This window comes from Triticum aestivum, chromosome 6A (assembly GCF_018294505.1).
Source record: "Triticum aestivum cultivar Chinese Spring chromosome 6A, IWGSC CS RefSeq v2.1, whole genome shotgun sequence".
Classification (NCBI taxonomy): Eukaryota; Viridiplantae; Streptophyta; class Magnoliopsida; order Poales; family Poaceae; genus Triticum; species Triticum aestivum.
This window is the reverse complement of record NC_057809.1, coordinates 490,891,673-490,963,598: the sequence shown is the minus strand read 5'-3', so window position 1 is coordinate 490,963,598 and position 71,926 is coordinate 490,891,673. Positions and strand designations below refer to the sequence as shown.

At 46.7% G+C, this 71,926-nt stretch overlaps 4 protein-coding genes across 4 annotated transcripts; 3 read left to right on the top strand and 1 right to left on the bottom strand.

The window, feature by feature from the left end:
- Positions 1-14,370: 14,370 nt before the first annotated feature.
- LOC123128051 (UDP-N-acetylglucosamine transferase subunit ALG14) lies at positions 14,371-17,763 on the top strand. The gene is made up of 5 exons (XM_044547955.1): positions 14,371-14,766; positions 16,253-16,395; positions 16,549-16,698; positions 16,783-16,842; positions 17,245-17,763. The coding sequence occupies exons 1-5, from the start codon at positions 14,613-14,615 to the stop codon at positions 17,419-17,421; spliced, it is 684 nt and encodes a 227-aa protein (XP_044403890.1). The 5' UTR covers positions 14,371-14,612; the 3' UTR covers positions 17,422-17,763.
- Positions 17,764-18,001: 238 nt separating this feature from the next.
- On the top strand, positions 18,002-20,462 carry LOC123128052 (chaperone protein DnaJ). The gene is made up of 6 exons (XM_044547956.1): positions 18,002-18,346; positions 19,515-19,592; positions 19,695-19,770; positions 19,915-19,988; positions 20,071-20,141; positions 20,280-20,462. Exons 1-6 carry the CDS (start codon positions 18,314-18,316, stop codon positions 20,311-20,313), a joined length of 366 nt encoding a protein of 121 aa, XP_044403891.1. The 5' UTR covers positions 18,002-18,313; the 3' UTR covers positions 20,314-20,462.
- A 2,629-nt stretch (positions 20,463-23,091) lies between these two features.
- On the bottom strand, positions 23,092-24,125 carry LOC123130813 (uncharacterized). Its single transcript, XM_044550620.1, has one exon. It carries the CDS (start codon positions 23,983-23,985, stop codon positions 23,398-23,400), a length of 588 nt encoding a protein of 195 aa, XP_044406555.1. The 5' UTR covers positions 23,986-24,125; the 3' UTR covers positions 23,092-23,397.
- A 31,636-nt stretch (positions 24,126-55,761) lies between these two features.
- Positions 55,762-57,902, top strand: LOC123129657 (basic proline-rich protein-like). The gene is made up of 2 exons (XM_044549733.1): positions 55,762-56,069; positions 56,404-57,902. Exons 1-2 carry the CDS (start codon positions 55,958-55,960, stop codon positions 57,900-57,902), a joined length of 1,611 nt encoding a protein of 536 aa, XP_044405668.1. The 5' UTR covers positions 55,762-55,957.
- Positions 57,903-71,926: the final 14,024 nt, after the last annotated feature.

Here is a 71,926-nt window from a genome sequence, read left to right as displayed (position 1 = left end):
ACACCATCATCACCGACTCTGCTTTTTATTGAACCGAGACAAATCTAACATGCGAAGTAAAATAAACACATAGGGTCTATACATACACAAATTATCTTAGGCACTCCAATAGTACGTCCACTACACATTCACGCATTTCACATCTTTCTACATCTACGGGAACCTACGAAAGGGTTAACGTAAATTGCCTCTCTCTCTCCTCCCCTGATTTTCATGGTGGTGGGCCCCTCCCTCCCCCAATCTACAGTCAACAGCTCACACGTTTCACATTATGTTAATTACGTAACTAGGATTACGTAGGTGTAGCATTACTCGTCCTAAAAACTCAGCTAAGCCAACCTCCCAGCATATCGCACAGGAAAAGACCCGGCCACGCCGTTTTAGTCGGGATTATCAGATTACTAGTAGTAGTATCGATGGATCGCGTGAAGCAACAATTTTTTTTGAGGGGGTGAAGCACCTAGTTTAAAAGGAAAAAAAGGCGGTACACTCACAGCACTCCTGTCGCGGTCGCATTGCACCCCACACACGTTCGGTCCTGCACACGGCTCACGCAAACGGAACGCGCTTCGGCTTGCCTCTTCACTGACACGTGGGACTGCACTTGGAGAAACCGACCATGCGCCAAACTCCCGCCGCCCACCGCGCGAAAATCCTCCCCCCCCCCACACACCCAAAAATTCCCCCCAAATCCGATTCAACCACCCTTCGGCCAACTAGCCAATAATATTCCCCAACCCCCCCTCCCCCCTGTCCCCCTCCACTCCATTCGCTCCGCCAAAGCCGCCCTCCCCGTCGCGTCGATACGTCAGCGCCGCGGTTCGGTGATCCTCTCGCTCCCACAATACGCTCTCGTAGACTGCCGTCCTCTAGCCGCGCCGCCACCTATGGCTACGTTCTTGTGGAGGCGCACGGCGATCAGCGCCGCCACCGCTGGCGATGTTCGTGTGGAGACGCACGGTGGTCAGCTTCTCCCACGTACGCGCATTCTAGACTGAGGCCCCGTTCATGTCGGTGTAGCGCTGAATGTTAGCTGATAGACGCTGTTAATCTCACTGTTTTCCGAAGTAGTTTACTGTCAATATGCTATGCTTAAGAAGCTTCCTTGCCCTGTTCTACACTCAATCTACTTAGCTGAGATGGCATGCCAAGGCCGATTAGTTGCTAAAATATCCTGCCATATATTTATTGTGACGTAGATTGCCATGGTCTAGTAGCCAATCTGTTAGGTGAAATAGCTCTACACCGTTTTATACTCGATCTTTGTTGCTGCGATGGCCTTTGATAGTTCGATGGCTGTGTGCTCGGCCTCATTGACTGCTGAAACAGCCTGCCATAAGTTGGCACTCAAATCTGTTTGCTGAATTAGCTTTACATATATTTCGTTACTTAGATCTGCTCGTCCAAATATCTTGACATAGCTTTAGACATTGACCTAGGTATTTTTTTTCTGGACTTCATAAAAAAGCATATATGTTTTTCCTGTAATATCTAGTAGAAGAACTAATTTGTGTGTCTAACAGATGGACGGGACATGGATAACTTCTGCTCGAAGATTCTCCGCTGCATATGTCGAGGGTGTTGAAAACTTCATGAACTTTATCAGAGCTGAGTACGGTGGTCCGAAATCAGATGTGCTCTGCCTGTGTAGCAGTTGTATGAATTCAGTTACAAGACCCCAGTCAACTGTGCAAAATCAACTACACTTGTATGGGATGTCGGTCACATATACTAGGTGGGTTCATCATGGTGAAGCTGTGAACGTCAATGTTATTGACTACGTGGAAGCAACAGATCACCATCTTGATCTGCCTGATGCTCAGGTGGAAGAGGAGGAGGTGGTGGTGGTGGCGGAGCCAGTGAGTTTGACCAACATTGAAACAATGCTACGAAATTCTCGTGCATTCCGTGAACTTTCACCTACAGAAGAAAAACGGTGGGCCCGCATGTTAGAACAATGCAATGTTGCTGTCACCCCAGGAAATAAGCTGTCAGCATTCTCAGCTATGGTCACCTTTCTTTAGGTGAATACATCTGAGCGGATGACCAACAAATCATTCGATGCGATGTTGGCTGATTTCCGCAAATCTTTCCCAGATGCGTCTGAGCTGCCACACACCTATAGTAAAATGAAGAATTTCCTTCACGCAGTTGGAATTGGATATGATATGATCCGTGTTTGTAAGAATAGTTGTGTTCTGTTCCGAAAGGATTGTGCCAACTTAAGTGAATGCCCGAAATGCAAATCATCAAGATGGAAAGATGGCGATGCTGTGAAGAGGATTCCTCATAATGTTCTGAGACATTTTCCAATTACACCAAGATTGCAGAGGTTGTTTCATGATACTGAAACAAGAGAGGATGTACTGTGGCATTCTAGGAACCAGGAGTACAGAGATCAAAATGTAATGAGCCATCCATCTCATGGTAGTGAGTGGAAAAGCTTCAATGATAAACACAAAGAGTTTGCTACTGACCCGAGAAACATTAGACCTGGCTTAGCTTCAGATGGATTTAACCCATTTGGCCACCAGAGCGCCACATATAGCATGTGGCCAGTGCTTCTTATCCCTTACAACATGCCTCCAAATGTCTGCACCAAAGAATCAAACTACATGATGGACTTGCTCATCCCAGGTCCAAAAAGTCCTGGAAAGGATTTTGATTTGTTCATGGAGCCTCTTGTGGAGGAACTTCAACAGCTATGGAAGGGTGTTCTCACTCGAGACCTATATAGCAGCCCACCAGCTGATTTTTTTTCTACATGCTGTTATAATTTGGTGCATCCATGATTATCCGGCTTTGGGCACTATGTTAGGACGAACGACACATGGTTACAATGCATGTGTTCGCTGTGACAGGAATTCGCTGTCATACGCAATACTTAGCAAGATCTGTTACATTGGACACCGTTGTTTCCTTGCCAAGGACAAGCCGCATCCTAGAAAATACCGAAGACATGTGTTCAATGCAAAGCATGAAAACCGTGATTCGCCAAAGGGGCTCACCACCGATGAGTTGCAAGTGGAATTAGAGAAGGTCAGGCATATTACACCAGGAAACCATCCTGGTAATGGTAGCGAGAAAAGGAAGTGTGGCAGGGTAGAAGAGAGATTATTGTTTACCCGCAGGTCCACTTTGTGGGACTTGGAGTATTGGAAAGATTTGGATATGCGGCATAATCTTGATCTGATGCATATCGAGAAAAATATATGTGACAGCATTATCGGCACACTTCTTAATATTGAAGGCAAGATGAAAGATACCTTAAAATCTAGGATTGATTTGACACACCTGGGTATCAGAAAGGATTTGCAGGTGCAAGATGAAGGTAAACCACGGGATATGGCACCAGCTGTGTACGTCTTGGACAAGGTAAAAAGAAAAGAATTCTACGAGGTCCTGTCAGTGTGAGATTCCCACATGGATTTGCTTCCAACCCTGAAAGGAGAGTCAGTGCAGATGGAAACAAGGTACAAGGGTTGAAAACTCATGACTGCCACATCATACTTCAAAGGGTTTTACCTGTTATCCTTAGAGGATTGGGCCGCCCTGACTTATACAAAGCAGTTGCAGAGTTGGGACAATTCTTTAGGGAACTCTGCAGTAGGAATATCAGGATAGATGCTTTGGAGCGTCTTAGAGACAAGATACCAACTATCCTATGCGACCTTGAGAAGATATATGCTCCAGCCTTCTTTGATGTGATGGTGCATTTGGCTGTTCATCTACCTGATGAGGCACTACTTAGAGGTTCAGTACAGTATGGCTGGATGTACCCTATTGAAAGGCGGTGAGGCACTTTCAAGGGCTATGTTAGGAACAGAGCTAGACCTGAGGGTTCCATTGCAGAGGCCTACATTGCTACAGAAGCGTTGACATTCTGCTCAAAATACATTGAAACAGCTGATCAGCTTAGCAAAGAGGTGGGTGAAGACAATCCTGGGCTCAATGTTTTCGATTATTCTGTTCGAGTTACAGGGAAGAGTCGACAAGAGGACAAGCCTAAAGATTTGGACAAAATGGTTTGGTATGTGTTGAATAACTGTCCTGAGATACTACCTTATATCAAATAAGTGCAGTACTGCAGCTTATACATCGTAATCTACTAAACTTGCAGCACATTCTTATATATTTAGATGTTTGACACGATCACTATGTTGTGCAGCATCTACAAAGAGGAGTTACTGCCGCAAAATCCAAGAAACATTGACAAACTGGTTATGGCAGGATTTGCGAAATGGTTCAAGAACCATGTAAGCTTTTGAAGTGCACTGTCAGTTTTTTTAATATATTGAGTACATAAGATGATCAGCTTGTCTATTTTCTAACCATAGGTTAAGAAGATGCCAGAGGATGGGCAGGCAGTTGATGATGCCCTTTACTCACTAGCAATGGGTCCTAATACTCGGGTAAGACATTATGAATCTTGCGTTGTTGGATATGTGCGCTACAACGCCCTTGCACGAGACGAAGGCAGGAAGACACAAAACAGTGCCATCATGAGCACGGATACGTATGACAAAGAGACAACTGAAATGTATGCTAACATAACAGACATTGTTCAGTTGCAGTTTAACTCCAGTTTCGAGGATCATCGGTGTGTGGTTCTGTTGTGCTGCCATTGGTATAACCTGTTTTCCAGGATCGCAAAACCCAGAGCTGATGATTATTTCAAATCCATCAATGTCAAGGCGGCGTACCAGACCAATGAGCCTTTTATTTTGGCAAATCAAGCAACACAGATATTTTTCTTGGAAAACACATTTGCACGTAGTGATGACTGGAGAGTATTGCAAAGGTTTGAGCAGAGGAATTCATTTAATGAAGTTGCACAACAAGATGATGCTTACACTGCTCCTGATGTACAAGATAACACAAATGTTCCTAATATCTTTGAGAACCATCACGTCAATGACGTCGGCGAAAAGATTGCATGTTGTGCTGTGGACATACAAGAGTTGATCAAGAAGAAGCCAACGTTCGGGGATGTTGAGGACGAAGAAGAAGATGACACCATGGGGAATTACGATTCAGACTGATACACATGGCAAAGATGTTGACGCTGCTGCTGTAGCTGATGATTACATTGCTTTTGTCGTATTTGTCTGTCAAAAGACGTTTTTTTATCTACTATGTGAAATTGTGTTTGCTATGACAACTGAAACCTGATGAACATGTTGTTTAGTATTTTGCTGTGAGAACGTCACTTGTTATGTATGTTGTGTTTGGTGATTGTATGACAACTAAAACATTATGACATTGTTGTTTAGTTGTACTCATATTTGGCTGTGAAACTTGAATTTGATGACATAGTTTGCTATTGGACTGCAATTTGCTCGACGTCTTCGAATGAGAACAAAGCTGACCCGACAGGGCCTCTACTATTTATTTATTTATATGAGCAAAAGGGGATACCCCCTGATTTTCGTTAATAGAAATCATTAGATGTTCACAACACTACACTCATCCTGCTACACAGGTTTCATTCATTACTAGTTTCAGCAAAGTGCTCATGTCGTAGCCACTGAATACATCACGAGTGCTACATACACTGCAAATAAAGAGACAATCATCCTATAGAGCACATCGATTTTGCTCATTATCTTCACAAGCTCTTTCATCTCCTCATTGCTGTCAAGGCCGTTCAGCAGCTGTTGCTTGGCCATGATCAGAGAAACTGCATCTTTAACCTTCTGCTCTGCATCTTCCTCTTCTGACATTCCTTCAGTTACTTGTCCAACACCCCAACCTGCTGGTATTGAGATTCCTCGGCTAACCAAATAATCAGCATAGTTGCATTCCCCCACATCAGCAACTTTCTAGAAATACAAATCACATGAATCTTCCCTTTTCTACACGAATCAAATTGGAAGATCATCAATCAAACTATTAAAAAAATTAGCAAATGAAAGCAGCAGAACAACACTTAAACATATTATTACCCCGTGATTCGGGCATTTGTAGAAGACTCAGCCAGGGTTGCGGATTGTGGTTGAGACACGACGGATGACTCTGCGTGATTTGCAGCAGTGGCACCACACCAACGGCAGCGGGTTGCATTGAGCAATCGGCTGCGGTGCGCGTGCCGGCGAGGGTGTGATGAGACCCATAGGCGATAGTACGGGTGGCGACTTGGCGCATATCTGGTTGTTGCCTGCTGAAGAGCAGGTGGACGAGCAGCCAGCAGACATGGTTGCTGCGGCTAGAGCTTCTGATGCTAGGCAGAGTAAGTAGAGAAGAGGAGAAGCGAACGTTGGATATGTCAGTTTCATTACTTGCAGAGTAGCATAGAACCATATATAGTCATAATCTAGGTTTGGATTCGAACCAGCTACAGGAGCACGTCTTTCTTTTTTCTAAAACTCGGCAACGTCTCTTTACTGGTACACTAGCTTGTTATGTACGCCTTCCCAAGTCTTTGATTTTCTTTCTATATATAAAAAAGTATGCTACTTGGTGTCCGCTTAGTCAACAAACGATTGTGTCAACCTTGACCATTGGATTGACATTCAACGTCTGTCGCGTTTCTTCAGTCTCTTCTTCCTCGAGCCGCCAAAGCCAAACCAGCGCCGGCGAGACCGCCTGCTCCCGCCTCCCACGGCTGGTTGTGATCTTCCCCGACTCCTATTCATTCCCATCCGAGGCCTCACCATCGTCCTCCGCCTTGGTTCGCTCGCCACGGCGCCGCCCTCCGGTGTTGTCAACATGGTCAACAACCGAGAGGAATAAGCAGATGACTGTACATGGTGAGGATGACAGTAGGGACCCAGTAGCGCGCGCAGTAATTTTGTTTTTTCGGGACGGAGAAGGGTATCAACTGGGTTGTGCGGGACCCGTGGCCCGTCTAGCCCAGGTTTTTATTTCATATGTTTAGCACATGACCAACCCAGTTTGTTTTTTCCTTTCTGAAAATGGCTAGCCAGCTATTTTGTTTTTTGCAGAATAACCAACGTAGGCCTACTTGCTTTTCTATGCCCCGCTGGGCCGGAAATCTTTCAAGACGAGGATGGATGCATTTTGCCTAGAAAATGGGCTATAAGTAATAGAACATGGGCTATAAGTAATAGTAAATGGACTGTAAAATGAAAAAATATAGCAAACAGGCAATTAGTTTCAAAATACTGTTCTCTTTTGGATTTTGATATTTTAAATTTCATTGTTTTTGTGCGGGTAAAATTTCATTAAATTTAAATTAAGGTATATTTAGATTTAAAATTTAGGGTTGTATGTTGTTTGGGACAGATTTGGAGGCTGACTTGTGGGTCTACTAGGTTGACGTGTACTTTTGCTTTGTCAACTTAGTCCACAAACGATTCTAGCAGCAGTGACCGTTGGATGTTAATCCAACGGCCGTGCTACTTCTTCAATATCTGATCTTCTTGCTCCAGCCGCCCAAACCAGCTCCGGGGGGACTGCCTGCTCCCGCCTCCCGTGGCCGGCTGTGCTGCCGCACAGGCCGCACCGCCCCACCCTACTTCATTGCTAGTCAGGCCATTCCTCTATTCACCAACACCTCCTGTTATTTTCTAGCTAAGGCAGCCGGACCAGTAAACCCTCGTACTCCCCACCGCGTGGGCAACCATTGCCGAGTCTTCCCCGGCTCCGTGTCGTTCCCTTCCTAGACCTCGCCGTCGTCCATCGCCATGGTGCTCTCGGCGTGGCTTAGTCAACGTGGTCAACAAACGACATCCATCGGCCATGGACTGTACGCGCAAAATAATGATTCCTCCACCTGGCAGCTGGGACCCACCGGAAGGGCCTCTGTATTTCACGAAAAAAACGTTCCTCCCGCTGACATGTCAGACCCACCAGCTATATCTTCACACGCAAGGAAGTCCCTCCTTATTACGCACAAAAAATGAATACCCCCTGCTAGCTGGGACCCACCATTGTGGGAGGCTGACTTGTGGGCCTACTAAGTTGACGAGAACGGAGGGCTTTGTCAACTTAGTCAATATGAACGATTCTAGCTCCAGTGACCGTATGATGTCCATCCAACGGTTGTAGTGCTTCTTCACCCTCTCGTCTTCTTGCTCCAGCCGCCCAAAGCAGTGCCGGTCGTGCCGCATGCTCCTGCCTCCCGTGGCCGGCTGTGCTTCCGCGGAGGTCTCACCGCCCCCTACTATTCCCACCGCTGGCCAGGCCCTGCGGCGACGGCAACTTCACACCGCAACCGAACCAGTGAACCCTCATACTCCTCTCCGCACGGGCTTCCACTGCCGCGTCTTCCCCGGCTCCGCGTTGTCCCCTTCCTAGGCCTCGCCGTGGTGCTCTCCGTGCGGCGTGGTCAACGTGATCAAGGAACGACTTCCATCGGAAGAGTACTGTACGTGGAGAGGCTGACAGCTGGGTCCACGGCCACAGCCCAGTTTTTTTTGTGATTTGCCAAGTAAGTCGCTTTGTCAGGCCTGTTGGGCTGCAAATCTTTCAAGACGAGGAGAGCTTTCATTCGGCTGGCCGAGAAAATGGCCCATGAGTAATGAGAAATAGGATGTACATTTTTAAAACACATCAAACTGGCAATTAGTTTCAAATATCTTTTTTTTTATTTCAAGATTTTAAATTACATTAATTTTTATGCGTGGAGAATTTATTGGATTTTATATTGATATACATTTATTTTTTAAATCAGTTTGAATGTGAGTCGAAATTTCGGCATTAAAAACAGTTCGGACCGCACCGAAATATGCAAAATTTCGTATAATTTTTTTAACCGTGGCCACAATATGGGCTGTAATGCTAACAAAAAGAATATGGGCTAAAAAACCTTAAGAATTAGCAAATGGGCTGTAAATTATTAGAAATAATGGCAGATGGGTTGTATGCTGTTTTCCACATATTTGAGACTTTTCTAAAAAAAGGTTGACACACAAGCAGTGACTGTTGGATGTCCATCGAACGGTCGTCGTGCTTCTTCAATCTCTGCTCTTCCTGCTCCAGCTGCTCAAATAAGCGCTGGCGGGACTGCCTGCTCCCTCCTCCCCGCGGTCGGCTATGCTTCCGCGCAGGCCTCACCGCCCCACCGTACTCCCATCGCTGGCCTAGCCATCCCTCTACTCACCTACACCTGCTGTTATTCTCCGGCGACGGCAGACGAACCAGTAAACCCTCGTACAGTCGTACTCCCCTTCGCATGGGAAACAACTGCCGAGTCTTCCCTGCCTCCGTGTCGTTCCCTTCCTAGGCCTCACCGTCGTCCACCGCCCTGGTGCTCTCGGCGTCGCCTGGTCAACGTGGTCAATGACCGACATGCATTTGAAGTGGACTGTACATGGAGAGGCCGACGGCCGGGTCCACGACCGCACGCAAGGAAATGCCTCCTTATTACGCACAAAATAATGATTCCTCCACCTGACATCAGGGACCCACCGAAAGGGCCTCTGTATTTCGCGAAAAAAACGTTACCGCCACTGACAACTCGGACCCACCAGCTATATCTTCGCACGCAAGGAAGTGCCTCCTTATTACGCACAAAAAATGAATACTCCCCCTGTTAGTTGGGACCCAGTATAGTGGCAGGCTGACTTGTGGGCCTACTAAGTTTCGGGGACGGAGGGCTTTGTCAGTCAATATGCACGATTCTAGCTCCAATGACCGTACGATGTCCATCCAACAGCCATAGTGCTTCTTCAACCTCTGGTCTTCTTGCTCCAGCCGCCCAAACCAGCATCGGTCGTGCCTCGTGCTCCTGCCTCCCGTGGCCGGCTGCGATGCGGCGGAGGCCTCACCGCCCCCAAATACTCCCACCGCTGGTCAGGCCATCCCTCTACTCAACCACACCCTCTGTTATTCTACAGCGACGGCAGCCTCACACCGCAGCGAACTAGTGAACCCTCGTACTCCTCTACGCGTGGGCATCCACTGCCGCGTATTCCCTGGCTCCACGTCGTCCCCTTCCTAGGCCTTGTCGTCGTCCACCGCCCTGGTGCTCTCGCGAAAAAAACGTTTCCCCCGTGACTGCTGGGACCCACCAGCTACACCTTCGCACGCAAGGAAGTGCGTCCGGGCAAAAAAACAATTTGCCCCCCTGACTGCTGGGACACACCAGCTACATCTTTGCACGCAAGGAAGTGCCTGACAGTCGGGACCCACCTGGTCGAAGCGTGCGTAGCGTTGTCATTCTGGTCGCGAATGTGTACGTACATACTGGTCGATGTAGAGGCGCGCACGTGTCGTAGTAGAGGCGCACACGTAGCATGTACACGTACGTACAGCGGCCAGGGTGCAAGAAAGAAAATACGGCCACGTATGTGTACATACGGGCGGGGTCTCGAACGCCTACTTGCGCATACGTACGGCCAGGGCTCGTGTACATGGCTGGGTCAGAACGGAGAAACATCGTCGTTGTCGTGTTCATGGGGAGGCAATGGAACGTGTCGTGTTCATGGGGAGGCAACGGAATGCGTCGTGTTCATGGGGAGGCAACGGAATGCGTCGTGTTTATCGGGAGGCAACGGAACGCGTGGGAGCCAACCGGCTGGGTCGGAACGGAATGCGTGGTCGTGTTCATCGGGAGGGCTTGGACGAAACAGGCGATGGAAACGAGGCCTGGCGTACCGCAGAACAGAGGAAACGGACCTCCTACGGTCGAAACAGGGTCCTGTTGATCAGGAGGGGTGTGGTGTACCGCAAAACGAAGGAAACGGACCTCCTAGGGTCGAAACGGGGGTCCTGTTGATCGGGAAGGGTGTGGCGTACCGCAAAACGGACGAAACGGACCTCCTACGATCGAAACGGGGGTCCTGTTCATCGGGAGGGGTGTGGCGTACCGCAAAACGGGACTCCACGGAATACTATTCATCTCCACCATCGACCTCCTCCAGCCTCCACGGGCTCCTGTTCATCCAGCCTCCACTGCACGCTACTCCACCGACTACTGTTCAACCACCCCTCCACCGTCTACTGTTCATCCAGCCCTCCACACCACGGGGGCCTGTTCAACCACCCCTCCACGGGCACCCCTCCACCGTCTACTGTTCATCCAGCCCTCCACACCACGGGGTCCTGTTCATCCAGAGGCAACGCCACCGCTCACTGTTCATCCAAAACCCCCCGCAACGCTCACTGTTAATCCCAGAGGCAGTATCAATGGCTTCAGTTAGCAGCAGTAGCGAAGCAATCACTCGATCGGGTTCAGTTAACAGCCATCGATCGATCGCTCGGGTTCAGTAACGCGTAGCCTGTAGTGCAATCGCTCGGGTTCAGTTAGAGCCGAACGCCTCGCTTGTGTTCAGTTAGAGCCAATGCCTCGCACACACGCGTGTACGTGTATAAGAGAAACGCGCATCGCTCGGCCCCCGACTTCCCACCGTAACCGGGAACTCCCTGAAATCCCCCCCCCCTCGCTTCTACCACGGTTTTTTCCATCATGGACGGCCCAAAGAATGTCATGCAGCTGCGTCTCCGGCTCGCCCAGGACGAAAAGCCCATTTTCTGTCATGATTTTTTGTCATGAAAGTAGGAGCCCACCACATCTATGATGATACCGGATTTTGTCACAATTATCGTCATAGAAGTGTCATATGTATGACAGAAAAAAAAATTGTTCGGCCCAAAATGTCACGGATGTGTCTTTTTTTGTAGTGTGAGAGATTGCATTAGTGGAAGCATGAACCCTAGGCCTTGTTTCTAAGCATTACAACACCGTTTGTGCTCCATTTTATCACTTGCTACCTTGATATTTTTATATTTTCAGATTATAAAAATATATATCTACTATCCATACTACACTTGTATCACCATCATTTCGTTGAACTAGTGCACCTATACAATTTACCATGTTATTGGGTGTGTTGAGGACACAAGAGATTCTTTGTATTTGGTTGTAGGGGTGTTTGAGAGAGACCATATTCATCCTACACCTTCCACAGATTGATAAACATTAAGTAATCCACTTGAGGGAAATTTGTTGTTGTCCCACAAAACTCTACGTAGAATTTGAAGCCCAACAGAATCTATAAGAAATAAGGTTGCGTAAAAGAATCTGTCCTCAATTACTTTAAAAATAATTTTGACATGGTTCATAATTAAAAAGAATACAAAAAATTACTAAAATAATTTTTATATGGTTCATAATTAAAAAGAATCTCTCTTCAGTTACTTAAAAATGCATGGTCAATTCCTTAATTTTGACATGAACCATAAACTAAAATTGCCATGGTGAATTACTCAAAATTTACCATGATACATGCACTAAAATTTTCCATGGTTCATACAAAATAACAATTTCCATGGTCAAAAATACTAGAATTGCCATGGTTAAAATATTAAAATTTCCATGATCTATAAACAAAAAATGCAATGATGAATTACTAAAAATTGCAATGATCCATGAATTAAATTTGCCGTGGTTAATTACTAAAAATTTCCATGGCCTACTAGTAAAAGTTGATATAAAAAATAGTTGAAATACAGTGGTAGCTTTAAATCTAGAGGCCGCTGGCTACAATTCCGACGAGACCCAAAGCCAGGACGGCCGCGGGGCGTTCGCGCCGGCCGCTGGCTATGATCCCGACCAAGCGGCCTTCATGCGTGATCAGGTCAGCGTCGACCTAGACGGCTTCCCACTCGACCATGAGTTCCCGGACGACTACGGGCTAGAGGAAGAGGACGAGTGCGACATCGAAGTGGAGCCTTTGTTCGAGGACGAGCTCGCCAACCAAGCCACCGGTCCTAAGCCAAAGCGCAAGAGCAAGCGCATGAAGGCATACATGGCTGCCGAGGACAAGCTTCTCTGTGAGTGCTGGCGAGACATTGGACAAGACCCCAAGACGGGCGCCGAACAAAAGCATTCAACCTTTTGGATTCGTGTCCACCGAGAGTTTCATGAGTGTAAGAAGTTTCCGCCTTACCAATTTGTGAGCACGCGCGGGTGGGTGTCCATTTCCAAGTGATGGAGGGTGATCCAACAAGAGTGCAACAAGTTTTGCGCCACTCTTGAGAGTGTCAAGGCCCGCCCCGTGAGCGGCATCGGCATGCAAGACATGGTATGCTAGAGAGCTGCCCTCTTTTGTGTCATCAAGTTCATGCTTGCGTGTTCATTTGCACATTATTTGCCCATATGCTTGCATGGAAACTTGTTGTAGGCATTTCAAGCTTTGGAGGCATTCAAGGTTCAACACAATGGCAAGTGCTTCATTCTCTCCCATTGCTTTCGGGTCATCAAGGACGAGGAGAAGTTCAAGGCGCAATATGCCGCCCTCAAGTCGCGTGGGGGAAGCAAGCCGTGGAGGAGGTTGGGGAGGGAGAGCCGGCACAGCCGCAGGGGAAGACCAACTCCAAGAAGGAGGACAAGCGGGATGCAGCATCCAACGCCTTGATCGCAAGCGTGGAGGGCATGATGAACAAGTAAGACTCAAGAAAGGAGGAGCGCCGGCGTTTCAAGGCGGAGCAAATGGACGCTTTCATGGAGATCCAAAGGAGGAGGCTTGAGATGAATGCGGAGAAGTAAGCCAAGATGTTCAAGTTAGAGGGGAGAAGCAAGTCAAGATGCTAGATAGCGAGGCCGCCAACACCAAGACCAAGGCGAAAGAAGTGGCTCTCACGAGCATGATGGCCGGGGTGAAGATCATGAAGGTGGAGATCATGATGACCGCGAGCCTTTTTTTAAGAGTTGAGTGCGGACATGAAATGGGTCGGCGCGTTGGACGCACTGCCGACCCAAATGCAAAACTGGGCGGACGCCGGGGCGGCCGATCCAAACGGACAAAACGCGTATCCGTTTGGGTTGACCCGTTAGAGTTGCTCTAATTGAGACGTTTCAATTGCTTTATGCTACACGTGTGACACTTATCATTTGAGTTTCTTTTAAGAATCCAGTAAACTGTCTTTTAGGCACATAGTTTTTGCGGCATCTCTAACTGGGCTGGCCTATAGCTGGCCAAATGGGCCAGTTTTTTCGGGCCGGCCCGTGAGCACGCCGGCACGGCCCGCCTTGGGCCAGGCACAACACGGGCTAAACGGGCCGGGCCCGGCACGCGGCACGTCCTGGGCCGTGCCTGGGCACGCGGGCCGGCACGGCACGGCCCGATTAAGTTTTTTTTTATTTTTCTACATCTATATATGGCCCAACGTGTAAAAATAGACTAAAAAACGCTCGATGCGTCAAATAATAGATTGAAAATATGCGGCCCATCGTGCTAAACGGGCCAAGGTGCCGGCCCGTTTACTAACTGGGCCGTGCCTGGGCCTGGGGGCGCAGCATGCGGGCCGGCATGGCACGGCCCGTATAGTAATCGTGCCCTTGCGGGCCGTGCCGGGCCAGGCATGATTACGATGGTCCGGGCCGTGCCGGGCCGGGCCGGGCCGTGCCGGGCCGGTCCGTTTGGCCAGGTATGGGCTGGCCCACAATACGACGGCCTCTCCCCCGCGGCCGCCTCGTGCTCCCTCGGCACCACTGAAAAAGAAAGACCTGTGCTCCCTCGGCCGACGCCGCCATCGGGAGACGGCCGGCGAGCATACCCATCACAGTCCCCTCCCCTGCCCCGACGCCACGCGCGGTTGCCGGTGAGACTGGGGATCTAGCGCCCTCACCGCCACCAGCTCTGCGCTGCTGTTGATCGGCACCACGCACACGCAGATCTCATACCCCATCTCCACCGCTTCTGGAGATGGGGTTCGACGCCTTCGCGGCAGCGTGTTGTGCTATTCCAGTACTCGTATCCGTTCTCGCCGTCCGCGTCGCCTACGTGCTTTGCCGCAGCGGCCTACCGCCGTCGAGGTCTCGTGCCTCCGGGCTGCGGTGTCTCATCGTCCTCGGGTCTGGTGAGTACATCATGGCCTTCAAACTGAAATTGTCAATTTTACTACAGAGAACAGTGTCCAAAGCGATGCCTTGAGTTGCACCGAGATGACAGGATAGTAAATTCCAACGGGAATTGTTACCATGATCGACAATTACTCTCCTAACATTTGTGCAGTTGTTTTGCGGGCGTCTAGATTTCTTATTGCTCAATGGTGTTTCTGGCTTTGTAAGCAACTCCTGTGCTACTAATTTGTAACCTTGACGGAAATTTTAGGGATAACACATTGCAATCTTTGACCTAGGATAAAATTCAGTCTATATTTCCCATGCCATACGGGTGATTCATACACAGATCAAACCATCTTTAAGAAACAAGATACCTAGTTTTTTTTCCCAATTAGCTTGTATATTGCACAGTATTTATTTAGACAACTGGGAGTGTACTCATTGTTTTCTAGTACAAGTTGCTACCGGTTTTGCTATGAATTTTTACTACCGACCAACCGTTACAGAGGCTTTTTCCCGGTTCAATACATAATAATTCTTCCTTAGATCCCTTCTTTTACTCCGACAGTATTGCGGATCACAATCGATGCAAAGAAAATGAATGCATTTCCATATACTATAATAAAAAGGTGAGTGGAATAAATAGAGAATTGGACCATGCCACGTGACTTATTCCATTTCTACTCTAGGGGATCGTATGGAGCCTGTTCATGGATGACATGATTGCGGTATGATCATAGAAGATATTCTCCTCAAGTGAACCAGCTATCCTTCATAGGTAGGGTACTTGCATGTTGGTTGGATGCGGAGACACCCTTGGTTGTGAATTCTAATGTGGCAGATCCAATTCTGTATCTGCATGGCCAAATCAATAATTCAAGTCACACACACTCCCACAATCTGCCTTTTTTCTTTTGTAAAATTAACTTCAACTATTTGTATTGTATTAAAATACTTTGGAGTTGAAGAGAACTCAGAGTTAAGAAATCACTTGTAGCTTTATAAAGCACCAGCTTATGTTCTCCACATGTTGTAGATTGCCTTTTCCTTTTTCTTCTATCTGGACTCGATATTGTACTGAGGTTTGCAAGCTAAACATTCTACCTCCTCCCACTTCACTTGCAAATGATGATGTTGTTGGCTTGTTGCCAATGTGCTGGTATCACTACCACCTCACCATGGATACATTTCATTCCAGCTTTTGTCTCTCCATAGTTTGCACCGGTCCATGTCTGGTTCTAGTGCAAATATGACATTTATTGTATAAATAATCATTTAGGACTAAGCAGGTGTGTATTCGTTCTGAGAGCCCAATTATGTGTCCAAATGTTGTTATTTTCCTGTCAATACATTTGATCACAGTGTACTTACATAAGCACAACTAGAAATATCAGTTACGTATTCACCAAGAAACTATTAGGTTGTCATTATGTAATCATAACTGCCCACAGCAGAATATATCATTACATTCACCTATTAATTTTCATGTCCCTTCCGCAGGAGGGCATACTGCAGAGATGATGAATATTGTATCTGAGCTTCAGAAGGATCGCTTTACGCCTAGGTACTATGTGGCTGCACTTACTGATAACATGAGCCTTCCAAAGGCACAGGTCTATGAGAAGTCATTGATTCATGTGGAGGTCAGTTACCTTGCTATATAAAATTACGATATTATTTGCAAGTCTATGAGAAGTCATTGATTCATGTGGAGGTCAGTTACCTTGCTATATAAAATTACGATATTATTGCAAGTAATTCTAGTTTTGCTTATGACACCAATGATGCCTTTTTAGGGTGATAGAGAAATGATCATCGAGAACGCCCAGTTCATGCAGATATATCGTAGCCGTGAAGTGGGCCAATCCTACATTACCTCCATCGCAACAACACTGCGTGCTACTTTGCATGCTATGTGGCTAATAATAAGAATCAGACCACAAGTGGTGTGCATTCTTCAAACTTATTAGCACCCATTACACCATATGAGTGCAGTTATATTATACTAATTGCTTGTAACACCCTTGTAGATATTTTGCAATGGTCCCGGGACATGCATCCCTCTATGTGCTTCAGCTTTTCTTCTGAAGGTAACTTTACATCCTATGTTCTACTCCCTCTGTTCCTAAATATTTGTCCTTTTAGAGATTTCAAATGGACTATCACATGCGGATGTATATAGACATATTTTAGAGTGTAGATTCGCTCATTTTGCTCCGTATGTAGTCACTTGTTGAAATCTCTAGAAAGACAAATATTTAGGGAAGGAGGGAGTATATAGCTCAGTACAAGATTTATGTTTGAAGCACCACAGCATTTGTAGTACCTTTTTGTTTATCATAGAACGAAAACTAGGACAGTAGGGTATCAATACTGTTATAAATCTGTGTTTGCTATGAACCCAATGATAACACTGTTTTTTTGCCCTAAATAATAAGTCAATGCAATGCTTAAAATTTTCTATCGAGTACTTAATTGTTATATTCTTGCAGGTGCTTGGTCTGGGATGGTCCTCCATTTTCTACATTGAAAGTATCGCAAGAGTGAAGAAGCTTTCGTTAAGTGGTTTACTGTTGTACAAGCTACGGATGGCCAATCAGTTCTTCGTGCAGTGGCCCCAGCTGCAACAAAAATACCCTAGAGCACAATATGCTGGCCGTTTGATGTGATGATTCACCCTTAAATGATATTTGGGACACCATCGTTTCCAACTCTGAAGATCTTGAACATGCTGAGGTGCAGTTGAATACTTGAATTGACACACCCTACACGCCTGTTTCGCCAGAAACTTTTTTACTTGTTGGTATAGGCTTGCACCTTTCTTAGGATATATATATATGTATACTCATCAAAATTGTCTTTCAAGGCTGACCTATTGGCTGGGGAATGGAATGTTCCCTCTCAGATAGTCAGATATACCTTGTAGGCTGTGACTCTGCAGAGTCAAGTGTAAACCTCATCCTGTAAGTTCCAGCCGCATTCTATTTGTCAGTGTTGTGTCGTTCGTTACATTTATCATGCCTCGTTGCTGGCCTCAAACGTCACCAGAGGGAAAACTGCTGTTTTCTTTCCTTTTTTGATAACAGGGGAAGAATTGCTGTAATCTGAAGGATAATACATAGTATTTGATCATCAGGATTTCTAAAATTAAATTATCAGGAAAGAAAGAGAATTTTCCCAGGAATACATTGATGGCATACAAAAGGCCCAAGTCTGCAGCGGCGAGCCACACACGCAACGAGGCAAAAGCCCAGGCCTGCATCGGCGACAAAATGCAATCGGGGACGCTCCGCGACACGAAAGGACACCGTGATCCACGTCACCGCCTGCCCCTCTTTATCCACCACGGGTTTCTTAAAAATAAACAGCGGAGAATAAAAAAGAGGAGAGGAGAGGGGAGAAGAAGAACACCCTCCGATCCCACACCCACCCCCGCCCTCGCGATCATCCCCTCCCCCCCTTGGACAGGTCTCCCGAATCCGGAGCCCCCAACGCGCGCGGCGGGACGTGTACCGACGGGCAGGGCACAGAGAGGCCGGGGGTGATGAGTTGTTACGCTGCATGGACGGAGCAATCGAGGAGCCTCTCCACAAGGTGAGCAGCCGCAACCCGTAAGATAATCTCCGGTCGTTGTTCTTGCCATCTTCAACAGAGAGAGATCGAGTATCTTAAGCTTTTAGCTTGGGGGAACTTCGGTTCATGGATCTGTAGCTCCTGTTGGTTTATGATTATTACTGGAATGAGTATAGTAGTACTGGTTTGCTTTGGCCTCGCTGGGGGGAGGAGCAGTGTACTGTTTGGTTAGTAGTTACATTTAGGCGTACTGATCTATGGCGGGCGATTGGTCAAATTCCAAGTGTTTATCTTGTTGCTCATCCATTTGTGATATGTGTAAGGCAGCACCCATGTTTATCTAAACATTGTTTACCTAAATTAGTCCAAGCTGATCGATGCATCTATTGCCTAATCGATTTGCTTGTTTGAGTGGTTGAAGAAGTTTTTATCTACTTACAGAAAGTAGGTTTATGGAAAACTCTGCTGCTTCGGCTGAATATATTATCGTTTGCAAGTGCCACCTACCATGGGAGATTTGTATCCAAACACTCAAACTTTTGGATCGACTGTGGACTGTGATATGAGCACTCCTTGTCGACCCTTGTTGCTGTGCTGTAGACTATGTATGGTAGTTAAATTTAGGCATACTGATCTGTGGTGAGCGATTGGTCAAATTCCAACTATTGTATGTTGCTCATCCATGTTTGGTATGCGTAAGGCAACATCCCTGTTTAGGTTCACCTTGCCTACCTAAATTAGTCCTATTTTTGTTAGAAAGCTGATCGATGCATTTGTGGTGTCTATGTGCCTAATCGACTTGCTTGCTTGGCTGCTTGAAGAATTTTGCATTGAGTTGCAGAAACTAGTTTTCTGGAAAACTCTGCTGCTTCGGCCAAATATGTTTATCATTTGCAAGTGCCACCTACTATGGGATTTTGTATCCAAATATTTGAACTTTTGGATCGGTCATGGACTGTGATATGAGCACCCCTTGCCGATCTCTGTTGCTATGCTGTAGACCATCTTATGCATAACCTGAATATGCATTACCATCTACAACTCGAGTGTGATGTGGTCCTATGGACTATCATGCCATTCATGTATAGGGAAATGGTCGCAGTATACTTTCTTGCATAGTTATACTGACCTGTCCATTTAATCCATCTTATCATTTATATCATTTCATAGAGTTCATCTGTGATGACAGGACTATTACAAAGTTCTGGAGGTCGATTACGATGCATCTGACGACAACATCAAACTGAGTTATAGAAGATTAGCGCTGGTAAATCTTATGCCCTGCTTCTCTTCTGCGAACCACTACCATGTATTGTCTACCCAAACAAAATTATAGATCAACTCACTGTAAGTGGTGTCTCATCTCCAGAAGTGGCACCCCGACAAGCATAAGGGCGAGGATGATGTCACAGCTAAATTTCAGGAGATCAACGAGGCTTACAAAAGTACTGTTCAAGTCTGTTATTTTAGGCACCGATGATACCTTTTGTCCCTCTATTTTGTACCGATAAGAATGGTGGCAGGGTCACACTTCACTATACACAATTCTGAAAACTTCTTTTACCTAATGCACTGTATTGTCTTTCCAGTTTTAAGTGATCCAGTTACACGGCTTGAGTACGACTTTTCTGGCTGTTACGAGGTCAATCAATATACTGCACGTGTAAGAGCTCTTCTTTACTAGTTTTCTGATTCTTATTATATGTGCTTTCTGTTTAAGTTTGCTATATTTTCCTGTATTTTAGGAGTACCTTTCAAGATTTAAGGGAATGATACTTACCTGCAATGGCCTTGGCATAGAGCATTCTTCAAAATGGTAAATGCAATTCAGCTGAACTCAGATGCCTAATTGTTTGTTTCAATGCATTTCTGGCCTGCTTATATTGGTAGCATGTGCGCCTCAGAGAGTGTTTTTCGTATCACGCTGTTGACGTTGTGTACTTATGGTTTTCAGGGCACGACATTTGAGGGAATGGGAGCCCCATTGATCAATAGGTACAGCATGTTTATTCCCGAACTTGTTCAGTAGTGTCTCTGATGGCGATTCGGCATGTATTTTGTTCTTCTGTAACTCCGCAATGGAACCTGTCATGTGCCCTCGCACTTGTGCTAGAAAGAGATACATGTTTGCTATTTCCATCGGTCATCTGGTTATTTACTCTTTGACTTGTCACAAGCATGCTGGTAATAGTTCCTTTTCAGCATAAACCACAACTAAGAATAAAGAGAAATATGTTTCTTTCAAGGAAAGAGAACAACATATCGTGTAATCAAGTATGTGTACCTGATAGAACAACAGAAAAGGAAGTTTTTGGGCGATTGCGCCGTCAGAAAATCTGTGACAAGCTAAATGCGATAAATGAGCGTTGATCATCAAGCTCTCCACGATAGTCAGCCACCAGGAAGGCATAGAGACACCTAGATGAAACATAAGAGCAAGTACAACAGGAATTGAACCTAGGAAGACTGATCATCAGTCCACGGTGTGAATGGGGCACACTATGTTGGTATTACCATTTCAAAAATTTCCATTCAAGTTTGTGCACCGTTTTGGTAACAATACATGTATATAATCACCTAATTGCAAATCCAGGTGTGTAAAAGGAAATAAATCTATTTGGTCCATAGTGCAACATACTGAAAGCAGATATGAATTGCAATTTGTAGCAGAGCCCGTTTTTAAATGTTGAACACAGTGGTTGTACAGACTAAAGAAGGGCAAATTCTGCTCCAATGGCATGTACTAGCTATGAGCTGCTTTGAAGTAGGAACCATAAAGAAACACACTTTTTTTTCGAAACGGAAGAAACACACTTTTCGTCTGAAAGGAGAAGCCTCATTTGGCCAACAAGGGGAATGCTCTAGCATGGTAACCAGCCGTAGGACCTTTTTTTTTACCGAAACACACAGCAAGTAAATCACTGATCTTTTGAGCCCTTATTCTATTCATGATCATGAACCCCACTGCTTTGACCTGTAAAGTCCCAGCTGAGATAATCGCCCACTGTGGACAGGTGAGCTGCACTTGTACTATTATAACAGAGGAAAAAAGAGGGTGTCACCGTCTTCTAATTATAATCTGGAACATGGACTGCGCTCTAGACCTCTCTCTGTGGCCCGTGGTTCGTCGTAGGGCCTCGTTTTCGAGTGGAGGCGGACGGACGATGGAATCGGACAGCGGCGTGGGCTTTTGCCGTACTGCAGCCTTGACGAGCAAGCCAATATCATGCTGGTGTCAGAATGAATTGTCCCTGCCTTTCTCTTTTTCCTCCCTCGGTTGGATGAGTCGTCTGATAAAATGAAAAATCGATCGCCATGTAATGTAGAGTACTCACGGACAAAAGCTGCATCGGTCCATTTCGCTTCGAGGCAGCGATCCAGGACCAGACAACGGCTGCGGCCAGCCATGGTCGCTCGATGCGTCTGCCTGCTATAGTAGACATCTACGCTAGGGCCAGCTTAATGGACTGTACTACCACCTGCACGTTTTGTTCGCACGACACGATTATGCTTGGAGGGGGCCAGGTTTCGGGCCAGGCCAACAGTGCCTCACGCTGGCATTTCCCACACATTCTAAACAAAATCTATAACCTGGACGTTAGCACGGGGATCTGATTGATTCTGAACCACAGGAGCAGCACGCGTGTAACGTTAGCCTCACCGGAATGCCCGGCATCAGTGAAACTGTGGATAGTAAAGCAGCCGCGTGACGCGACGCTCTCCGCCGTAGCGGCCAGCGGGTGGCACAGCTCGCGGGCAAGAGTCCAACGGGGCGCACAGGGTGGAAGGCTCGTCGCCATCGACGCGCTTCCGTCGGGCGTCCACACTCGGGGCGACGAGGACGTGGCGCCTACCGGCCGCGTCGAGCCAGCAGAGGGTTCGCGTCCCCGGACGCTCGCGACGAATGTGCCACTCTCGCTCGCAACCTACTGATTGCTGACAGTTCTTCTCTTGTTTTTGGTTTGGCAAAAGATCGATGAACAGCTCAGATGCTGTCTCACCGAAACCAACTTTCTCCTCCCTGCATTTTATCTCTACAGCATCTATCCTGTATAATGATTTAATTTTTGGTCTATGAACATCTCCGAAAGATTCCACGAACAAAGCTTGAACTGCTGGGCAATGATTACCTAATCGGCGCAAATAGTGAGCTCGAAATCATTTCGACGGGAGTTGAAACAACAGCCCGCGGTGAACCTGTACTAGACCACAACGTGAAGAAGAGAGCTCACTGCTCAATGCGCTGCGTTTGCCGTCGAGGCAGCGGCGGGCGGGCGACAGGGCCAGTGCACTAGACCAGGCAGTACTGAGCGAAGGGCCCTCTCCTTCACCACTTGCAACGTAGGCGAGCGTGTGCTGCACGGGCCCACATGTCGGCGAGACGAGGACAGTGCGCTCGAGCCGCCCTATTCCTAGTCCTGAACCTGCTCCACCCAAAGCAGCACGACTAGACCAGTGTGTACGACACACAAGCTGCTATCCCGTCACGTACTAATCGCCTAGTACACAACATGAAAAGCTCTAGATAAATGGAGCAATGAACGCCGCCGCACCGGTGCTTTTCACCTTTCGATCGACGCTAATGATAGTGGTGCCGTCGTGCTGCTTAACTGCTGATCGATGTCGTGCTGGTAGTACCATCGTGTTTAACTGTCTCACAGGCCTGGGTTTTCTAATTTTTATCCTGAATACCGAAAAAAAAAGACAATCAAGGATGCAATGCAACGAAATTGCAGATTCACAAATGGTGCTGGAAAGAAGGTAGCGCAGATCAAATCGGGGAGCTTAAAATGTCCAATTAGATGGTACTACACGGTGGAGCAGCAAGTGTACAGACACGACACCGAGGGACAACAAAAGCAAGGAGGAAATGACGCCGCCCAGAGGGTAATTGAGCGCATTGCGCCCAGATCACAGGCTTTCGGTTTTTAATCTAGCTTAAACATCGTATCACATTAGCACGCGAGCCACAAAAGTGGAAAAGAAGAACCCCCATATAGTTAATTGATTATATTATAACCACTTCCTAAAAGGAAAGCAAGAGACAGATCCCCCACTGGTGGCGAGGAATCTCACCCCCGCTCCGGCATGCTCGCCGACGACCTCCGGTGCCGGAACGCCTTCATGGGGCTCGGGAAGTGCCACCCCCACCGCGCCTTGGTCGCCGCCGCCTTGGCCGCCACCGCCTTGGCCTCCACGGCCGTCGCCGAGACCGAGCTGGACCTCGCCAGCCCCAGCCTCTCCTCCTCGTCCTCCTCCTCCGCCGCGCTCCCGTCCTTGGCAGAGGACCTCCAGAACGGCGCCCACCCCCAGACCCTCGCCTTTCGCCTCCCGGAGGCGGAGGCGGCCGCGGCGACGGAGGCCATCGCGGCGGAGGAGGACGCGGCGACGGAGCGCGAGCGCGCCACCCGGTGCTCCCGCTCGATGAGGCTGTGCACCCGGCCGACGGCGTCGCCGGACGCCGAGGAGGAGGAGGATGGGGAGGCGCAGGTGCAGGGGCAGGGCCGCACGCGCGCGCAGTTGGGGCAGAGCCGCAGCAGCCGGTCGCGGAGGCAGTACGGGCACACCCCGCCGCCGGATCTCGCCGCGGGGTGCTTCCGGCACCGCCACTCGTCGCCCCCGACGGCGGCCGCGGCCACCGCTGCCTTCTCCGCCTTCATCTCCCTCCGTGCGGTTGCTCTCGCTGATGACTCGCTCGCTCTCTCTCTCTCTCTCTCTCTCTGCCTCGCGCTTCTTGGCAAGAGAGTGGAAGGAGGGGGGCGTTACGGATACGAACTCACAGCGTCGCCGGAGTGTGTAATAAAGGAGGCACCGGCGGGGCTTAACGGCGTGTGGTTTTCCGGGCACGGAGAGAAGGCACGTAGCTCGCGGTTATTCACGAAGGTGCCATCGGGTACAGCTGGGCAGCGGTTGCCGCGGGATCTTCTGCGGTTGCACCTCAACTTGCTATAGTCTACTAGAACCGTATGACAACGCATCATTCAGGACGTGTAGATCACACATCTGACTGAGCAAAGAATCAGCTTCCGATTTGTTTGTACTCCCTTCCTCCGGGCCTTTTTAGTTCGCATATAAGATTTGACTGAAGTCAAGTCTCGTAAAGTTTGACCAATTTTATAAGAAAAAGTATCAATATTCACAATCTGAAATCAATATAAAAAGATGTGTCATGACTTAAAGTTTCATAGTATTGTATAACTTTAGCATGGCAGATGTTGATAATTTTTCATATAAATATGATCAAATCTCTAATATGCAGAATAAAAATGACCGGAGGAGTACTAGCACAAATCTCCACTCTGATTCTGAGCAACGGCGAGGAGCACCTACGGTGTCGCCGGCCGCAGAGGATCCCGCTCGGGCTCGAAAGATAAGGCTGCCCGCGCACGTGCGGGGCGGGAATGAGCCGTGCTGGGGTCAGTTACGATGGGCCCGCCTGTCGGTTTACGACGATGCGACCGAGACGGCTGTTCCTTTATTTCTCTCGATTAATTAATTAATTATTAAATGGAACTTTGGTGCCCGTGTGGAGTGCACCTGCCTGCAGAGTCACCGGTTGCAATCTCGCAGATCTGGTTCGTTGCGCGGATCGTAGTTATCGCGTCTAGTATTCTACACGCACGGGAGCGGGGCAGCGCAGCGTATCGCCGTCGAGGTGCTGTCCGCTTCTGCACGTGTGGTTGACGAACGGCGTCGCCTGTGTCGGGGCGCAGAGCCGTGTTGTCTCGCCTTCGGGCGCCCGGCAAAGTCAAAAGGATTTAGGCGACCATTCTGCATTTTTTGAGATTTATTACCACCTTCGAGGTGTTAAGATTAGTAGTAACTCTTACTGTATTCTCTAAAAAAAGAGATTAGTAGTAAGTACGAGGAGTGCACTTCTGCATCACTTGTACTACTAGTCGGTCTTGTGCAATACTAAAAGAAGAAATAAACAACATTTCAAAAAAAGAAGAAGAAATAAACAAGATGCACACTCGTTCGCTCTCAAATCGCGCGCCAACGCCGCTGAAAGAGACCGATGCTAAAAATTCTCCCCCGTCACAGGTAATCTGGATGGTGCCCAAGATTCCGTCTATAGTTTAATTGCCAAACGTGTCGGCAGAAGGGAGATCAGAGATTAATCTTTCAGGTGTACGTATGCCTTGAAGGAGTTTGTCCTAAACACTCCGATCGAGCCTGTCATGTCTCTATCGGCATCGGCATCAGTCTTGGTGCGATTATTACGTGAATAATATAGCAACTGACGCAGTTTGGTATAGTATTCCGTTAGAGATAAAGTGTTACGGTGACGTGCTGATCGATTCCAATCATTGAGTAACACTGCTCTTTGCACACGGGGGGCAGGGAAACCTTCAAGGTTAAGATAGATGAACCAACCGCCAACTAGGAAGGTTAAGAAAAAGTGTTACGTTCCTCAAAAAAAGAAAAAGTGTTACAGCGACTGCTCCCTGCTTCCTAAAGTTTCAGGGGCGGATCTTAATAAGCAGTTCCGACCCATCTCTTTGATCAATGTAGGTTTCAAACTACTACCTCTGTGAAGAAATATAAGAGAGATCACTACTTCAGTGATCTAAACGCTTCTATATTTCTTTGTGGAGGAAGTATTCGTCAAGGGGTTTACTATCCGGCTCTCGCTGATGGCACATAGGGTCATTGACTAGAGTCAATCGGCCTTTATTCGAGGAAGAAGCACCCTCGAAGGCATTCCGGTTCTTCACGAAGTGTTGCATACTGCACATATGAATAAGGAAAACATTTTCATTTTGAAGTTAGATTTCGAGAAGGCTTAGGATTGTGTTAACTGGGACTTTCTAGAAGGCGTTATGTGGTGAAAGGGCTTTGATCCACTCTGGGTGAGTTGGATCATGCAGTTGGTTAAAAGTGGACAAACCGCCATCAATATCAATGGGGAGGGAGACCAATATTTTCGTAACTCGAGGGGAGTACGACAAGGTGATCCGATTTCTCCCCTCTTGTTTAATATAGTCGGAGATGCTCTGGCTGTTAGCATAGAGGGTGCTAAGACAACAGGCCATATCCAGGGAGTGTTCTTGGCTATTAATGAAGGTGGAATCACGCATCTCCAATATTCCGACGACACACTGATTCTCATCAAGAATGACCCAATTAGTTTAGCGAACTTGAAGTTCATCCTGGTGTATTTTGAGTCCATGTCTGGACTTAAGATCAATTTTGACAAGAGTGAGGTGTATGTCACTAAGGGGAGCTTGGGGGACAGTTGCGTGTTGCTCACATGATGAACTGTAAACTAGGATCTGTTGGGGAACACAATAATTTTAAAAAAATTCCTATGCACACGCAAGATCCATCTAGGTGATGCATATCAACGAGAGGGGAGAGTGTTGTCCACGTATCCTTGTAGACTGTAAGCCGAAGCGTTATAACAAAGCGGTTGATGTAGTCGTACGTCTTCACGATCCGACCGATCCTAGCATCGAAGGTACGGCACCTCCGCGATTTGCACACGTTTAGCTCGGTGACATCCCACGAACTCTAGATCCAGCTGAGTGTCGAGGGAGAGCTTCGTCAACACGACGGCGTGATGATGGTGATGATGAAGTTACCGACGCAGGGCTTCACCTAAGCTCTACAACAATATGACCGAGGTGAAAATCTATGGAGGGGGCACCGCACACGGCTAAGAGATCAACTTGTGTGTCTATGGGGCGCCCCCTCCCCCGTATATAAAGGAGTGGAGGAGGGGAGGACCGGCCCTCTATGGCGCGCCCAAGGGGGGGTCCTACTCCCGGTGGGAGTAGGATTCCCCCTTTTCCTTGTTGGAGTAGGAGAGAAGGAAGGGGGAGAGAGAGAGAGGGAAGGAGGGGGGGCGGCCCCCCACCCAATTCGGATTGGGCTAGGGGGCGCGCCCTCCACCCAATTCGGATTGGGCTAGGGAGGGCGCACCCTCCACCTTGGTCTTCCTCTCCTCTTTTCCACTAAGGCCCAATAAAGCCCATATACTCCTCGGGGGGTTCCGGTAACCCCCCGGTACTCCGGTAAATGCCTGAACTCATCCGGAACCACTCTGATGTCCAAACATAGCCTTCCAATATATCAATCTTTATGTATCGACCATTCCGAGACTCATCGTCATGTTCAGGATCATATCCGGGACTCCGAACTACCTTCGGTACATCAAAACACATAAACTCATAATACCGATCGTCACTGAACGTTAAGCGTGCGGACCCTACGGGTTCGAGAACTATGTAGACATGACCGAGACTCATCTCCGGTCAATAACCAATAGCGGAACCTGGATGCTAATATTGGTTCCTACATATTCTACGAAGATCTTTATCGGTCAAACCGCATAACAACATATGTTGTTCCCTTCTCATCGGTATGTTACTTGCCCGAGATTCGATCGTCGGTATCTCAATACCTAGTTCAATCTTGTTACCAGCAAGTCTCTTTACTCGTTCCATGATGCAACATCCCGTAACTAACTCATTAGTCACATTGCTTGCAAGGCTTGTAGTGATGTGCATTACCGAGAGGGCCCAGAGATACCTCTCCGATACACGGAGTGACAAATCCTAATCTCGATCTATGCCAACTCAACAAACACCATCGGAGACACCTATAGAGCATCTTTATAGTCACCCAGTTACATTGTGATGTTTGATAGCACACTAAGTGTTCCTCCGGTATTCGGGAGTTGCATAATCCCATAGTCATAGGAACATGTATAAGTTATGGAGAAAGCAATAGCAGTAAACTAAACGATCAAAGTGCTAAGCTAACGGATGGGTCAAGTCAATCACATCATTCTATAATGATGTGATCCCGTTTATCAAATGACAACTATTTGTCCATGGCTAGGAAACTTGACCATCTTTGATTAACGAGCTAGTCAAGTAGAGGCATACTAGTGACACTCAGTTTGTCTATGTATTCACACATGTACTAAGTTTCCGGTTAATACAATTCTAGCATGAATAATAAACATTTATCATGATATAAGGAAATATAAATAACAACTTTATTATTGCCTCTAGGGCATATTTCCTTCAGTCTCCCACTTGCACTAGAGTCAATAATTTAGATTACATTGTGATGATTCTAACACCCATGGAGTCTTGGTGCTGATCATGTTTTGCTCGTGAGAGAGGCTTAGTCAACGGGTCTGCAACATTCAGATCCGTATGTATCTTGAAAATCTCTATGTCTCCCTCCTTGACTTGATCGCGGGTGGAATTGAAGCGTCTCTTGATGTGCTTGGTTCTCTTGTGAAATCTGGATTCCTTTGCCAAGGAAATTGCACCAGTATTGTCACAAAAGATTTTCATTGGACCCGATGCACTAGGTATGACACCTAGATTGGATATGAACTCCTTCATCCAGACTTCTTCATTTGCTGCTTCCGAAGCAGCTATGTACTCTGCTTCACACGTAGACCCCGCCACGACGCTCTGCTTGGAACTGCACCAACTGACAGCTCCACCATTCAATAAAATACGTATCCGGTTTGTGACTTAGAGTCATCCGAATTAGTGTCAAAGCTTGCATCGACGTAACCGTTTACGACAAGCTCTGTGTCACCTCCATAAACGAGAAACATATCCTTAGTCCTTTTCAGGTATTTCAGGATGTTCTTGACCGCTGTCCAGTGATCCACTCCTGGATTACTTTGGTACATCCCTGTTAAACTAATAGCAAGGCACACATCAGGTCTGGTACACAGCATTGCATACGTGATAGAACCTATGGCTGAAGCATAGGGAATGACTTTCATTTTCTCTCTATCTTCTGCAATGGTCGGGCATTGTGTCTGACTCAACTTCACACCTTGTAACATAGGAAAGAACCCTTTCTTTGCTTGATCGATTTTGAACTTCTTCAAAACTTTATCAAGGTATGTGCTCTATGAAAGTCCAATTAAGCGTCTTGATCTATCTCTATAGATCTTGATGCCCAATATATAAGCAGCTTCACCGAGGTCTTTCATTAAAACATTCTTATTCAAGTATCCTTTTATGCTATTCAAAAATTCCGTATCATTTCTGTAACACCCGGATAATTAGGCTACAGTAAAACTCTCCTAAGATGCCATGTCATCTTTGATTACTGTTGCTAAACTTTCGTTAGTTCAAACCGATTCAAAATCAACTAAAAAAAATGGCAAACAACAAAAGTTTTCAAAATATTAAACTAAAAATGTTCGGAGTGTGCAAATAAATTCTTAGGTATTTATGGTGAGGGAACCATGCTTTTATAGGAAACCTAAATCCATAAAATGAAATAAAACAATAAAGAAATAAATAAAAGAAAATGCAAAAGAGAAAACAAAAAACAAAAGGAGAGAACCCTTCCCCCTGGACCAGACGGCCCAGCTCACAGCCAGGCCGGCCCACCTGGCCCATAGCCATCAGCCGGCCCAACCCCCGTGCCTCGTCTCCCTTCTTTGTTCCCCCGACCCAGGTCGGAACAGGGGCGAGTCCCCGCCCGACCGCCTCGCCGGCACCGACACCGGGAGGAGATAAGGCCGCCACGCCCTCGCCTCCTCGATCCGTCCTCCCACTCGCCCTGCTCTCTCCCTCGGTTCCTGCGCCCTCCCACCAGATCCTCCTCGCCCAGATCCACCACGGCCACCACCGCAGTCGCCATGGCCGACACCGTCAACGCGCTCTCCGCCGTCCCCTTCACCTAGGACCGCGCCAAGGGCTCCGTCGCCAACCTCTCCTTCGCCCACGACCAGCCCCTTGAGCTCGGCGCCCCTGCATCGACTCCGACGCCAGCTTCTTCTTCCTCAGCAGCCACCGGTGTTCCTCTGCGATTCCGGCGCCCTGCTGCTCCTAACCTTCCAACGAGCCACCGTGTGCTCCTACGTAAGCTCCCCGACCTTTCCCCTATGCTAGCGCCGTCGATCTCCCCCCCTAGTTGCCGTCGCCATTGGTGCTGCCCCGCCGCCATGGTGAAGCTCGTCGCAGTGGCCACCGTTGCCGCAGCTCGCGTCCGAGCTCGTAGTCGAGCTCGTGAGGTTCCCAGGAGCCCAACGCGCGCGCGAGCCTTCCCGCGCCCCCTAGCGCCGTGCTCGTCGAGAACCCGAACGCGTCGTCGCACGCGCTCGTCGCCGGCAGCCGTCCGGTGACCCTTTTGGTCCCGGGCTTGTGCAGTTGTGCTTGCGTGCGCACGTAGGCCTCGCCCCGCCCTTTTGTTTGCACAATAGCATGCCGCAGCGCCGTTTCCCTCTCGCGGCCGAACGCCGGCGGCCGCCCCGCTCGTCACCAGTGACGCTGCGGCCCTCCTCCGGCCACGCCACCGCCACCACTAGATGCACCTCTTCGCGCTCGTTCGGATGAGCCCCGGCGCGCGCGGATCCGTGCCCTATGCGCAAATTCCAGCGAACTCCGGCGGGTCTGCGTCGTGCCTTTGGTCGCCGATGGCGAGAGCCGGCCCTGCTGACCTGGCGCCGCAGGTCCCACCACCTGGGCCACTGACTGGTGGGCCCAGGGCTCCTTGTTGGCCAGATGACTGGGTCAACTGCTGACTGGGCCGCCCCTGTCTCACTAACCTATGGGCCCCACCTTAATCAACGAATAAAAATAAATAGGTAATTTGCTAATTAATTAAATTAGTTAATTAAACACTAATCTCTCACTGACTACGGGCCCCACCTGCTAATTAACCCAAATTAGTTAGACTAAACCCCCTGTTAGTGGCCCAGACAATGACATGTGGGTCCCACTGGACCCACCTGTCTGGTTTGACTGGTCAATCGACCAGTTGACCTGCTGACATCATTCTGATGTCATGCCTGCGTCATCATTCACTGTTTTGGATAATGTTAGAATTAAATAACTAATTAAAATCAAAAAATGATTTAAATCTTTAGAAAATCATATCTTTTAATCCGTAACTCGGATGAAAAAACTTTGTACATGAAAGTTGCTCAGAACGACGAGACGAATCCGGTTACGCAGCCCGTTCGTCCGCCACGCATCCCTAGCATACCTAACATGCAACTTTCCCTCTCCGATTCATCTGTCCGAAAACGCAAAACACCGGGGATATTTTTCCGGATGTTTCCCCCCTTCACCGGTATCACCTCATACCGCGTTAGGGCACCCCTAGCACCGCTACTTGCCATGTCATGCATCGCCATGCATTTGTTTGCATTATATTTATTGTTTCTTCCCCCTCTTCTCTCGCTAGACACCGAGACCGACGCCGCTGCTACCCAGTACGACTACGGAGTTAACGACCCCTCTCTCTTGCCAGAGCAACCAGGCAAGCCCCCCCTTTGATCACCAGATATCGCCTACTCTCCTCTATACTGCTTACATTAGAGTAGTGTAGCATGTTACTGCTTTCCGTTAATCCTATTCTGATGCATAGCCTGTCATTTTTGCTCCAGCTGTTGATACCGTACCTGCAATCCTAAATGCTTAGTATAGGATGCTAGTTTACCATCAGTGGCCCTACATTCTTGTCTGTCTGCCATGCTATACTATTGGGACGTGATCACTTGGGAGGTGGTCACGTGTATATACTTATACATAATATATGATACTTGTGGTGATTAAAGTCGGGTCGGCTCGTAGGAGTACCCGCGAGTGGATCTTTGTGGCGAAGCGACAGGGCAGGTTAAGACCACCTAGGAGAGAGGTGGGCCTGGCCCTGGTCGGCGTTCGCGGTTATTTCAAGATAACACGTTTAATGAGATCTTGGTATTTGATCTGAGTCTGGCCACTGGCCTATACACACTAACCATCTACGCGAGGAAAGTTATGGGCACTCGACGTCGTGGTATCAACCGAAGCCTTCGTGACGTCAGCGACTGAGTGGCGCGCGCCGGATTGGAACGTAAGCCTGCTCTTGTATTAAGGGGGCTAGTTCTGCTTCCGGCCGCCCTCGCAACATGCACGTGTGCAATGGGCGATGGGCCCAGACCCCTGCGCCATAGGATTTAGACAGGCGTGCTGACCTCTCTATTGTGCCTAGGTAGGGCTGCGACGTGTTGATCTTCCGAGGCCGGGCATGACCCAGAAAAGTGTGTTCGGCCAAATAGGATCGAGCGTGTTGGGTTATGTGGTGCACCCCTGCAGGGAAGTTAATCTATTTGAATAGCTGTGATCTTCGGTAACAGGATGACTTGGAGTTGTATCTTGACCTTATGACAACCAGAATAGGATACTTAATAAAACACACCCTTCCAAGTGCCAGATACAACCGGTGATCGCTCTCTCACAGGGCGACGAGGGGAGGATCATCGGTTAGGATTATGCTAGGCGATGCTACTTGGAGGACTTCAGTCTATTCTCTTCTACATGCTGCAAGACGGAGGCTGCCAGAAGCATAGTCTTCGACAGGATTAGCTATCCCCCTCTTATTCTGGCATTCTGCAGTTCAATCCACCGATATGGCCCCTTTACACATATACCCATGCATATGTAGTGTAGCTCCTTGCTTGCGAGTACTTTGGATGAGTACTCACGGTTGCTTTTCTCTCCCTTTTCCCCCTTTTCCCTTCTACCTGGTTGTCGCAACCAGATGTTGGAGCCCAGGATCCAGACGCCACCGTCGACGATGACTACTACTACTCGGGAGGTGCCTACTACTACGTACAGCCCGCTGACGATGACCAGGAGTAGTTTAGGAGGATCCCAGGCAGGAGGTCTGCGCCTCTTTCGATCTGTATCCCAGTTTGTGCTAGCCTTCTTAAGGCAAACTTGTTTAACTTATGTCTGTACTCAGATATTGTAGCTTCCGCTGACTCGTCTATGATCGAGCTCTTGTATTCGAGCCCTTGAGGCCCCTGGCTTGTAACATGATGCTTGTATGACTTATTTTATTTGTAGAGTTGTGTTGTGATATCTTCCCGTGAGTCCCTGATCTTGATCGTACACGTTTGCGTGTATAATTAGTGTACGATTAAATCGGGGGCGTCACAATTTCCGATCAACAATATGTCATCTACATATAATATCAGAAATGCTATAGAGCTCCCACTCGCTTTCTTGTAAATACAGGCTTCTCCAAAAGTCTGTATAAAACCATATGCTTTGATCACACTATCAAAGCGTATATTCCAACTCCGAGAGGCTTGCACCAGTCCATAAATGGATCACTGGAGCTTGCATACTTTGTTAGCACCTTTTGGATCGGCAAAACCTTCTGGTTGCATCATATACAACTCTTCTTTAAGATATTCATTAAGGAATGCAGTTTTGACATCCATTTGCCAAATTTCATAATCATAAAATGCGGCAATTGCTAACATGATTCGGACGGACTTAAGCATCGCTACGGGTGAGAAGGTCTCATCGTAGTCAACTGCCTGAACTTGTCGAAAACCTTTTCAACAAGTCGAGCTTTATAGACAGTAACATTACCGTCAGCACCAGTCTTCTTCTTGAAGATCCATTTATTCTCTATGGCCTGCCGATCATCGGGAAAGTCAACCAAAGTCCACACTTTGTTCTCATACATGGATCCCATCTCAGATTTGATGGCCTCAAGCCATTTTGTGGAATCTGGGCTCATCATCGCTTCCTCATAGTTCGTAGGTTCGTCATGGTGAAGTAACATGACCTCCAGAACAGGATTACCATACCACTCTCGTGCGGATCTTACTATGGTTGACCTATGAGGTTCGGCAGTAACTTGATCAGAAGTTTGTTGATCATCATCATTAGCTTCCTCACTTACGGGTGTAGGAATCACTAGAACTGATTTCTGTGATGAACTAGTTTCCAATGAGGGAGTAGGTACAATTACCTCGTCAAGTTCTACTTTCCTCCCACTCACTTCTTTCGAGAGAAACTCCTTCTCTAGAAAGGATCCGTTCTTAGCAACGAATATCTTGCATTCGGATCTGTGATAGAAGGTGTACCCAACAGTGTCATTTGGGTATCCTATGAAGACACATTTCTCCGATTTGGGTTCGAGCTTATCAGGTTGAAGCTTTTTCACATAAGCATCGCAGCCCCAAACTTTAAGAAACAACAACTTGGGTTTCTTGCCAAACCATAGTTCATAAGGTGTCGTCTTAACGGATTTTGATGGTGCCCTATTTAACGTGAATGCATCCGTCTCTAAAGCATAATCCCAAAACGACAGCGGTAAATCAGTAAGAGACATCATAGATCGCACCATATCTAATAAAGTGCAGTTACGACGTTCGGACACACCATTATGATGTGGTGTTCCAGGTGGCATGAGTTGTGAAACTATTCCGCATTGTTTCAAATGAAGACCAAACTCGTAACTCAAATATTCTCCTCCACGATAAGATCATGGAAACTTAATTTTCTTGTTACGATGATTTTCCACTTTACTCTAAAATTATTTGAACTTTTCAAATGTTTCAGACTTATGTTTCATTAAGTAGATATACCCATATCTGTTTAAATCATCTGTGAAGGTAAGAAAATAATGATACCCGCCGCGAGCATCAACACTCATTGGACCGCATACATCAGTATGTATTATTTCCAACAAGTCTGTTGCTCGCTAAATTGTTCCGGAGAACGGAGTCTTAGTCATCTTGCCCATGAGGCATGGTTCGCAAGCATCAAGTGATTCATAATCAAGTGATTCCAAAAGTCCATCAGCATGGAGTTTCTTCATGCACTTTACACCAATATGACCTAAACAGCAGTGCCACAAATAAGTTGCATATCATTATTAAACTTATATCTTTTGGATTCAATACTATGAACATGTCTATCACTACTATCAAGATTTAGTAAAAATAGACCACTCATCAAGGGTGCATGACCATAAAAGATATTACTCATATAAATAGAACAACCATTATTCTCTGATTTAAATGAATAACCGTCTCGCATCAAACAAGATCCAGATACAATGTTCATGCTCAACGCTGGAACCAAATAACAATTATTTAGGTCTAAAACTAATCCCGAAGGTAGATGTAGAGGTAGCGTGCCGACGGTGATCACATCGACTTTGGAACCATTTCCCACACGCATCGTCACCTCGTCCTTAGCCAATCTTCGCTTAATCTGTAGCCCCTGTTTCGAGTTGCAAATATTAGCAACAGAACCAGTATCAAATACCCAGGCGCTACCGCGAGCATTAGTAAGGTACACATCAATAACATGTATATCAAATATACCTTTCACTTTGCCATCCTTCTTCTCCGCCAAATACTTGGGGCAGTTCCGCTTCCAGTGACCAGTCCCTTTGTAGTAGAAGCACTCAGTCTTAGGATTAGGTCCAGACTTGGGCTTCTTCACTTGAGCAGCAACTTGCTTGCCGTTCTTCTTGAAGTTCCCCTTCTTTCCTTTACCCTTTTTCTTGAAACTAGAGGTCTTGTTGACCATCAACACTTGATGCTCCTTCTTGATTTCTACCTCCGCAGCCTTTAGCATTGCGAAGAGCTCGGGAATCGTCTTATCCATCCCTTGTATATTATAGTTCATCATGAAGCTCTTGTAGCTTGGTGGCAGTGATTGAACAACTTTGTCAATGACACTATCATCAGGAAGATTAACTCCCAACTGAGTCAAGTGGCTGTGGTACCCAGACATTCTGAGTATATGTTCACTGACAGAACTATTCTCCTCCATTTTGCAGCTGTAGAACTTATTGGAGACTTCATATCTCTCAATCCGGGCATTTGCTTGAAATATTAACTTCAACTCCTGGAACATCTCATATGCTCCATGATGTTCAAAACATCGTTGAAGTCCCGGTTTTAAGCCGTAAAGCATGGCACACTGAACTATCGAGTAGTCATCAGCTTTGCTCTGCCAGACGTTCATAACATCTGGGGTTGCTCCTATAGCGGGTTTGTCACCTAGCGGTGCTTCCATGATGTAATTCTTCTGTGCAGCAATGAGGATAATCCTCAAGTTACGGACCTAGTCCGTGTAATTGGTACCATCATCTTTCAACTTAGCTTTCTCTAGGAACGCATTAAAATTCAACAGAACAACAACACGGGCCATCTATCTACAACAACATAGATATGCAAAATACTATCAGGTACTAAGTTCATGATAAATTAAAGTTCAATTAATCAAATTACTTAAGAACTCCCAGTTAGATAGACATCCCTCTAATCATCTAAGTGATCACATGATCCATATCAACTAAACCATGTCCGATCATCACGGGAGATGGAGTAGTTTTCAATGGTGAACATTCCTATGTTGATCATATCTACTATATGATTCACGCTCGACCTTTCGGTCTCAGTGTTCCAAGGCCATATCTGCATATGCTAGGCTTGTCAAGTTTAACCCGAGTATTCCGCGTGTGCAAAACTGGCTTGCACCCGTTGTATGTGAACATAGAGCTTATCACACCCGATCATCACGTGGTGTCTCGACACGACAAACTGTAGCAATGGTGCATACTCAGGGAGAACACTTATACCTTGAAATTTAGTGAGATGAGATGCATAAAGGATAAGCATCACATGCAATGAATATAAGTGATATGATATGGCCATCATCATCTTGTGTCTTTAATCTCCATCTCCAAAGCATCGTCATGATCACCATCGTCACTGGCTTGATACCTTGATCTCCATCGAAGCATCGTTGTCGTCTCGCCAACTATTGCTTCTACGACTATCGCTACCGCTTAGTGATAAAGTAAAGCAATTACATGGCGATTGCATTTCATACAATAAAGCGACAACCATATGGCTCCTGCCAGTTGCCGATAACTCTGTTACAAAACATGATCATCTCATACAAAAAAAATTAGCATCATCTCTTGACCATATCACATCACCACATGCCCTGCAAAAACAAGTTAGACGTCCTCTACTTTGTTGTTGCAAGTTTTACGTGGCTGCTACGGGCTGAGCAAGAACCGTTCTTACCTACGCATCAAAAACCCAACGCGGTATAGTGATTGCTTTTTGATCTTCCGAAAGAACCCTGCTCATTGAATTCGATTCAACTAAAGTTGGAGAAACTGACACCCACTAGCCACCTGTGTGCAAAGCACGTTGGTAGAACCAGTCTCGCGTAAGCGTACGTGATTAACTACAAGTGTAGGGGATCTATCATAGTCCTTTCGACAAGTAAGAGTGTCGAACCCAATGAGGAGCAGAAGGAAATGATAAGCAGTTTTCAGTAAGGTATTCTCTGCAAGCACTGAAATTATCGATAACAGATAGTTTTGTGATAAGGTAATTTGTAACAGGTAACAAGTAAATAAAGTAAATAATGTGCAGCAAGATGGCCTAATCCTTTTTATAGCAAAGGACAAGCTTGGACAAACTCTTATATAAAGGAAAGCGCTCCCGAGGACACATGGGAATTATCGTCAAGCTAGTTTTCATCACGTTCATATGTTTCACGTTCGGTACTTTGATAATTTGATATGTGGGTGGACCGGTGCTTGGGTATTGTCCTTCCTTGGACGAGAATCCCACTTATGATTAACCCCTATTGCAAGCATCCGCAACTACAACAGAAGTATTAAGGTAAACTTAACCACAACATGAAACATATGGATCCAAATTAGCCCCTTACGAAGCAACGCATAAACTAGGGTTTAAGCTTCTGTCACTCTAGCAACGCATCATCTACTTATTACTTCCCAATGCCTCCCTCTAGGCCCAAACAATGGTGAAGTGTCATGTAGTCGACGTTCACATGACACCACTAGAGGAATGACAACATACATCTCATCAAAATATCGAACGAATACCAAATTTGTTGGGGAACGTTGCAGAAAACAAAAAATTTCCTACGGTTTCACCAAGATCCATCTAAGAGTTCATCTAGCAACGAGTGATCGGATTGCATCTACATACCTTTGTAGATCATGCGCGGAAGCGTTCAAAGAACGGGGATGAGGAAGTCGTACTCGACGTGATCCAAATCACCGGAGATCCTAGCGCCGAACGGACGGCACCTCCGCGTTCAACACACATACGGTCAGCGTGACGTCTCCTCCTTCTTGATCCAGCAAGGGGGAAGGAGAGGTTGAGGAAGATGGCTCCAGCAGCAGCACGACGGCGTGGTGGTGGTGGAGCAGCAGTACTCCGGCAGGGCTTTGCCAAGCTCGTGATGGAGAAGGAGATGTGTTGGGGAGGGGAGGGGCTGCGCCTTGGATGTCCTTTGCAGCCCTCCCCTCACCCCTCTATTTATAGGGGAAGAGGGAAGGGGGCCGTCCCCCTCTAGATGAGATCTAGAGGGGGGGCGGCGGCCAAGGGGAGGGGGGCTTGCCCCCCAAGCAAGGGGCGCCCCCCCTTAGGGTTTCCCCCAACCCTAGGCGCATGGGCCCTAGGGGGAGTGGCGCCCCAGCCCACTTTGGGCTGGATCCCTTCCTCATACAGCCCATAAGGCCCTCCGGGAGAGGTGGCCCCTCCCGGTGGACCCCCGGAACCCCTGCGGTGGCCCCGGTATAATACCGATATGCCCCCGAACCTTTCCGGTGACCGTATGACAACTTCCCATATATAATTCTTTACCTCCAGATTATTCCGGAACTCCTCGTGACGTCCAGGATCTCATCTGGGACTCCGAACAACTTTCGGATTACTGCATACTCATATCTATACAACCCTAGCGTCACCGAACCTTAAGTGTGTAGACCCTATGGGTTCGGGAGACAAGCAGACATGACCGAGACGACTCTCTGGTCAAAAACCAACAGCGGGATCTGGATACCCATGTTGGCTCCCACATGCTCCTCGATGATCTCATCGGATGAACCACGATGTCGAGGACCTAATCAATCCCGTACTCAATTCCCTTTGTCAATCGGTACGTTACTTGCCCGAGACTCGATCGTCGGTATCCCAATACCTTGTTCTGTCTCGTTACCGGCAAGTCACTTTACTCGTACCGTAATGCATGATCCCGTGATCAACCACTTGATCACATTGAGCTCATTATGATGATGCATTACCGAGTGGGCCCAGAGATACCTCTCCGTCATACGGAGTGACAAATCCCAGTCTCGATTCGTGCCAACCCAACAGACACTTTCAGAGATACCTGTAATGTACCTTTATAGTCACCCAGTTACGTTGTGACGTTTGGCACACCCAAGGCGCTCCTACGGTATCCGGGAGTTGCACAATCTCATGGTCTAAGGAAATGATACTTGACATCCAGAAAAGCTACAGCAAACGAACTACACGATCTTTGTGCTATGCTTAGGTTTGGTTCTTGTCCATCACATCATTCTCCTAATGATGTGATCCCGTTATCAATGACATCCCCATGTCCATAGCCAAGAAACCATGACTATCTGTTGATCAACGAGCTAGTCAACTAGAGGCTCACTAGGGACACATTATGGTCTATGTATTCACACATGTATTACGATTTCCGGACAATACAATTATAGCATGAATAATAGACAATTATCATGAATAAGGAAATATGATAATCAATTTATTATTGCCTCTAGGGCATATTTCCAACAAAATTCACATGACTACTTATAGCAAGACTTCTCCCATGTCCCCAGGAACAAACGTAACTACTCACAAATCATATTCATGTTCATAATCAGAGGGGTATTAATATGCATAATGGATCTGAACATATGATCTTCCACCATGTAAACCAACTAGCATCAACTACAAGGAGTAATTAACAGTACTTGCAACCCACAGGTACCAATCTGAGGTTTTGAGATAAAGATTGGATACAAGAGATGAACTAGGGTTTGAGATGAGATGGTGCTGGTGAAGATGTTGATGGAGATTGACCCCCTCCCGATGAGAGGATTGTTGGTGATGACGATGATGATGATTTCCCCCTCCCGGAGGGAAGTTTCCCCGGGAGAACAACTCCGTCGGAGCCCTAGATTGGTTCCGCCAAGGTTCCGCCTCGTGGCGGCAGAGTTTCATCCCGAAAGCTTTCTTATGATTTTTTTTCTCGACGAAAGACTCCATATAGCCAAAGATGGGCATCAGAGGGCTGCCAGGGGCCCACGAGGCAGGGGGCGTTCCCCCACCCTCGTGGATGGTGGGTGCCCCCCTCTGGTACTTCTTTCTCCCAATATTTTTTAGATATTCTGAAACGTGCTCCTGTGAAGTTTCAGGACTTTTGGAGATGTGCAGAATAGGTCTCTAATATTTGCTCCTTTTCCAGCCCAGAATTCCAGCTGTCGGCATTCCCCCTCTTCATGTAAACCTTGTAAAATAAGAGAGAATAGGCATAAGTATTGTGATATAGTGTGTAATAACAGTCCATAATGCAATAAATATCGATATAAAAGCATGATGCAAAATGGACGTATCAACTCCCCCAAGCTTACAACTCGCTTGTCCTCAAGCGAAAGCCGAAATCGAAAAATATGTCCACATGTTTTAGAGATAGAGGTGTCGATAAAATAAAATACGGACATGAGGGCATCATGATCATTCTTAGAACAACAACAATATATATATATATATATATATATATATATATATATATATTGCCATATGATCTCTTATGCTAAAGTAACAATTCAATCACAATTTCAAGTATGAATCAGAAACTTCATTGAGAACCAACAAACTATAACCTCAGTTATTGAGGCAATTGCAATTTATCATAACATCAGAAAGAGTCAATGAGAGCTTTTCAGCAAGTCCACATACTCAACCATCATTTAGTCTTTCACAATTGCTAACACTCACGCGATATTTATGGTTATGAACTTTTAATCGGACACAGAGAAAGATAGAGGCTTATAGTTTTGCCTCCCAACCTTTTACCTCAAGGGTAATGTCAACAATACTAGTTCATGAAAACTCACATCCAATTAGCTATATATATCTAGATCTTTCCAACACATTGTGCTTGCCAAAGGATAAAATGTAAAAAGGAAAGGTGAAGATCATCGTGACTCTTTGCATGAAGTATAAGACAAGAATAAAAGATAGGCCCTTCGCAGAGGGAAGCAGAGGTTGTCATGTGCTTTTATGGTTGGATGCACGAAATCTTAATGCAAAAAAATGTCACTTTATATTGCCACTTGTGATATGGACCTTTATTATGCAGTCCGTCGCTTTTATTTCTTCCACATCACAAGATATTATAAAGCTTATTTTCTCCGCACTAATAAATCATACATATTTAGAGAGAAATTTTTATTGCTTGCAACGATGACAACTTACTTGAAGGATCTTACTCAATCCATAGGTAGATATGGTGGACTCTCATGGCAAAACTGGGTTTAAGGATATTTGGAAGCACAAGTAGTATCTCTACTTGGTGCAAAGAATTTGGCTAGCATGAGAGGGAAAGGCAAGCTCAACATGTTGGATGATCCAAGATAATATAATTTATTTCAGATGTAAGAAAACATAACCCATTACGTTGTCTTCCTTGTCCAACGTCAACTCTTTAGCATGTCATATTTTAATGAGTGCTCACAATCATAAAAGATGTTCAAGATACTATATTTATATGTGAAAACCTCTCTTTCTTTATTACTTCCTATTAATTGCAATGATGACCAAAACTATGTTTGTCAACTCTCAACAACTTTTATTCATCATACTCTTTATATGTGAAGTCATTACTCTCCATAAGATCCATATGATCTCTTTATTTCTCTTTATCTTTTATTTTATTTTATTCCCTCAAGATCATAGTAAGATAGTCAAGCCCTTGACTCAACACTAATCTTTATTATATATAGCTCACGGACTTGATTACATAGAAGGATCATAAAGCAAAACTCAAAACTAGATCATACTAAAACTTTATTCTACTAGATCAAGATATTACCAAAAGGATCGAACTAAGAAAAACGGTAAAGATAAAAGTGATGGTGATACGATACCGGGGCACTCCCCCAAGCTTGGCAGTTGCCAAGGGGAGTGCCCATGCCCATGTGTTTATGTCTCTTTCTTCGGGGTTGGTGATGTGATATTCTTGGCGATGATGCCCCTCAGGATATGATGCTCTTCCTCGAGCTTATTGACTTGCTGCTTGAGGTCCATTATTTCTTTATGGATCTTGCCCGTGACGGCTAAAGCTCCTTTCACCCAAGGATGTTTAATAGGTATGGGAGAACAAGCAACACTCTTTTTCATATTTTCATAAGAAAGAAATCTAATGTTGGAAGGGATGACCGAGTTTGGAATAGCAGAGCTCTGTAGTCCCCCCATAATGAATCCGGCTCGGAAACAAAAGTAACTTCTTGATCCTCCTCCATGGCATCTATCCTTTTCAAGTCGGCCTCCATTTCTTCCTCGGTTGATGGACCAAAGTGGTCAGCATCGCTGTTTGCTCTTGGCCCCGGTGTCGGATGAGACACCCAACTCTCCCCGACTGACTCTTGAGAAGACATCTTGCTCTAAATCTGTAGCAGAAACAGCTCGAAACAAAGACAGAAGATATTTGCGTGATATGGTGGTCAAAATCTTCGGGAGATTATATAATGAATTTTTACCGACCAAAAGAAGTATCGTGCAAGAAAACAGAGTTCGGAGAGCACACGAGGTGCCCACGATGCAGGGGGCACGCCCAGGGGGGTAGGGTGCACCCTCCACCCTCGTGGACGCCTCGTGTCCTTCCCGGACTACTTCTTATTTTCCTATTTTCTTAAATATTCCAAAACGGATATAAATTGCCATTAGAACTGTTTTGGAGTCGGTTTACTTACCGTACCACGTACCTATTCCTTTTCGGAGTCTGAAACGTTCTGAAAAGTGTCCCTTATGTATTCCTCCATGGTTACGGTTTCAATAACATTAGTTTCAGCATTTACGGGATTACCTGAGATATAATGTTTGATTCTTTGACCGTTCACCACCCTCGGATTTGTGCCTTTGAAGTTGTTTATTTTTATGGCACCGGAACGATTGACCTCCTCGATGACGTAAGAACATTCCCATTTAGAGAGGAGTTTGCCTACAAAAAAATCTTAAACGAGAGTTGTATAATAATACATAATCACCTACATTAAACTCACGTTTTTGTATCCTTTTGTCATGCCATCTTTTAACTTTTTCTTTAAACAGTTTGGCATTCTCATAGGCCTGGGTTCTCCATTCATCAAGTGAGCTTATGTCAAAAAGCCTCTTCTCACCGGCAAGTTTGAAATCATAATTGGGCTCTTTAATGGCCCAATATGCCTTATGTTCTAGTTCAAGGGGTAAGTGACATGCCTTTCCATAAACCAGTTTATATGGAGACATACCCATAGGATTTTTGTATGCAATTCTATAGGCCCATAATGCATCATCAAGTTTCTTGGACCAATTCTTCCTAGATCTATTAATAGTCTTTTGCAAAATTAATTTATTCTCTCTATTACTCAATTCTACCTGGCCACTAGATTGTGGGTGGTATGGAGATGCAATTCTATGGTTAACATCATACTTAGCAAGCATTTTACGAAAGGCACCATGAATAAAATGTGAACCACCATCAGTCATTAAGTATCTAGGGACTCCAAACCTCGGAAAAATAACTTCTTTAAGCATCTTGGTAGAGGTGTTATGATCATCACTACTAGTTGGAATAGCTTCTACCCACTTAGTAACGTAATCAACAACAACTAAAATATGTGTATACCCATTAGAGGAAGGAATCGGTCCCATATAATCAAAGCCCCAAACATCAAATGGTTCAATAACAAGTGAATAATTCATAGGCATTTCTTGACGTCTACTAATATTACCAATTTTTTGACATTCATCACAAGACAAGACAAGCTTACGGGCATCCTTGAAGAGAGTAGGCCAATAAAAACCGGATTGCAATACCTTGTGCACAGTTCTATCTCCAGCATGGTGTCGTCCATAAGCCTTAGAGTGACACTTGCGTAGGATCTGTTCCTGTTCATGCTCAGGTACACAACGTCTAGTGACACCATCTAATCCTTCTTTACAAAGGTGTGGGTCATCCCAAAAGTAATGTTTTAAATCATAGAAGAACTTTTTCTTTGGCTGGTATGTGAAACTAGGCGTTATAAATTTAGCAACAATATAATTAGCACAATCAGCATACCATGGAGCAATACGAGAAGCATTTATGACAACTAATTGTTTACCAGGAAAGCTATCATCAATAGGTAGTGGGTCATCAAGATCATTCTCTAACCTAGAAAAGTTGTCTGCAACAGAATTCTCAGCTCCCTTTCTATCAATAATATGCAAATCAAATTATTGTAGCAAGAGAACCCATCTAATAAGTCTAGGTTTAGCATCTTTCTTTTCCACAATATATTTAATAGCAGCATGATCAGTGTGAATAGTTACTTTAGAATCAAATATATGAGGTCTGAACTTATCACAAGAAAATACAACTGCTAAAAACTCTTTTTCAGTAGTAGCATAATTTCTTTGAGCACTGTCTAGAGTTTTACTAGCATATTGAATAACATTTAATTTCTTATCAACTCTTTGTCCTAGAACAGCCCCTACAGCATAATCACTAGCATCACACATAATTTCAAATGGCAAATTCCAATCAGGAGGCTGAACAATAGGTGCAGAAATCAAAGTTTTCTTAAGTATTTCAAATGCTTCTACACAATCGTCATCAAAAACAAAAGGAACATCTTTTTATAAGAGATTAGTCAGAGGCCTAGAAATTTTAGAGAAGTCCTTAATGAACCTACTATAAAAATCGACATGACCAAGAAAATTTCTTATACCTTTAATGTCCTTAGGACGCGGCATCTTTTCAATAGCATCAACTTTAGCTTTATCAACTTCAATACCTTTTTTAGAAATTTTATGCCCCAAGACAATACCTTCATTAACCATAAAGTGGCACTTCTCCCAATTCAAGACAAGATTAGTTTCTTCATATCTCTGCAAAACTCGATCAAGGTTGCTTAAGCAATCATCAAAAGAAGTTCCGTAAACGGATAAATCATCCATGAAAACCTCAACAATCTTTTCACAAAAGTCAGAGAATATAGCAGTCATACATCTTTGAAAGGTAGCAGGTGCATTGCATAAACCAAAAGGCATACGTCTATAAGCAAAGGTACTAAAAGGGCAAGTAAAAGTTGTCTTTTGTTGATCATCTTTTGACACAGGAATTTGAGAGAAACCAGAATAACCATCTAGAAAGCAAAAATGTGTATGTTTGGATAATCTTTCTAGCATTTGATCAATAAAAGGTAAAGGGTAATGATCCTTTTTAGTAGCTTTATTTAATTTGCGGAAATCAATTACCATTCTATAACCTGTAACAATTCTTTGTGGGATCAATTCATCTTTATCATTAGGAACAACAGTAATACCTCCCTTCTTAGGGACACAATGGACAAGACTTACCCACTGACTATCAGCAATGGGATAAATTATACCTGCCTCCAGAAGCTTTAGTATTTCTTTTCTTACCACTTCTTTCATCTTAGGATTTAACCGTCGTTGGTGATCAACAACCGGTTTCGCGTCTTTCGCCAATTTTATTTTGTGTTGGCAGAGAGTGGGACTAATGCCCTTAAGATCATCAAGAGTATATCCAATAGCAGCACGGTGCTTCTTCAGAGTTTTCAATAATCTCTTTTCTTCATGCTCTGAAAGGTTAACACTAATAATAACAGGATATATCTCTTTCTCATCAAGATAAGCATATTTAAGAGTATCAGGCAACGGTTTAAGCTCAAACGCGGGATCACCCTTGGGTGGAGGAGGATCCCCTAGGATTTCAACAGGCAGGTTGTGTTTCAAAATAGGCCCCTATTTAAATAATACTTCATCTATTTTCCTTATTTCATTCATAAACATATCATTTCATGGTCTAGAAAATATTGCTCTAAAGGATCATTAGGAGGCACGACAATAGAAGCAAGACCAATAATTTCATCCTTACTAGGCAATTCTTTATCATGGGGTTGTCTACAAAATTTAGCAAAATTAAATTCATGAGACATATCCCCTAAACCAACAGAAACAATATCCTTATTGCAGTCTATCTTAGCATTAACAGTATTCAAGAAGGGTCTACCAAATATAATGGGACAAAAGTTATCTTGTGGGGAATCAAGAACAAGAAAATCAGCAGGATATTTAACTTTCCCACACAAGACTTCAACATCTCTAACAATCCCAACTGGTGAAATAGCATCTCTATTGGCAAGCTTAACTGTAACATCAATTTCTTCTATCTCAGCAGGTGCAATATCATGCATAATTTCTTTATATAATGCATGAGGTATTACACTTGCACTAGAACCCATATCACATAAGCCATGATAGCAATGATCTCCTATTTTAATAGAAATAACAGGCATGCCTACAACAGGTCTATGTTTATTTTTAGTATCGGGTCTAGCAATTCTAGCAGCTTCATCACAGAAGTAAATAACATGCCCATCAATATTATCGTCCAAGAGATCTTTAACCATAGAAACACTAGGTTCAACTTTAATTTGCTTAGGGGGAGTAGGTGTTCTAGTATTACTCTTATGAACCACAGTTGAAGCTTTAGCATGATCCTTTATTCTGAGAGGGAAAGGTGGTTTCTCAATATAAGCAGTGGGAACAACAGGATCATTATAAGTGATAGTCTTTTCTTCAACTTTAATAGGTCCAACTACTTTTACTTCAATGGGAGGATTATATTTAAACCACTTCTCCTTAGGGAGATCAACATGAGTAGCAAATGATTCACAGAAAGAAGCTACTATCTCAGAGTCAAGTCCATATTTAGTGCTAAATTCACAGAAAGCATCGGTATCCATAAAAGCTTTAACACAATAAAACTTAGGTGTTATACCTCACTCCTTACCTTCGTCGAGATCCCAATCTTCAGAGTTGCGTTTAATTCTTTCCAATAAATCCCATTTGAATTCAATAGTCTTCATCATAAAAGAGCCAGTACAAGAAGTATCGAGCATGGAGCAATTATCGAGAGAAAGCCGAGCATAAAAAAATTCAATAATAATTTCCCTTGAGAGCTCATGATTGGGGCATGAATATCACATTGACTTAAGCCTCCCCCAAGCTTGAGCAATGCTTTCTCCTTCGCGATGCCAAAAATTATATATATAATTACGATCACGATGAACAAGATGCATAGGATAAAACTTCTGATGAAATTCCAATTTCAATCGGTTGTAGTTCCATGATCCCATATCATCACATAGCCTAAACCATGTCAATGCCTTTCCCTTCAAATATAAAGGAAATACCTTCTTCTTGATAACATCCTCGGGCATACCTGCAAGCTTAAATAATCCACAAACTTCATCCACATAGATTAGGTGCAAATCGGGATGTAATTTCCATCACCTTTGAAAGGATTAGCTAGCAGTTTCTCTATCATACTCGAAGGAATTTCAAAGTAAACATTTTCAGTAGGTTCAGTTGGTTTAGGAGCAACTCTACGGGTCAGGGTGAAGATACCCCAAACAAGCCCCTCAAAGGATTATGTTCCATAGTAACAAGTGACAGTAAATTTCAGCACACTATATAAATCTTTCCTTATCAAATTCCACCTACCAAAGGCGCTTCACTCCTCGGCAACAACGCCAGAAAAGAGTCTTGATGACCCACAAGTGTAGGGGATCTATCGTAGTCCTTTCGATAAGTAAGAGTGTCGAACCCAACAAGGAGCAGAAGGAAATGATAAGCAGTTTTCAGTAAGGTATTCTCTGCAAGCACTAAAATTATCGGTAACAAATAGTTTTGTGATAAGGTAATTTGTAAAGGGTAACAAGTAAATAAAGTAAATGAGGTGCAACAAGATGGCCCAATCCTTTTTGTAGCAAAGGACAAGCCTGGACAAACTCTTATATAAAGGAAAGCGCTCCCGAGGACACATGGGAATTATCGTCAAGCTAGTTTTCATCACGTTCATATGATTTGCATTCGGTACTTTGATAATTTGATATGTGGGTGGACCGGTGCTTGGGTACTGTCCTTCCTTGGACGAGCATCCCACTTATGATTAACCCCCTATTGCAAGCATCCACAATTACAACAGAAGTATTAAGGTAAACCTAACCACAACACGAAACATATGGATCCAAATCAGCCCCTTACGAAGCAACACATAAACTAGGGTTTAAGCTTCTGTCACTCTAGCAACCCATCATCTACTTATTACTTCCCTATGCCTCCCTCTAGGCCCAAAAAATGGTGAAGTGTCATGTAGTCGATGTTCACATGACACCACTAGAGGAATGACAACATACATCTCATCAAAATATTGAACGAATACCAAATTCACATGACTACTTATAGCAAGACTTCTCCCATGTCCTCAGGAACAAACGTAACTACTCAAAAATCATATTCATGTTCATAATCAGAGGGGTATTAATATTCATAATGGATCTGAACATATGATCTTCCACCAAGTAAACCAACTAGCATCAACTACAAGGAGTAATCAACACTACTAGCAACCCACAGGTACCAATATGAGGTTTTGAGACAAAGGTTGGATACAAGAGATGAACTAGGGTTTCAGATGAGATGGTGTTGGTGAAGATGTTGATGGAGATTTACCCCTACCGATGAGAGGATCATTGGTAATGACGATGGTGATGATTTCCCCCCCGGAGGGAAGTTTCCCCGGCAGAACAGCTCCGCCGGAGCCCTAGATTGGTTCCGCCTCGTGGCGGCGGAGTTTTGTCCCGAAAGCTTGCTTATGATTTTTTTCTCGACGAAAGACTCCATATAGCCAAAGATGGGCATCAGAAGGCTGCCAGGGGGCCCACGAGGCAGGGGGCGCGCCCAGGGGGTAGGGCGTGCCCCCACCCTCGTGGACGGCGGGTGGCCCCCCTCCAGTACTTCTTTCGCCCAATATTTTATATATATTCTGAAACGTGCTCCCGTGAAGTTTCAGGACTTTTGGAGATGTGCAGAATAGGTCTCTAATATTTGCTCCTTTTCTAGCCAAGAATTCCAGCTGCCGGCATTCCCCCTCTTCATGTAAACCTTGTAAAATAAGAGAGAATAGGCATAAGTATTGTGACATAATGTGTAATAACAGCCCATAATGCAATAAATATCGATATAAAAGCATGATGCAAAATGGACGTATATGTACGCGTAATGTCGGTCTGAGCTGCTTCATGCAACAATATAGTTGAATCAAGATTCAACTAGTGACGGCAAGCAATATGTATATACCCACACCCACAACTCCTTTGTGTTCTACTCGTGCATATAACATCTACGCATAGACCTGGCTCTGATATCACTGTTGGGGAACGCAGTAATTTCAAAAAAATTCCTACGCACACGCAAGATCCATCAATGCATAGCAACGAGAGGGGAGAGTGTTGTCCATGTACCCTCGTAGACTGTAAGCGGAAGCGTTATGACAACGCGGTTGATGTAGTCGTACGTCTTCACGATCCGACCGATCCTAGCACCGAAGGTACGGCACCTCGGCGATCTACACATGTTCAGCTCGGTGACGTCCCACAAACTCTAGATCCAGCTGAGTGTCGAGGAAGAGCTTCGTCAGCACGATGGCGTGATGACGGTGATGATGAAGTTACCGATGCAGGGCTTCGCCTAAGCTCTACAACAATATGCCCGAGGTGGAAATCTGTGGAGGGGGGCACCGCACACGGCTAAGAGATCAACTTGTGTGTCTATGGGGTGCCCCCTCCCCCGTATATAAAGGAGTGGAGGAGGGGGGGCCGTCTCTCTATGGCGCGCCCAAGGGGGGAGTCCTACTCCCGGTGGGAGTAGGATTCCCCCTTTCCCTTGTTGGAGTAGGAGAGAAGGAAGGGGGAGAGAGAGGGAAGGAAGTGGGGGCCGGCCCCCATCCAATTCGGATTGGGCTAGGGGGCGCGCGCCCTCCACCTTGCCCTTCCTCTCCTCTCTTCCACTAAGGTCCAATAAGGCCCATATACTCCCCGAGGGGTTCCGGTAACCCCACGGTACTCCGGTAAATGCCCTAAGTCACCCGGAACCATTCCGGTGTCCAAACATAGCCTTCCAATATATCGATCTTTATGTCTCGACCATTCCGAGACTCCTCGTCATGTCCATGATCATATCTGGGACTCCAAACTACCTTCGGTACATCAAAACACATAAACTCATAATACCGATCGTCACCGAACGTTAAGCGTGCGGACCCTACGGGTTCGAGAACTATGTAGACATGACAGAGACTCATCTTCGGTCAATAACCAATAGTGGAACCTGGATGCTCATATTGGTTCCTACATTTTCTACGAAGATCTTTATCGGTCAAACCGCATAACAACATACGTTGTTCCCTTTGTCATCGGTATGTTACTTGCCCGAGATTCGATTGTCGGTATCTCAATACCTAGTTCAATCTCGTTACCCACAAGTCTCTTTACTCGTTCCGTAATGCAACATCCCTAACTAACTCATTAGTCACATTGCTTGCAGGGCTTATAGTGATGTGCATTACCGAGAGGGCCCAGAGATACCTTTCCGATACACAGAGTGACAAATCCTAATCTCGATCTATGCCAACTCAACAAACACCATCAGAGACACCTGTAGAGCATCTTTATAGTCACCCAGTTACGTTGTGACATTTGATAGCACACTAAGTGTTCCTCTGGTATTCGGGAGCTGCATAATCTCAGTCATAGGAACACGTATAAGTTATGGAGAAAGCAGTAACAGTAAACTAAGCGATCAAAGTCTTAAGCTAACGAATGGGTCAAGTCAATCACATCGTTCTCTAATGATGTGATCCCGTTTATCAAATGGCAACTCTTTGTCCATGGCTAGGAAACTTAACCATCTTTGATTAACGAGCTAGTCAAGTAGAGGCATACTAGTGACACTCAGTTTGTCTATGTATTCACACATGTACTAAGTTTCCGGTTAATACAATTCTAGCATGAATAATAAACATTTATCATGATGTAAGGAAATATAAATAACAACTTTATTATTGCCTATAGGGCATATTTCCTTCAGGATCTCTACCTGTTAAATATCTAGGGATGTCACTTACTTACGAACACCTGACTATCGAAGACTTCCCGCTTCTCACCTATAGGGTGGCTGTCCTTGTTGAACCTTGGGTAGGTAGATACCAATCCTCGGGAGGAAAGTTGGCTCTGATCAATGTATAGCCTACCGATGTTCATCACGGGGTTTTTCCTTCTTTAGGATGGGATTCACTCTGAGTTTGATGTTGCTCGCTCGAGGTTTTTTTGGGGTAAAGAACTAGGTAAGAAAAAACCACCACCGTGCTCTAAAAGATATAAGTGAAGCACTAGAGCAAAATTATCTAGCTCAAAAGATATAAGTGAAGCACATAGAGTATTCTAATAAATTCCAATTCATGTGTGTCTCTCCCAAAAGGTGTGTACAGCAAGGATGATTGTGGTAAACTAAAAAGCAAAGACTCAAATCATACAAGACGCTCCAAGCCAAACACATATCATGTGGTGAATAAAAATATAGCCTCAAGTAAAGTTACCGGTAGAAGAAGACGAAAGAGGGGATGCCTTCCGGGGCATCCCCAAGCTTAGGCTTTTGGTTGTCCTTGAATTTTACCTTGGGGTGCCTTGGGCATCCCCAAGCTTAGGCTCTTGCCACTCTTTATTCCATAATCCATCAAATCTTTACCCAAAACTTGAAAACTTCACAACACAAAACTTAAACAGAAAATCTCATGAGCTTCGTTAGTATAAGAAAACAAACCACCACTTAAGGTACTGTACTGAACTCATTATTTATTTATTTTGATGTTAAACCTACTGTATTCCAACTTCTCTATGGTTCATAACCTCCGATACTAGCTATAGATTCATCAAAATAAGCAAACAACACACGAAAAACAGAATCCGTCAAATACAAAACAGTCTGTAGTAATCTGTAAGTTTCGAATACTTCTGTAACCCCAAAAATTCTAAAATAAATTTCTGGACATGAGGAATTTATCTATTAATCATCTGCAAAAAGAATCAACTTAATCGCACTCTCCAGTAAAAGATGGCAGCAAATATCGTGAGCACTAAAGTTTCTGTTTTTTACAGCAAGATCGCAAAGACGTTCCCCAAGTCTTCCCAAAGGTTCTACTTGGCACAAACACTAATTAAAGCATAAAACCACATCTAAACAGAGGCTAGATGAATTATTTATTACTAAACAGAACCAAAAATCAAGGAACAAAAATAAAATTGGGTTGCCTCCCAACAAGCGCTATCATTTAATGCCTCTAGCTAGGCATAAAAGTAAGAATAGATCTAGGTATTATCATCTTTGGTATGCAATTCTTCGATACAACACCTATAACCCTTGGTTGTTTCCTTCTTTTTATTAATTATCAAACTCCTAGGCAAGAAATCAAGAAATTCATTTGTAGCAAAATGTTCTTTAATGATATTGAAGAAGTTGGGGTGAACACTTATAGATTTGAGATCCGCAATTTCCTTACTAGAAGTTTCACCCTTATTTTTAGGAACATACGTAAATTTGGCAACCTTGGTAGTAGGAGGATTTGGAGTATTTTTAACGGATGAAAAGGAAGATCCTAAATTAGTAATAATATCCTCAAGTTTACCAATTTCCATGGAATCTAGATCTATTCTTTCGTTAACTATAGGTTCTTTTTCTTTAGAAAAATTCAGAGTAGCTCCTACCTTAGATCCATATTGAGTGATTTGGTTGTGGATCTTTTTATCCAAATTTTCAATCAACTCCATAGAGGCAACTTTATTTTCGATAATTTCAAGCCTTCGCATCACATGTTCCAAAGTTAAAATAGTTACATTAACCAAGAGAGGTGGTGTAACAATCCGGTAGTTCATCTACAGTAATCACACACTAATGGTGCCATGTCACCGCAATTAATTTGCTAAACCGCACTTTGGTCCGAACCGAGTTTTAATTCAAATTTAAAAATAAAGTCAAACATAATATTTCTTCAGATGACAAAAAAAAATTGTTCTTAATGTTGAAAATAATCACTTACTATTTCTAAAGGAGAAAACAACATTTAATAAAATATTTAAATGCCCCAAAAAACTAAAACAGGGGCCGAAACAATAATTTAAAATGCTTTTACTAAATTATGCAAGTACATGTTATTTTCAATAAACCCCAAACTTTTGTGACATTGTCTAAAATTGTATCCGTAATTTTGGGCCAAGTACCATATTTAATAAAAGTAAATTGTTTTTAGAAATAAATACAAACAGATATAAATAAAAGAAAATTTTAAAAAAAAGTTCTGAAGCCTACTGCTACTTTGGGCCTAAGCTGCTACAAGGTGGCCCAGCCCAACAGGAAACCACCCCCTTCCTCTGTACAGTAGTACAGAGGCCATGGCGTGGCAACCATCCGACGACGCCATGCCCGGATGGCCACCACGTGCCTCCCTCGACCCTATAAGCACGCCCGGAAGAAACCATAGCCCTCTCTCATCCGGTTCCCCCACTTTCCCCATCGCGCCCCCTCCTCCTTTCCTCGATTTTGAGCTCGAAAGATAGCGCAGTGACTGCGTGCATCGTTGCCGTGCCGTGGACAGCATGCTCCTCTCCGGCTAAGAAGACCTCCAGAAGAAGCGCCACCGTGGACTTCGTCTTCCCCGAGCAACAACTGTAGCTGGGACGTCCCGTACATCCGCCATCGGCATCGTCATCTCCGCGTACATCGTCGCCGTCCGCCGTCGTTTGCCATCACTCCGGTCCGTCCCCGACCACCCCGACCACGTCCCCGAGTTCACTGTGAGCTCCTCTTCCAGCCCCCCTGCTCGCCCCCTCGATCCGTCGCCGTTTAGTCGCCCCTCACTTCGGCCGCCATGGATGGAGCTTGTGCCCGCCCGCCCCTGCATATACTCAGGCTGCGCCCGGCAGCACTCCGAGCCGCCCGCACGCGCGCTTGCAAGCCCTGCGCCGCGCCCTTGCCTCGCCCTTGCGTGCCCGCGCGTGCGCACCCGCACCCGCTGCTGCTCCATGCTCCCGTCGCCGCAGCTGCCTGCCAGTGTCACCGCCTTTCGCCGCCGCTGCTTGCTGATATTCTGCTTGTGCTGCTGCCTGCGGCGTGCTGCGTGCGGCTATTGCTCTTGCGCGCCGGCTGCTGCTGCTAATGCTGCCAGAGCTGCTCGTGGTGGTGGTTAAGGCCGTGAGTCCGTGCATGGCCATGGCTGGCCTGTGCTGTGTGCACGGCCGTGCGTGTGGCCGGATGGTGTAGTACGTGGGGATTGCCCAATTAGTTAGAGCTAATTGTTTTTTTAGTTGGTGGTTAATTATTAGATAGATTAGCCTAATGTACAGATGACATGTGGGCCCTTTTAATTAGGCTAGTTTTTATTTATTTGTTTAGGTAAATAGTCTATGACATGTGGGCCACACCTACCCTTTTGACTAGTCAAATTGACTTGGTCAATTCAGATTAAATAAATGTAGGAATTCTAAAATATTGTTAAAATTTAAAAATTGATATAAAATAATACGTAACTTGGATGGAAAAATTTTATATATGAAAGTTGCTCAGAACGACGAGATGAATTCGAATACGCAACCCGTGCGTCCGCCACACATCCCTAGCATAGCGAATATCTAACTTTCCCCCTCCGATTCATCTGTCCGAAAACGCGAAACACCGGGCATATTTTTCCGGATGTTTCTCCCCTTCACCAGTACCACCTCATACCGCGTTAGGGCACCCCTAGCACCGCTACTTGTCTTGTCATGCATTGTTATGCATCTGTTTGCATTATATTTATTGTTTCTTCCCCCTCTTCCTTCGATAGACTACGAGACCGACGCCGCTGCTACCCAGTACGACTACGGTGTTTGTCGGAGTAATTGGACACGGATACCCCGAAGACGGCAAGATGATATTTCAAGACATCGGGGTTGACAAAGCCCCTCAGTCCGACTGCCCGGCCGCTTCCGCCGGCTCCCCAGCCGGCTGCCGACTGCGCCTACCAGCCGGCTGCCGACTGCGCCAATCAGCCGGCTGCCGACTGCAGCCCGACACCGACAAGACCCCGACGTGGCGGCCATACCGCGAATGAGACAACTGTACCTCGATGCCATCATGTATAATGTCACTTGTCCCCTGGCACTATTTATGAAGTGACCCAGGGGACAAGCATGACACCCCACCATACCCCCTTACTCTCATGCCACCACATAGCTTACATGCTAAGCTAGCCATGCCTATATAAGGCACACACCCATCCATCCATCCACACACACAGACGCATGAGTTCACACATATCCATTTGGCCATAGGCCATGGGCATAGCCGGCCACTAGAGCATGTCTCATACAGGCATACACCAAGTCAGATACCCATGGTACTCTCAGATACAGCTCCAGGAGCACTTTGTATTAGATATATCAGATACACTCAGACATGCAGCAATAGGTGTATTATCTCTCCGGAGAGCTCCAAAGCTGGGTAAACCACCGCGTGCTACTCGCATACCCGTTCCCGGGCCTATCAGCAGCAGTCTTACCCACACACTAAGCCCTTGTGGCATCTGTCGACTCGCAAGCCCCCCGTGAGAAATACCACGACAGTTGGCGCCCACCGTGGGGCGGTACTACTACTACGCTACCACGCTGCTGCTGGTTTCGCTGTCCGGGCGGGACCCTTTTTTCTTCATCACCTCCGCCGCGGCGTCGCGCTGTCTCTCCGGTAGCGCTCGGGGGCTCGACATCGACCCGCCCCCAGAGCGGCCGCGAGGGGTGGCGCGTCCTCGCCGTCGGCCTCTTCGTCTTCACCACCGCGGCGTCACGCCGCCTCTCCGATAGCGGTCGGGGGCTCGACATCGACATGCCCCCGGAATGGCCGTGAGGGGCGGCGTGACCTCGCCAACGGCCTTGCCTCCTTCACCACCACCGCAATTCCGACCGCCCATTCGCACGCGCCACGCGCGGGGCCTTGTTTCGGTTGGCGGTGTCCATCCACGCGCCGTTCGCGTATGCTTTCCGCCGCGTTGCGCCTTGCTCCGGCCGACACGCGCGCTGGCTCCTCCATATATCATCTATGCTAGCTAGCTAGACCGAAGTCAAACAATGGTCAAACTATGACCATACACTCCTTGTACACTAGCTTGATGCAAATCGTACACAACCCAGATAATCCCCGTACCATGGTCAGATAATAGCCATATGGTAGTCAGACGATTGCCGTATACTGCTGATACACATCCCAGACATTGGGTACGCACGCACCTCTGCTCATCCTCTTATGCGTCGTCGCCCCTGCGCTTCGGTTGTCCTTCCACGAGAGTTGGCGCGGCTCCTCGCTGGCCGGCGCGGCCCGCGGAGCCCCCGCGCGTTGATCCGTTTCCCGCGTCGGCGCCCCTGTGCGCTGGCCGGGCTGGGTGCTCCTCGCCTAGTACCCCGCTGCACTCGCCAGCCGCCGGGTCCGCGTTGCTCCTCATCTCCGCCACGCCCCGCGCTCAGCCGCCCCCACACTCGGCTGTGCTCCTCCGGCTCCGTGCCCGCGCCTCGGCCTCCGGCCTTGCCTGCGCGGCCGGCTTCTCCGTCCCCGCGCCGGCGCGCCACTCCCGTTCCGCCTTGCGTGCGCTCGCAGTTGGGCTCGCCCGCGTCCACGTGCCTGGCCCGGCTGGCCGCTGCCGCGCTCTGCCTCCTCCCCGCGGGCTGGCTGCCGGCTGCGCCTCATCGCCTCCCCACACCGGCTCCGCGCCCGGCTACGCCACTCCCCTCCGCCTGCGTGCGCCCCTGTGGCCGCCTGCTCCGCCCCCGGGTCGCCCCGTGGCCGCCTGCTCCGCATCCGGGTCACCGTGCCGGCCTGCCGGCTTCCCCGCCTCCCGGCCTGACGGCTCCGCCTTCCCGGGCCGCCTGCCCCGCGGCTGGGGACGGGCGCCCCTGCCGCCTCCGGCCATCCGGCTCCCGCGGCCGCCTAGCTCAGCCGGCTGCCGCCCCTCCCCGGGCCAGGCTCGGCCTCCAACAGCACCGCGACGCCGGCCCCGTCGCCCTCTGCCTGCTCCGTCCACGCCACGACACCGAGCGCGCCTCCCCTCCCACTTGCTCCTCCGCCTGGGCCGCGTGCCCGCGATGGCCCGGTCGTCTGCGTCGCATCCCGTGGGTAGGCCGGCCTCCTCCAGCCACTCCTCCTCGCCCGAGCTGCTGCTGTCCGGCTCCCTCCGCCTCCCGCGCGACCCGGCCGGCCGGCTCCCGCGCTCACCGGTTTCCCTGGAACCCGGCCCCGTGCCGGCTCGGCCTCGCCGCCTCCAGCCGGCGACCGGGCGTTTGGCCGGCTCCGCCCGCCAACCCGGCGACCCGGCGCTTGGCCGGCTCCGCCTCGCATCTCGGCCACCTCTCCGTCCCGCGCCACTGCTGGTCCTCTGACGGGCTCGTGCGCGCCGGCCGCTGCCGGGTCCGGCTCCGCCCGTCCTCGCAACCGCGCGGCCGCGTCTCCCGCGACCAGCTCCGCCTTCGCCCTCGCCGGCCCCGCCCCGTGTCGGGCCTCCTCCAGCCGGCCGCGGCTCCGGGCAGCCTCTCGCCCCGCGCGCCTCGCACGCCCGTCCGGCTCTGGGTGGCCGGCTCGCCGCCCCGCCTCCGCCAGCACCCGGCGCGCGTCGTCCGGCCCACGCTGCTCGCTGCTGCCGCCTTCTGCGAGCGGAAAAAGAAAGAAGAAAAAAAATATGTGTGTGTATCCGGCTGCCCAGAGTCGGGTGAAGAAAGGGCCGGGTGCCCACGGCCGGCTTGCTACAAAAAGAAAAAAAAAATTGTGTGTATCCGGCTGCCCAGAGTTGGGTGAAGAAAGGGCCGGGTGCCCACGACCGGCTTGCTGCAAAAAAAAAAGAAAAAAAATGCGTCCGACTGCCAGATATGCGTCTGACCGTTGGCTACCTGGCCGGCTGCAAAGAGCCCGACTGCCGTGTCGGGGTCCGCCCTTCAGCCGTCTGAAGAAGAAAAAGAAGACAAGGTAGTTACCGGAAGATCCGGCCCGACTGCTCAGCAGTCGGCCCGAATCTCGGGGGCTACACCCAGCGGGTGCGCTGACGCGCCCCCGCGAGAAAGAAGAAAAGGTAGTTGCCGGAAGATCCGGCCCGACTGCTCAGCAGTCGGCCCGAATCTCGGGGGCTACACCCAGCGGGTGCGCTGACGCGCCCCTGCGAAGATGAAGACAAAGTAGCTGCCGGAAGATCCGGCCCGACTGCTCAACAGTCGGCCCTACACCCAGCAGGTGCGCCGGCGCGCTCCGCGAGCGCCGAGTCGCGCCGGCAGTCTTCAACAACCGCGACTACACGAAAATCAATGTGAGCTCCTCACCCGCATATTTTTGCACTACGCAAGCACGGATAACCCCGAGCGATGCTCGGGGGCTGTCTCCGCATTTTATTACAGTAGCATCACTGTTTGCCCCGGCGCCAGCCAGAGTTGGCCCGGGGGCTGGCCGCTTGGCCTGAGATGTTAGTTTCCGCAGACGGCTTAGTACCGTGCGCGGTACCAAAGGCCCACTCTTAGTCACAGACCACAGAGCGGCTGCCGACTAGCAAGAGTGAACGCTAGAGGCCACCCACGCGAAAAACGTCCGGGAAGAAAAACGTTCAGGCGACCCGGCCGTTTTCCTTTACAAGTATCTACTCGGTTGAATCTGCTTCCAGACTCTGAGTACCGTACACTCCACTTCGCGGCTCACTCTCAGCCACAGACTGCAGAGCGGCTGTCCGGCAAGCAAGAGCACAAGCCAAAGAGTGGAGGGAACATGAAAAAGATTGAAGGGGGCTCGGACGAAACCGAGTCGGCACCCTCCGCATAAAACTTGCAATACTAAAAGCAAGCATATGATATATTTGCGTGGACTAACTTTGTCCTTTTTTATGATCATTTTCATGAACATTTGCCAAAAAACCTCCGCCCAACTTTGCTAAGTTGCCCGATGGCTTGGGGGCTACTGTCGGAGTAATTGGACACGGATACCCCGAAGACGGCAAGATGATATTTCAAGACATCGCGGCTGGCAAAGCCCCTCAGTCCGACTGCCCGACCGCTTTCGCCGGCTCCCCAGCCGGCTGCCGACTGCGCCTACCAGCCGGCTGCCGACTGCGCCAACCAGCCGGCTGCCGACTGTGCCAACCAGCCGGCTGCCGACTGTGCCAACCAGCCGGCTGCCGACTGCAGCCCGACACCGACAAGACCCCGACGTGGCGGCCATACCGCGGACGAGACGGCTGTACCTCGATGCCATCATGTATAGTGTCACTTGTCCCCTGACACTATTTATGAAGTGACCCAAGGGACAAGCATGACACCCCACCATACCCCCTTGCTCCCATGCCACCACATAGCTTACATGCTAAGCTAGCCATGCCTATATAAGGCACACACCCATCCATCCATCCACACACACAGACGCATGAGTTCACACATATCCATTCGGCCATAGGCCATGGGCATAGCCGGCCACTAGAGCATGTCTCATGCAGGCATACACCAAGTCAAATACCCATGGTACTAATCTCAGATACAGCTCCAGGAGCACTTTGTACTAGATATATCAGATACACTCAGACATGCAGCAGTAGGAGTATTATCTCTTCGGAGAGCTCCGAAGCTGGGTAAACCACTGTGTGCTACTCGCATACCCGCTCCGGGGCCTATCAGCAGCAGTCTTACCCATACACTAAGCCCTTGTGGCATCTGTCGACTCGCAAGCCCCCCGTGAGAAATACCACGACAGTGTTGACGACCCCTCTCTCTTGCTAGAGCAACCAGGCAAGCAAACCCCCCTTGAGCATTCCGATATCGCTCATTTCTTTCCCTCTCATGCTTGCATTAGAAATCCTACTGCTTTATGTATGATCCTACTCTGATGCATAGCCTGCTTCTATTACCTGCTTATTGTTACTTTACCTGCTTATCCTAAACTGCTTAGTATAGGTTAGTTAGTGCTCCATCAATGACCCCCACCTTGTCCTTGTTGCCCCTGCTTCATCATCGAAGACCCGATCAACGGGATCAAAGACCAGACCCCGGCACCGCACATCACTTTCCCCTTTTGTTGCTCGACTCTGCAGAGTTACCATCGAGTGCCGAGGGTGGAACCTCTTACATCACTCCTGATGAGAGCTCTGTAGTGTAGCTATTCGGTCGTGGTCATTGATGGTGATTTCCTCCTTAACCACTTCCGATACGGCTCTGTCGTGCAACCCCTCAAGTGTGAACCTTGAGGGTGGATCCTCTTATGTTCACCTTGATGATTACATCGAGTGGAATTCACCAGGGGTGATTCCTCGGGTTTTCCTTTTGGTGTTAGACACATAGTTACTATGGTTACTATGAATTTACACCGAACCATGTTACTAAAGACGGGTCAGCCCTGAGGGGTACCCGCGCGGGCTTAATAGCGAGTGATGTGGAGTCGGGTTGACCTGGAAGGTGCCCGCGAGATTCTTACGAGGCGTGGCCGGGCATTCTTAGACCTTGCCGCAAGTACTCGAGACGGGGCGACGGGGTCACATCTTTCGTGAGTCTCTGCTTGTTACCGCGCGTTCCTAATCCACTACGACTTGGATATTTGATCCGAGGGGCCTCTGGCCTGATAGCACTAACCATCACGTGGGCATTGTATGGGCGTTCTGTGTCGTATACATCAGTCAAAGCTTAATAGACGTCAGCGATTGAGTGGCGCGTGCCGGGTCGGACTGCGTAAGCTCCTGCCTTGTTGAAGGAGGTAGCTAGGTCTGCTCACCGGCCGCGTACGCAACATGCAGGAGTTCTTGAGGAGATGGCCCATGACCCCTGGGTGCATAGGCTTAGTCCGGCGTGCTGACCTCTCTATTAAGCCTAGGTCATGTTGCGGCGTATTGTTTGGCCGAGGCCGGGCATGACCCAGGAAAGTGTGTCCGACCGGAGTTAATCGAGCGTGATGGGTAAGTTGGTGCACCCCTGCAGGGAAGAAAACATCTATCGATAACCTGTCCTACGGTAACGGACACTTGGAGTTGTATCCCGATCGATACAACTAGAACGGGATACTTGAGATGAGACATGGATATGAGGTGATAACTGGATTGTATGGCTCTGGGATTGCTTTCTCGCAGGGAGTCGAGGAAGGATTTCCGGCCGAGGTTGATATCACTACTACTACTTTTCTTTATGCTAGTATGCACTCTTGTAATGCTGCAAGACCGCTGAAGATGTTGAAGATGCTAGTCTTCGATAGGATTAGGCTTTCCCCTTCCCTTATGGCATTCTACAGTTCAGTCCACAGATACAACCCTTTCATTTGATACCAATGCATACTTAGTTTAGATCTGATGTAAGTCTTGCGAGTACTTTGGATGAGTACTCATGGCTGCTTTGCTACCTTTTCCCCCTATACCCGATTGTTGCGACCAGATGACGGATCCCAGGAGCCAGACGACACCACTGAAGACTAATGCTACCCTGAGGGTGCCTACTACTACGTGACGGCCGCTGACGACTTGGAGTAGTTAGGAGGCACCCAGGCAGGAGGCCTTGCCTTTTCGATCGTTGTTGCTCTTGTGCTAGCCTTCTTAAGGCAAACTTGTCTAACGTATGTCTGTACTCAGATATTGTTGCTTCCGCTGACTCTTGTGTATTTCGAGCTTATGTATTCGAGCCCTCGAGGCCCCTAGCTTGTAATATAAAGCTTGTATTATTTTAATTTGTGTCTAGAGTTGTGTTGTGATATCTTCGCGTGAGTCCTTGATCTTGACCATACATATTTGCGTGTATGATTAGTGTATGATTGAATCGAGGGCGTCACAAGTTGGTATTAGAGCCGACTGCCTGTAGGATCCCCCCTTTCCAACTCCCTGGCCGAAGTTGAGTCTAGTCACTACAAAAAAAACTTTTACTAACATGGTTGTGTGGCTTACGGGCCCACGTCGCCATTTGGGTGGTATTAGGATCTTTTATTCCTCATCTATACTCTGAGACTCTAATCTCTCTTCTATTAGGGTTTAATAAATTTACTAAAATCTGACTTAGGTTCTCGAAAATACTTTCTCCCAGAGAGCCCCTTCAGTCCAGATGATCGCCGACTACACCAGACGATTTTGAAGACACTCTTCGATATTCTCTTGAGACTTTGTGCCCATTGCTTTTGCAGTTCCCTACCACCGAAATATCCCTATGGATAAATACATACTCCGGATGTCCTTACTTTTATTCCCAGCTAATCTTGTTATTACAAGATACCCCCAAAATTCTCCCTATTATTTCGAGAATACTTTGTGCCTACTGCCTTGCAGTTCTTTGCCGCCTGAATACCCCTACGGATAATTTTGTTGACACCAGATTTTGGCATGGTCACGAATCCGGGTTCGTATGCAAAAGTTAGAGGCAACACTTCACGGCCCGGCCCTGAGTGAGAAAGTATTCGGCCTTTGCCGGCTGAATGAAACCTTGCCGGGGTAAAACCTTGCCGATGTGAGGGCTTGCCGGCATGGAAAGCTTGCCGGCGGAGAAGCTTGCCGGCGTGGAAAGCTTGCCGGCGGAGAAGCTTGCCGGTGGGAAAGCTTGCCGGGCGAAGACCTTGCCGGGGCTGAAAAGCTTGCCGGGAAAGAGCTTGCTGGGTGGAAACTGTCAAGGCCAATCCGACCAGAAGCTGAAGATGGGCTCAAATGATTATCTAGATGGACTCGGATGAAGAAGTGTTCAACATGAAAGTTATTCGCAACGTCGAAACGGTCAACTTTGCTTTTGGAGTCATCATCATCCGACATAGTATACGACCTGCAGAGACGCTACAAGAGTCGGATGGTCCAGTCAGCTACATGACCGAGTCCGACTCGAAATTAAAGATGACCCCGTGGAGTATTCAAGATGGCCTTATTTGGAAAAGTGATCAACATACAGATTGTTGGCCTCATCGAAGCGTACAAAATTGATACTTGAACCATCTCCATCGGAAGTCATATGCAGATTCCACGGCCCGCGCAAGGAGCAAGACAGAAGATTGGATCAGATTCGGGCTGAATCCAAGTGGGACCAGAACTAGGACTCTAGGTCGTGAATTGATGTAATTTTCTTGTAAGGAAAGCCTAGATGAATCCTTTGCTTGTACGGGAAGTCCAGCCGCCTCTTATATATGTTGGGGGTGACAGCCGATTGAACAACACACAATCGAACAAATCAATATACTACTTTTTCATCTACGTTTTATCTCTCCACCGTTTTTCTCTCTCGTTCTTCGCTGTTCTTCGTGTTTGAGAGCTGCGAATCCCGAGGCTCTAGGGGCGAGCGAATCGACCTAGGGCAGCCCATAGCCGCCGCAATCCCTGACGGGGTCCCTCCCGGGTGCGCGGGGTTTCGGGTCTGCAAAAGCGCCCGCCGACTGTCTTGCGTATCGCGCTGTCGGTCGGGTCTCCTTCGACGTGAGTTGCGGTGCATCACCCCCGGCGTCAAGGGTACACGTTACGTGTTCGTGTGTCAACACACTTTTTGGTGACTCCGCTGGGGACCCAAAGATCAATCGTCATCATCTACCATGTATGATATTCCCAAGCCATCTGAGGTAGACGCCGATAACATCATTAAGACCAATCTTGATGAGATATCGGCCGATCATCACCAAGTTTATGACGAGTACAAGAAGGCGCGCGAGGAGAAGGACTTGCAGGAGTTCCTTGCAAAGTTCAAGAAGGATCGCCAAGGCAACATCACTCCGATTGAAGAAATCAAGTTCCCTCCTCTTCAAGCCAAGCAGGTTAAACCCTCTGTAAGTACTGCCTTTTCTCCTGAGCAGTGGGCTGAGATTGAAAGTCGTATTACTGATGGTAACAATCTAGTCTACCAAACTTTCATAGAAAATACTAATGCTCAGAAGAATACATCTCACTCGTCTAGTTGTAATGATGGTGTAGCTGCTAGTGTGCAAAACCCTAATCTGGCTTTACCTATTGCATCGGCGCCTCCCGTGCCGATGGCTTATTATCCTACCCAAACAAATCAGATTGTGACTGCACCCATCAACCCTATTATGAGCATGCCAGGTTCGGTGGCAACGCCGAACCAAACCCTACCTACAGCTACAACCACTCGACCACTACCAAATTATGGGTCGACATACATGCCACAATTCCTACCTGCAGCTAGTAACCCTACTCCTCCTATGCCACTGCCACAAGCTTCATCGTCCACTATGGATGATGGTCTAGCTAATCTTAGAGAAGAGATGGCTAAGATGCTTCGAGAGAATTTTGGAGTTGAGTTACCTCGGAATCGGATTTACCAAAAGCCGTACCCCGAGTACTTTGATGCCATCCAGTGCCCTCCAGGATATAAAATTCCAGATTTTGTTAAGTTTAATGGAGAAGGCACAAAAACCACATGGGAGCATGTTAGTCAATATTTAGCACAATTAGGTGAGGCAGGCTCATTGAATGAATTGAAAGTGCGTTTATTTCCTTTATCATTAACTGGTACCGCATTTTCATGGTTTTCTTCTTTACCACATGGTTCCATTCGGGTTTGGTCGCAGCTAGAGCAGAAGTTTCATGATCACTTTTATAGCGGCGACAATGAACTCAAGTTGTCACATCTAACATCGGTTAAACAGAAGCATGATGAATCGGTCTCCGATTACGTCAAGAGATTCAGAGAAACAAAAAACCGGTGTTTTAGTTTGGTGATAACCGAGAGGGACTTGGCGGACCTAGTGCTGAGTGGTTTGAGAACTCCCATTAGAGAAAAGCTAGAAGGCTATGAGTTCTTAAATATCAACCAAGTCTTACAAAGGGCTTTGGCTCAGGAAAGCCGAAGCAAAGACCTCAAAGAAGTGCATAGATACAAAGCCGATCGTCCAAAGATGAATATGGTGGAATATGATAGTGATCACTCGGACGATGAGGGTGATGTTTTTTCTACTGAATTTGTTTGGCCATCTAAGGCCAAACCCTTTACTTGCAATGATCTGAAACCGATTCATAAGAATCATGATGAAGAGATGAAGTTTACTTTTAACATTGCTAAGTGTGATAGAATATTTGATGCTTTGCTGCAGGCTAAGATTATTAGAATATCTCATACATTACCGCCGTTTGAAGAGCTGAAACGGCGCGCTTATTGCAAGTATCATAATTCTTTTTCTCATGCTACTAATGATTGCAATGTTTTTCGACGACAGATACAATCGGCCATTAATGACGGACGATTGAACTTTTCTGAGATGCAAGTTGATAAACAACCTTTTCCAATGAATACCATGGATTTGGAGGGGAAGAAGCTACTCATTCGGCCGGAAGTAGCCGAATCTGCTAATAAAACTAATGTCATTATTGGTGAGCCCAGGAAAGACAAGGAGGGCAACAAGGTCTTGGGGAGACATGTTGTGCTTGATAAGCAGCCCGATGGCAAGGAAGTGATCAAAGTCACCATCAAGAATACTACACTCGGAGGGCAACCGCAAGTGCAAGAAAATACTCGAGTTAAATTTGTCAAACCCAAGAGTCCAGAAGTTGGCAAGTGGAAGAGGAATGAGGCAAAAGTGCAGCGCAAGAAAATCAAGCCAACTTTTGATATGTTGTTGTCCAAGTATGCCAATCATGCGGCCGGTTCTAGTTCTAATCGGTCATCAAATTGGAAGCGCTCAAGGTCACCTCCTCGGGAAGAATTTCAGCATCATGCAAGGCCATATGGGTCGTGGGCGCCAGGACATTGGATGCCGCCACCCCCCCTATATGCCATACTACGTGGGGGACTTCAATGGAGGATGGAGGCAGCCCCCAATGGCCCCTTATGCTTTTCATCTGGGTTGGGCAGAACCAAGGAGGCCCGTTTGTGAGAGACTTTCTTATCCCACATGAGGCCGTTTGAACAATGGTGTCAATCGGCCAGTGCAAGATAATCAAAAAAGGGTCGGCAAGCAAGAATGGCGTGTTAAGTCGCCAAGTGTTGTAACGGTCGAGTCAAGCAAAGGCAAGGAAAAAACCGATGCCAACTCACTCATCTTGGGCACCGAAACATTCACCATACAACAGCCTATTATGCATGTCAATCTGACCGAGCTGATACTTGCTATCGCGCCAAAGCACTCGGCTAATGACCTTGAAGGAAACACCAGCCAAGTAAAGATGAGAGATCCTAAATACACTCAGCCAAAGTGGTGTCCTCCAGGGCTGACAAAAACACAAAAGAGGAAACTACAGAGGTTAAGGAGTCAAGAGATGACAAAACAAGAAGCCGAGAAGCAAAGGGATAAGTTGTTCAATGACACTCGGCCCATGGTGCCTACAAAACAAGTGTGGAGGCCTAAGCAAATACAAGATGCAGTTGCTTCTACACCTATCACAGCAGCACCTGCGCCACCAAAGGAGGACGATGCGACAGCTATTACATCGTCTGCGACACTTCTTACTTCTCCTTCACTTGGACAAATTTCAGAATCGGTGGATGCACTTGAAGAAGAGGATGATATGTTGGACTATGAGTCTACGCCGGTTCATGAAGGTATGGATATCAATATGGTATATTACTTACCTGCTGAGTTTCGTGCTGTCAATGAGGAAGGGGAGGTGGCTCAGCTGGATTTTGGCCCTAAAAATGCAATATTCGAGAAGCCAAAAGACCCAGTAACGCATCTGAAACCGTTGTATCTCAGAGGTCATATCAATGGATCACCGCTCACTCGGATGCTTGTTGATGGTGGTGCTGTGGTGAATCTTATGCCGTATTCGGTCTTCAAAAAATTGGAGCTGCATGATGAAGAGTTGATAAAGACCAACATGGTGCTCAATGGATTTGAAGGCAAAGAGAAAACTGAAGCCAAAGGTGTGATGTATGTGGAGCTCACGATGGGAAGTAAAACTTTGGCTACCGCATTCTTTGTCGCTGAGGTGCAAGGTAACTACAATGTCATACTAGGCCGTGATTGGGTTCATGCAAACCAGTGCGTGCCATCCACTATGCACCAGTTTTTGATCCAGTGGGTTGATGATGAAGTGGAAGTTATTCATGCGGATAACTCGGCCTGTGTTGCTTTGGCCGAGGCATCGGTGGATTGGCAACACCCAAATGCTACTTGCTTGACGGGACGTGACTTATCAGAATTCGATTTTCTCAGCGCAACCAAGAATGGTTTCGTGCCCGTCTCTTTAAAGCCGACTGAATGCAATCGGCTCCAAGGTATGATATGTTTAAATGGATCCTAACTCAGAGTGGTTACAAAAGCGACTTGTAGAATATCGGTCCAATGAGAACGATATGTATGAGTCCATAGAAGAGTTAGATGATATGGATAAATTAGGACAAGGTTTTACATCGGCCGATCCATTAGAAGAGATAGATATAGGAGATGGTTCAACTCCTAGGCCGACATTTGTAAATGCAAATTTAAGAGCCGATCATAAAGCTAAGTTGATCGAGCTATTGAAAGAATATGTCTGTTGCTTTGCGTGGGAATATCATGAGATGCCAGGTTTAAGCCGAGAGCTAGTGGAGCATCGGTTACCTATAAAGGCTGGTTTTAGACCATATAAACAATCGGCCAGAAATTTTAATCCAAAAACATATGACCGGATCAAGGAAGAGATCGGTCGTTTGCTTAAAGCTAATTTTATTAGACCTTGCAGGTATGCCGAGTGGATTTCTAACATTGTCCCAGTGGAAAAGAAAGGATCCAGCAAGTTGAGGGTGTGCATTGAGAATAAGGCTACACCCAAAGATGAGTATCCCATGCCAATAGCCGATATGCTTATTAATGATGCTTCTGGACATAAAGTTATTAGCTTTCTAGATGGTAATGCCGGATACAATCAGATTTTTATGGCCGAAGAGGACATGTCCAAGACAGTTTTTTGTTGCCCTGGTTTTCTTGGTTTATTCGAGTGGACAGTGATGACATTCGGATTAAAAAATAATGGCGCCACATATCAAAGGGCTATGAATTTGATTTTTCATGATTTACTCGGTGTCATACTTGAAGTTTATATTGATGATATTGTTGTCAAATCGGATGTTTTTGAATCCCACTTGGCCGATTTGCGTTTAGCTTTTGAAAGAATGAAAAAGTATGGACTGAAGATGGATCCTTTGAAGTGTGCATTCGGTGTGTCGGCTGATAAGTTTTTGGGTTTCATTATCCATGAAGATGGCATAGAGATTGATCCCAAAAAGATAGAGGCCATACAGAAAGTGGAAGCTCTAAGATGCAAGAGAGATATGCAAAAGTTCCTTGGCAAGGTCAATTACTTGAGGAGGTTCATAGCTAATTTGTCAGGGAAGGTTGATGCGTTTACTCCTATCATTCGGTTAAAGAATGATGCTGATTTCACTTGGGGGGCAAAACAGCAAGAAGCATTTGATATGATCAAGAATTATTTGTGCACTCCTCCGGTGATGAAAGCACCCAAGCATAGGGAACCCTTCAGGCTTTACATTGCAGCAGAAGAAGAAGTTATTGGTGATGTTTTGACTCAAGAAACCGAGGGAAAAGAGCATGCTATTACATATTTGAGCAGACGCTTGTTGGACGCCGAGACAAGGTATACATTTATTGAGAAACTATGTCTATGCTTATATTATGCTTACACAAAATTGAGACATTATTTAGTGCCGAGTGCTTGTATAGTAGCTTGTCAAACCGATGTCATTAAATACATGTTGCATAGGCCAATTCTTAGTGGTAGAATTGGCAAGTGGGCTTATGCTTTGATTGAATATGATTTGGCTTATGAATCTCTAAAATCCATGAAAGGCCAAATCATTGCTAAATTTATTGTTGAACATCGGATTGATGAGAAGTATGACACTGATACAAACCTTGTCTCATTAGTACCGTGGAGATTATATTTTGATGGTTCAGTTTGTAGCAATGGCCAAGGTGTTGGTATTGTTTACATATCTCCTCATGATGCTGTTTTTGAAGCCTCATGCTGCTTAGAATATTTTTGCACAAATAATCAAGCCGAATATGAAGCATTGTTATTCGGTTTAGAGATGTTGCTTGCTATAGGTGTTACACATATTGAGGCTTATGGTGATTCGTTACTAGTGGTGCAGCAAATATCCAAAGTCTTTCAGTGTTTGGACGAATCACTTAATGTTTATCTTAATAAATGTCTGGATATAATTTCTACTTTGGATTGTTTTAGCATTGCTCATATATCTAGACATGACAATTGGAAAGCAAATGAGTTGGCACAACAGGCATCCGGCTACCATGTTGATCATGGCGTGTTTCATATTTCTGAAAAGCCGATGTCTAGTCTTGCCGACGTAGGGGAGGCCGAACCGGAGCCCACCGTTTCGGCCATTAATGAAATATTCAATGCAGGAGAAAGTCAAGACTGGAGGAAACCCATTGTTGATTATTTGTGTGATCCTAGTAGAAGGGTGGACAGGGCTGTTCGGCGGATGGCTTTCAAGTATACAATGAGAGATGATGATCTCTATCGCCGAACGGTTGATGATGTTCTTCTAAAGTGCTTGGACGAGGACCAAGCGAGAGTTGCTATGGGGGAGGTCCATGAAGGTATTTGTGGCACTCATCAATCGGCTCCCAAGATGAAATGGTTGCTACGACGTGCTGGATTTTATTGGCCGACTATGATTAATGATTGCTTCAGATATTACAAAGGGTGTGAAGCTTGTCAAAAATTTGGTGATATTCAGTTGGCTCCTGCTGCTATGTTACATCCCATTATCAAGCCGTGGCCTTTCAGAGGATGGGGTTTAGACTTTATTGGACAAATTCATCCGTCTTCCTCAAAGGGGCATCGGTTCGTATTGGTGGCAACCGATTATTTCACTAAATGGTCTGAAGCAGTACCTCTCAAGAACATGACACATACGGAGGTGATTAAATTCATAACCGAGCACATTATTCATAGATTCGGCATTCCTCAAACATTGACTACAGATCAAGGCTCCTCTTTCATGTCACACCAAGTTAGAGAATTTGCCGAATCTTATAACATAAAATTGCTCAATTCCTCTCCATATTATGCCCAAGCCAATGGACAAGCTGAGTCTAGCAATAAAATTTTAATCAAGCTCATCAAGAGGAAGATTGAGGATAATCCAAGGAGATGGCATGAGTTGTTGTCTGAAGCTTTGTGGGCACATAGGATCTCAAGACATGGTGCTACAAAGGTGACTCCATATGAGCTAGTATACGGTCAAGAGGCTGTTTTACCGGTGGAAGTGAATTTGAATGCTTTGAGAATAGCCAAACAAAATGATTTATCGGCAGTAGACTTTTATAACTTGATGATGGACAATATTGATGAGATTGCCGATAAACGTTTGGCTGCTTTGAAGGCCATAGAGAGGGACAAGTTGAGGGTAGCAAGGGCTTACAATAAGAAGGTTAAGTTGAAGAATTTCCAAGTTGGCGATCTCGTCTGGAAAGTAATTCTCCCGATTGGTTCAAGGGACAGAAAATTCGGGAAGTGGTCTCCAAGTTGGGAAGGTCCTTTTAGAATTGCAAGAATAGTTCCCGGAAACTCTTATTTGGTGGAATCCGTACAAGAGGCACTGTTACCTCGAGCTCTCAACGGCAAGTACTTGAAGAAATACCACCCAAGTGTGTGGCAAGAAGCCTAAGCGGGCAATGGCCGATATATGACTATCGCCCTTAGCATAGACATGGCCGATACCTGATTATCGTCCTGAGGAAAATAAATGGCCGATGGAGTGTTGACATCGTCCTTAGAACAAACACAATACAAGTTATTTTTCGGCACACAAGCTTTGCCGAAAAACAGTGGGGCATGTGTTGACACCAGATTTTGGCATGGTCACGAATCCGGGTTCGTATGCAAAAGTTAGAGGCAACACTTCGCGGGCCGGCCCTGAGTGAGAAGGTATTCGGCCTTTGCTGGCTGAATGAAACCTTGCCGGGGTAAAAGGGCTTGCCGGCATGGAAAGCTTGCCGGCGGAGAAGCTTGCCGGCGTGGAAAGCTTGCCGGCGGAGAAGCTTGCCAGCGTGGAAAGCTTGCCGGTATGGAAGCTTGACAGTGTGAAAGCTTGCCGGGCGAAGACCTTTCCGGGGCTAGAAAGCTTGCCGGGAAAGAGCTTGCTGGGTGGAAACTGTCAAGGCCAATCCGACCAGAAGCTGAAGATGGGCTCAAATGATTATCTAGATGGACTCAGATGAAGAAGTGTTCAACATGAAAGTTATTCGTAACGTCGAAACGGTCAACTTTGCTTTTGGAGTCATCATCATCCGACGTAGTATACGACCTGCAGAGACGCTACAAGAGTCAGATGGTCCAGTCAGCTACATGACCGAGTCCGACTCGAAATTCAAGATGACCCCGTGGAGTATTCAAGATGGCCTTATTTGGAAAAGTGATCAACATACGGATTGTTGGCCTCATCGAAGCATACAAAATTGATATTTGAACCGTCTCCGTCAGAAGTCATATGCAGATTCCACAGCCCGCGCAAGGAGCAAGACAGAAGATTGGATCAGATTCGGGCTGAATCCAAGTGGGACCAGAACTAGGACTCTAGGTCGTGAATTGATGTAATTTTCTTGTAAGGAAAGCCTAGATGAATCCTTTGCTTGTCCGAGAAGTCCAGCCGCCTCTTATATATGTTGGGGGTGATGGCCGATTGAACAACACACAATCGAACAAATCAATATACTACTTTTTCATCTACGTTTTATCTCTCCACCGTTTTTCTCTCTCGTTCTTCGTTGTTCTTCGTGTTTGAGAGATGCGAATCCCGAGGCTCTAGGGGCGAGCGAATCGACCTAGGGCATCCCATAGCCACCGCAATCCCTGACGGGGTCCCTCCCGGGTGCGCGGGGTTTCGGGTCTGCAAAAGCGCCTGCCGACTGTCTTGCGTATCGCGTTGTCGGTC

Excerpts from the sequence above, each read along its gene's own strand:
- LOC123128051 (XM_044547955.1), top strand. The coding sequence starts at position 14,613 with ATGGGGTTCGACGCCTTCGCGGCAGCGTGTTGTGCTATTCCAGTACTC. Across the intron at positions 16,699-16,782 it reads TAAGAATCAGACCACAAGTG|ATATTTTGCAATGGTCCCGG; the intron begins GTGTGCATTCTT and ends ACACCCTTGTAG. Across the intron at positions 16,843-17,244 it reads CTTCAGCTTTTCTTCTGAAG|GTGCTTGGTCTGGGATGGTC; the intron begins GTAACTTTACAT and ends ATATTCTTGCAG.
- LOC123128052 (XM_044547956.1), top strand. The coding sequence starts at position 18,314 with ATGGACGGAGCAATCGAGGAGCCTCTCCACAAG. Across the intron at positions 18,347-19,514 it reads TCGAGGAGCCTCTCCACAAG|GACTATTACAAAGTTCTGGA; the intron begins GTGAGCAGCCGC and ends CTGTGATGACAG. Across the intron at positions 19,771-19,914 it reads GATCAACGAGGCTTACAAAA|TTTTAAGTGATCCAGTTACA; the intron begins GTACTGTTCAAG and ends TTGTCTTTCCAG.
- LOC123130813 (XM_044550620.1), bottom strand. The coding sequence starts at position 23,985 with ATGAAGGCGGAGAAGGCAGCGGTGGCCGCGGCCGCCGTCGGGGGCGAC.
- LOC123129657 (XM_044549733.1), top strand. The coding sequence starts at position 55,958 with ATGGCCGTGAGGGGCGGCGTGACCTCGCCAACGGCCTTGCCTCCTTCA. Across the intron at positions 56,070-56,403 it reads GGGCCTTGTTTCGGTTGGCG|AGTTGGCGCGGCTCCTCGCT; the intron begins GTGTCCATCCAC and ends TCCTTCCACGAG.